This window comes from Archocentrus centrarchus, chromosome 20, assembly GCF_007364275.1.
Source record: "Archocentrus centrarchus isolate MPI-CPG fArcCen1 chromosome 20, fArcCen1, whole genome shotgun sequence".
In the NCBI taxonomy this organism is placed as follows: Eukaryota; Metazoa; Chordata; class Actinopteri; order Cichliformes; family Cichlidae; genus Archocentrus; species Archocentrus centrarchus.
In genome coordinates this window covers 12,799,057-12,871,145 of record NC_044365.1, presented here as the reverse complement: position 1 = coordinate 12,871,145, position 72,089 = coordinate 12,799,057, and the positions used below count along the sequence as shown (strand labels likewise).

The following is a 72,089-nucleotide window of genomic DNA, read 5'->3' as shown; positions in this document are numbered from 1 at the left end:
GGACGGACAATGTTTGTACCAAATGTCACGAAGAGAAGAGAGTATACATAATCACAGGAGCTGTGCAAAAAGAACAATTACACATCCTTTAAAATGATATTATGCATAAGATTTAATTCATTTTTAAGTCCATAGGCTAACATTTGTCCACTGTGTTTGCCCTCTAAAACATTTCTGAACAGGAAATGAGACACAGAGTGAGCTCAAACTCTCAAATGAATCTCTACATTCAAGCATCAAGTAAATGTGTGTAAGAAACACAAATTCACTGAAATTGAAGCTACAATATAAACAGGGTAAATGTGTCTATTTTTTGCTAATATTTGTGGCTAGCCTAGTCCCTAAACTTTTACTTAGATTTCAGCATTTAGTAGCGTCCTCTTTTATTCTCTTCCAATCTTGTCCACCTTTCCTTTGACCAGGTAACTTGTTAATCATTATCTGACCACTGGGAAATGTCCAGGTGCTCCCAGCCTGCCACTGCCTTCAAAAGATTTTTTTTTTTTTCCTTTTTGCAATCACCGGTAGTTTAAGTTACTGTGGTCCTGTTCTTTGGAACAAGCTGCCCACTGACCTGAGGTCAGTTAGAACTGTGTCTACATTCAAAAACAGACTGAAAACTTTTTTTATTTTCACCGGCTTACACTTAATAACACTGTTTGTGTTTGTGTGCTTGTAAACTTGTATTTCTTTGTAAAGTTTGTTTTGTTGTTTTTACTGCCTTAAGCCATAGTACACCAAGGTTTTTATGGTTTTATCTTTTATGTCAAGCTCACTGAGTCTGTGTGTAATGAATTGTGCTATACAAATAAAATTGTCATTGCCGCCAATAGGAGTAAGGGAGAGATATAATAATTCCAGGCTGGTAGTACAAACACACCCATTCATATGAATGGGTGAGTGTGTCCAAACTTTTGACTGGTACTGTATATGAATCTGAATCATGTTTTAATGATTTTTAAGGTATATTTTAGTAGCTGTTTAATAGTGTACTCAATGTATGCGCATATACCGTATTTTTCGGACTATACGTCGCTCCGGAGTATAGGTCGCACCAGCCAAAAAATGCATAATAAAGAAGAAAAAAACATATATAGGTCGCACTGGACTATAAGTCGCACTTTTTTGGGGGGGGGGGGGGGGGGGGGTTGATAGAAGCCGAGACCCAGAGCAGAAATTCCATCTTGAACGGCAATTTAAAATAATAATGGATTAAAGAACAGGACGAACACGGTTACGCCTACGTTATGCTAACGTAGCACATTCAGCTACATGACGCACAACGAACACGTGTTCGGTATGTTAACGTAACATTAAGTTATTCAGATAACCATAGCATAAAGAACATACTAACAAGTTAACCAAACCATCAATCCATTGAATTCTTCATCCTCAGTGTCACTTCTAAACAATTCCGTACACTCCGTAGACGAAGCGCCGCTTCCTCTTCTGTGTCGCGTTAGTCAGACTCGTCGTCAGCTGCAGTTCCAGTTATTCCAGCCTTTCTGAATCCCAACAGGATGGTTTGTCACTGAAGCCCATGTTTTCTTGATCCATCCAATGACTTCCAGGAAAGTTGGGTGGCGCATTCTCCCAGTTGCCGTTAAGCTGTGCTCTCCATCCATCACCCACTGCGCCCACAGGTTACGCAAGACTGCCTTAAAGCTGCAGTTCACGGAGATGTCATGTGGCTGGAGTATTTTGGTTCATGTGTTATAAATGTCACATATACGTCGCTCCGGAGTATAGGTCGCACCCCCAGCCAAACTATGAAAAAAAGTGCGACTTATACTCCGGAAAATACGGTACTTGGACCAACCACCATACACTGATCACTCAAAGGTTCCTCTAGGACTGGATAATGTCCTTACTATGAGGTAGATGCTAAAAAAAATTAATTTTTTCCCATCCATCCATCTTCCACTTATACAGTGCTGTGTGTGGGGACAGCAGCCCAAGCAGAGAAACCCAGACCTCCGTCTCCTCAGCCATGCCCACTAGCTTATTTGGGGGAACACTGATGCGTTCCCAGGCCAACCGAAGGAGAGTTATATCTCCAGTGTGTCCTGGGTCTGCCCCGGGGCCCCTTTCCAGTAGGACACCCAGGAGGTGCCCAGGAGGCATCCTACTCAGATGCCTGAAGCACTTCAACTGGCTCCTTTCAATGTGGAGGTTTAGTGGCTCTACTTTGAGCCCCTCCCAAACAACTGCACTCCTCACCCTATCTCTAAGGGAGAGGACAGCCACCCTTGAGAGGAAGCTCATTTTTTTGGTCACTACCCAAAGCTCGTGACCATAGGTGAGGGTACGGATGTAGACTGAGCGGTAAATCGACACTCGGCTCTCTCTTCACCGCTACAGGCCGGTGCAGCGTCCGCTCCCCTCTCCCCAGACTTGTGAACAAGACCCTGAGATACTCAAACTCCTCCACTTGTGACAGCAATTTTTTATTTTTACTATTCATATTTTTTTTTGAGTATATAACATCTGCAAGTATTAGTAAAACTGTTTAACTGTAATTAAACTGTCAAAAAAGTTTACAGCCCAACCACCCTGAGCACGAATGATCTTTTCTGAGCTCCTCTGATCTTGGACGCTAAGCAGGATCGGGCCTGATTAGTACTGGAGAGAGGATCACCTGGGAGCTCTAGGGGTTGTTTGGGCTGGCTGTATCTCAGGGGTAGAGTACGTCACCCACTAACCAAAAGTTGGTAGTTCAATCCCTTCGTGCCCCAGGCTGCCGGAGCTTCTGGAATATTTCTTCATCCAGTCAGCCAACTTTTCTCCTTAGACTCTTCCTGCTATAATTGCTAAAAGGTTAAAGAATAAAGAATAATTTTGCTTAGGTTTTGGACTCTGATCAGCCATCATTTATAAGCATAAGGAAAATGTGGCATGTACCTTAGCACAACAAACAGCTGCAGGTATTGTTGGCACTTAAGTCTGCTTAAACTGCAGACAGAGTCGCACCGAGTCATAGAGCACTGACATGAGCTGGAATATTGCATATTAAGCTTGAATCAGTTCAATCCCTTTGCAACATTTATGAGAAAAAAATTAAATCAGGGAGGAAAGTCTTAATAAATAAAGCATCGTATGAAAAGTGCGTGAATGAAGCCCGGCCAGTATCTGCATTTCTGCTGATTCTGTACGAACTATTAAGGCCTCACAGCCAAAGAGATTTGTTGCTGTGGATACAGCGTTAGCTCAAAAATGCAGGTGTTTGAGCCGTCTTGGTCAGGAAATGGGAAAGCGAGGTCATTAGCCATCCTTAGATGTAAAGCCAGGGCCCAGTGGAAGGCGTTCAGAGAAAAACATGTTCTCAAAGGACTGATTACAGTTGTGACCTTTCATCTGATGGCTCACTAATTGAATCATGTAGTAAATAGATGATGATGGTGGTGGCAGTGATGACGACAATAATGAAGAAAATAGCCCCCCCCCCCTTTTTTTTCTGGAGGAGTGTCGAAGAGGTAATAGTAGTAATTGCAGTTTAAATGGAGGGCGCTGTAGGAAAAGTCAAAGACACGAGGATGACATGAATAATACAAGAAGTAGCAGGATAAAACCAGAAGCCCTGAGCTTGCACTAAAATAGAACTAACCTCGCAATTATTACTGACACAGAGTGAAAATGATCATTATGGGGACCATATACAGGCCGTTAGTAATTTAGAATGAGCTACCGAGCTCAAAGGTAATAGCGCTAGAGGCGAGCAGAGCATGAATTTTTAAAAAGTTTTTCTACTGTAAAAAGAGAGAATATACCTCAGCCATCAGACACATGAGGGGGGGAAAGAAAAAGGGAGCAATGTGAGCCGCTGCTAGCTGATGCCACGTGGAGCAGAGAGTGAAATGATTGACATAATCAAAATCATAATAATTGCCACGGAAATAACACTGCCAATCAAGCAATCATGTTGGTGTGCAGGCTATGGTAATTGGAAAACATGGTGACTGACAGTATCAGTGTGAGCCATCCCCACCAAACACCTGCTAAATTGCAACTGGCAACACACACAGACATAGTATGAGCTGAGTCACGCAATGCTGATGGACTAGCCTTTTGATATTAATGTGGAGGGAAAGTACTGCCTGTTTCTGAAGAAGGGGAATATGGGGCAGATTGGACTGTTTACAGAGCACTGAGTCAGAACAGACACATGCTGCTTTTCTATATTAGCCCTCTCTTCTCTCGAGATGTCTGACGCTGGTTCCGATTTCATGGCTGCTCAGAAAACTCACAGGAAATTATGAGCAGCCACATTTCTGCAGCCAGCACAGGTGGTTCGAGGACACGTCTGTAACTCTGTCTCACTAAAGAAACACCAAATAGTGGTGAATCCAGGTACTACAGCAAATATTTTAGTATTTTGGTTTTCAGGACCAAAAAGAGCCAGGTCAGCAGCAGTCTAATCTCAGTCCAATACAGTATGCTTTTCATTTACTAAAGGCACAACATAAGGCAGAGAGATCGACAAACAAGCAGCAACTGAGGACTGCTGCAGTAAAGACCTGGCAGAGCATCTCAAGTGAGATAACCCAGCATTTGGTGATGTCTGTGAGTTCAGGCTAGTCACTGACTGCAAAGGATTTTCATCCAAGTATTAAAAACAATACTAATGTTTAAAATTTTGTCAGTTTGTTGCATTGCTTTCGCGCCTCTATACATCCCAATAGCTGAAGGTGTGCACTTCAATCACATGTTGATTGTTTCATTTACAATCCGCTGTGCTGGTGCACTGAGGAAAAGCTTTCAAACAAATACAGCTGTATGATTGTTGTGTAGGCTCACCTGCCATTTCCGCTGTTCCTGCACAATTAAAAATTAAACTTTATGACCGGAGAATTTCCCTTCACTATTTGATCCGAGCAGGCTCGAAAGTTATTGACCTTACTGATTAAGCCGACGTGCTTAAAGAAAACATGTGGCGTGTGCAGTTTTTGATTGTGCTATTTTTCAAGGTGACTTTATTGTGCTAACCCCAATTCTATGATTTTTAACAACGTATTTTTCCATTTTCTGAATTAAATTACACAAAATGTTCCTTCTCTCTCTGCCTCTCACTTGTCACCTCCCCTCCACACTAAAAGCCTTGCTGGAAATTGTCTCTCCACAACAGCCCATTGTGGCCTCAGGTTGACTCAACCTTAAGTTCACCCCTCTTACAAACCCCGATTTTCTCGCCACGCTAATCTCCCGGGTGCATTTTACTGCACACGGCTTGCTGTTTGTCTCAGGCTTCAACTTCCAACCCCGGGGCAGGTAGCAGTAATGGGCTATACAGGAAACAACATTGAAGCGAGGCCCTGTACTCTAGTTCCTAATGAGAACAGGAACGAACAGACACACGGACAAACACACCAACACAAACACACACACACACAGAAACATATTTCTCTCTCAAGCCACAGGGGAATTTGATTATTAAAAATGGTTCTTGTGCAACAACATGCCAGTCACTTGATTCTCAGGGCTTTTATGTAAAGTGTTACTCTCAGCCCACCCATCACAGAGGAATACTCCGTCGACAGCCCAAGGTGTCTAAATATAAACACAGAGATGTACTTTTATTTTTCATCTAAAATTAAAGTAATAGCTTGCGAAGATGCCGATAAATATGCCTCGGTAGAAGACAGTAATCCAATAAATAATGACCGCACAGAAACACATTTGTACAGGATGCTTATAGCCTCTGCGTTCATGTAAAAAGCAGTGCCTCAATTTTTATAACCACAGTATAATCTGAGGATACAGTTACTCTACAAAACACCTACAGTGGCTACAAGATGCTATCGCAGATTTCAAACGGGTCTCATATTCCAGGCAGGTACTTGTAACAAAATTTAAGTGGTTCCATCTGCTGTGACAGCCTTTATTGCATTTGCGAGTGTGAATGCATCTCTACGTGTATGCGTGTGTGTGTGTGTGTGTGTGTGTGTTTGTGCATGTGGGTGGGCATGTGTGCCCACATCAGTGATGGAGTGTGTTCACCAGACTCTGTCATCACATGCTTTCATGGCTTTGTGAGCTCTTGAAGAAACCCCACATTTTCCCAGTCAGCACTTTCCAGCACACGCACGCACGCACACACACACACACACACACACACACACACACACACAGACACACAAAGAGCTTGCTGTTTTGTTTCGGTTTTGTCTCCTCCACCGGTGGTTGGCAGACTGTTTCACTACCTCACCGAGCCCACAAAAAAGATCTGGCACTTTTTTTTTTTTACATTTTCTCAAACATATTGCCTTTTACTTTCCCATGTTGCCATGACAATGCGACACACCGCACGAAAATGCCCCCGCGCTCTTGTATCCCAATGAGCTGAAATGATATGAAAGAGCTGTGTAGGTCTGTTTCTGTTATAAAAGCAGTCATCATTCTGTTCACGGCCACGAATCACGACATGTCATGAATTATAACTATATTAATGCTTTTTACGCCCTCAATTTAACGCTGCATGAGAACTGATAGTAATAAAAATATCGTTTGGTATTTAAGCTGTCAAGTCCTCACGGCAACGTGTTCACACTTCTTCATAACTGCCCGAGCTACGCGGCAATGTCGCGGCACTAGAAGATAATATTATAAAAAATATTGTCAATAGATGAGGGAGATAAAGTTTGAGAGGAGTTTTGTAAACTCTTTAGTGGAAGCGAAATGTGGGAAATGAATATTAATGCTAACTTTGTTTGGGGGACATTTTTCTTAATGGGACAGTCAAATTAGAGCAGGAAAAATACACCACACAAACTTCTTCTTTTTTTTTCTTCCGTGGCCTAAATGTAATTTATGCGAATAATTACAGATAATTGTATTAAATTATGCACTTAATGCTAATACGACTAATAATACAATTTAATGAAGACAGCCTTGACAATTTATAATTTACCAAAGTAGACTGCTTTGCTTTAATTGAAAATCTGCTTTGGCAGTAAATGTGTGAAAAATATTTAATCCTCTCGCTATCCAATTCCCCAAACTGCATTCAGTCTAGTTGTTGACAGCACACTAAAAATACAGGTGGTCTGTTCCAGATGAAGAGGGTAATAACATGCTTAGCTGTTATTATCATAAATATGGATGTTGTAATATAACCCTGAACCCTGAACCCTAGCTCACATACATTATCGGGCTCTTTAAAGGTCATAGCATGTCATGCTATCAAATCCTTCATGAAACTGATTATCACCATCACCTCACCGCGCGGTGATCACATCATTATTTGTGAGATGGCTCACATACAACATAGTGTATTTTGATCTTTCGGGGGGGGGGTTTGTTTCATTCTGTTGCCAGCGGGCAGACGGTTAATGCAGTGAACGGCGATTGGCTGAAATGTGGAATGTGACCTTTGCTAAGGAGTGCCAGCACCATTAACTAAAGGTCAAACCAGACGACACATTTAACATTTGCCACAGCACTGACATGTAGCCACACAGGACCACAAACTCACCACTGGTCATGGTCAGAGTGGATTGATCCACTTGTGTAGCTCATGTGGTTTGCTTCAGTCAGGGACACTCTTTACTCTGTCCTGATAATACATGTGAGACAGTCTCCTCCTTCCTGAGTTTTTTTGTTTTTTGCATATTTGTCACACTTTAATGTTTCAGATCATCAAGCAAATTTTGACATTACACAACGGTAACCTGAGTAAATGCAAAATGCAGCTTTTTAAATGATGATTTCATTTGTTAATTGAAAAAAGCAATTCAAACCTACCTGTGTGAAAAAGTAATTGCCCTCCTTGTTAAATCATAAATAAACTGTGATTAAACACATTTTTTTAGAAAGCTGACTTCAATTTCACTAGCTTCACCCAGGCCTGGTTACTGCCAGGCCTGTTGAATCAAGAAATCGCTTAAATAGAACCAAATAATAGACAAAGTGAAGCAGGCTAAAAGATCCCAAAAAGCAACCATGTCTCTAACAGCTGAGAAACAAAGTCAATGACATCTGTCAGTCTGGTCAAAGTTACAAAGCCATCGCTAAGGCTTTGGGACTCCAGTGAACTATGGTGAGAGCCATTATCCACAAATGGAGAAAACTTGGAACAGTGGTGAACTTTCCCAGGAGGGGCCAGACGACCAAAATTGCACCAAGAGCACATCGACAACCCAGGAGGTCACAAAAGAACCCAGAACAGCATCTAAAGAACTGCAGGCCTCACTTGTCTCATCAGATAAGGTCGGTGTGAGGTGACTGTTGTGATTTGGCTCCATATAAAGTTTCCCCCTCGATTCTGAATCGGGGTCTGGTGGGTGCGGTGCTATTTGCACCCGCAGAGCAAATATTGGTGGGGATATAACTGCCATCATTTTGTATTGGTAGGGCCATCTCCCTACCATTTCTGACTAATCATAACCCCTGATTGGTAGGGACATTACAGACGTTATGTGGTTTTAGCAGGGACGTGTCCCTACCCAATTCTACGCCTCCGGATATGACAAAAGTTTTCTTTTGCCATATAAAAGTCTTTTTGGAACATTTGGTTCCTGTTACATCTGGCAAAAATCCAACACAGCATTTTGTAAAAAAAACCCAAAACAAAACATAACAGCAACAGTCAAACATGGTGGTGGCAGTGTGATAGTTTGAGGCTGCTTTGCTGCTTCAGGACCTGGACGACTTGCTGTCACTGCTAGAACCATGAATTCTGCTCTCTACCAGAAAATCCTGAAAGAAAAAAACAAAATGAAGGTTTAGGAGTGGCCTAGTCAAAGTCTGGATTTAAATCAGATTGAGATGCTTTGGCGTGGCCCCTAAACAGGCCGTTCATGCTTGAAAACCCTCCATTGTGGCTGAATTAAAACAACTGCAAAATTCCTCCACAGTGATGTGAAAGACTCAATGCCAGTTATCACAAACACTTGATTCCAGTTCTTGCTGCCAAGAGTGGCACAACCAGTTATTAGGTTTAAGAAGCAATTACTTTTTCCACACAGGTCCAGGTAGGTTTAGATAGCCTTTTCCCTTTAATAAATTAAATCATTATTTAATGACCGCACTTTGTATTTACTTATTTACTCCGGTTATTTTTGTCTGATATTAAAATTTTTTTTGATGAGCCACAACACAGACGTGTGACAAATATGCAAAAAAACAACAACAACAACAACAACAACAAAAAATCAGTGAATTAGGAAAACAATGAACTTTTGAAAGTGATCAGTAAAAACAATGAACTGTTAAATGGATTAGTCATTAAAATGAATATTGGACAAATGGTTGAAATAGTAAACCAACAGTTATGGATGAATGGTCAGGATCGTTTGTTGACCATAAATGTATGTAAATGGTATGCTGAAAGAAATATCTGAGTCCACCTGAGCTTTAGGGCTGTGTTTTGGGATCCAAACAATTCCAAAGGTTGACTAAAAAAAAACAAACATTGACCAAATTGGACTGTGCAACTGACATGGACACTGTGTGACTCTGCTCATATGCACGCCAGGCAGCTAACACCTGGCCAGCTCGCAGCATCTTTTGATTGTTGCCACTTAATTGGCTGTCTTATTGGGTTAAACTTTTGAATTGTTTGGCATGCCAAAGCACATCAGATTAAAAAGTTTAGGAACCACTGGTTTGTCAGCTGTAACCAGGGTCAGGATGAAGACCAGCTAATGGAGTGCCAAAAAATTCTGTACATCATTTGAGAAAAAACAGGATTGTTGCTCAGACAAAAAAACAAACAAAAAAGAACACAACTGCCTCAGAGCCAACAGACTATGCTGTCTTTAATTGTTCTCCAACAGCTTTATTTACTCTGAAACAGCAAAACAACATAGTATGTAATAAATGTTCACTTCTTCTAGCTAATCACAGACAAACCCTGCCTCATGTTAATATTTTTTAAGTTATATAAGGTAGTGTATGCGTTTCTAATCATAAAACTTACTTTTGTCATGCTGTGCTGAAGGAAAGATCACATAATAGATTTGTAGCTGACAAAACTGCTACACCTGAATCCACACCATAATAATATGGGCTGCTCTAATTGCAAATCAGGGCTTTCCAACAATGCCAAGCCTCTGACTTCCATACTGCGAGTCTGAATTGACTGTTAAGCCAACAGAGGGACATATATTCAAAATAGATTTCTTTACAGAAAACAGAGTAGAATAAACGCTCAAATATACAATTATAGTCTTCTTTTCTTTCACTTTCAGCTCCACTCATTTAACCCTGAAAATGTCCTCCACTGAAATAAGAACATATAAAACAATAAAACCCATTAATACTCTGATCAATAACTTAAGATGCACAAAAGATGAACTGTATATTTTATTCTCTTATATCAGCTCTTGGCACCTCTGCTCTCCTATCCTCCTCTGTTCTTCAGTTTTTTTTTTCTTCTGAAGACATTTTCAGCTCTCGTCTCTCTTCTTCTCAACACGTTTTCACATCACATTTTCCATTTTCTTCCCTTTCGCTCTTCAAATTCAGTCTTCCACATTCACGTCTGTCCTCTTCTTACATTCCAAAGCTAGTCAGTTCGCTAGCTAGCAAACCTGCTCACTGAGGTGACAATAGAAGAAGACAAAACCAAACTGCCTCTTGTGTGATTTTTATGGACTTGTGTTATATTTTTCATAAATATTTGCTGTGGCTTTTGTTCAGACAGCATTAAAGCCCAAGAAAATTTAGATTTTAGAGAAACCATATGTAGATTTGCATTTAATATAAGATATTTTGTCTACTAGACCTTGCTAGGTAGCTAGCAACAAGGTCTGGTTCCAAGCTAATTACAGCATTTTTCATTAGCCTGAAGTTGGTAGCCTCTGTTTCAGACTGCAGTTAGCTAGCCAGAGCTAAATGATCCTTAAATAAAACCATCAATTAAATGTTCATTCAGACTACTTACTACACTTAGGATTTTCAAATATTAAAATTTCACAGCCTTCATTAATTATACACATATGGTTTCCCACTGCTTCTGACAATGAGTCATATGAAATGTCTGTATAGTTCTCTGTGTGGATGGCGGTTGACCTGCAGGCCCTGTTAACACTCATGACATTGGCATGCTTAGACTGGGGTGGATAATGGAGCAAAGGGACGACCTTTATGATGAATTAATAATTGATAGACTAATTGTGTTGGCCTCTTACTGGGCCAAAGGAGCCCAAGGTTTTGCCTTGCGCCACTCAAAGAGAGCCATTATTCTGTACTGTGTGGCCGGCAAAGGGCAAACAGCAGATCAAATATTCACCACGGAGAACACACACACAATTATTCCTGACTTAATGGGGCTGACTTCACAAAAAGTCTTTGCTAAATGCAGCGAACTGGAGCTGACCGCAGTTATTGGCGGTCACCTTGGAGGAGTTGGTCAACATTGCTGCTAATATGGCTGGTAGAAGACACAGTGGTGGAAATGATGTTCATCTGGCTTTGTCAACAGAGTAGCAGGGCTATGATTAAATATAAAAAAGGGTTAGGGGAAAGATATTTTCCCTGCAATTAGACTAGATAGCGCTACGACAGAATTGCTTGATGGGAAACGATCTTACAGAGGGTGGTGCAATCTACATCCCAGTGTGTCACTCCTCTATCTGTCCTCTCTCTCTCAGTTTCTCTTTGACGTGGAGATAAATGTGCTCTGCCATCTCCTCTTAAATGCGCCGAGGCCTGCATATCAATTTTTGACAGCGTGGCTTCAGCGTCCATTAAGGCGTAATTATGTTAAAGATATTTTATCTATTATTTGGTGCTTAGCTGTGCACACAAATCGCAGTGAGGTCAAGCTCAAATCGAAGTCTGCCGTTTAGTGACTAGGAGTGCCTTGTAGGTTTTTGTAATTGGCCTTTTGAACACTAATGGAATGTCATGACTGATGAACTCCTCAATTTTGAGGCCCAACATATGCCTTTTTTTCCTGTCAAGGCCAGACATTAAAGAAGGCAGGAAGGGAAAGAACATTTCAGCTTGCTGACTGTGAGCACGTTCGCGCACATTACTGACAGGTTAGTATTCTAGTGATAAAATACTGCTCACACAAATTTATTGTGAGCATAGGATGTTGGGGGCAGGGTAGGGAGGAAGTTGGAAAGCTAAAGAAAGAGGTGGGTTCAGAGGGTTCCTGCAAGAAGCAAGGGTGATGTACACTGCCTGACTTATGGAAAACACTGCATATTAACTAAGGTGAGCTCACTTGCTCACTCACACAAACTCAGTGAATACTGCATATATAATGAATAATTCCTATTTGTGTTGGCTGCGGTGCGCCCCCCCCCCTTTGCTGGCCCCTCATACATTATTTCTTGTGGTATTGTTTTCCAGCTGTGAGTGAACTCAACACTTCACCTCCCCAAACATCGGGACAGAAAGCAGTTTTGACTGTTTACAGCCAAATGAGAGGTGACTTAGCTCAATGGTTTTGTTTAAATTATTTATATATTTATCTTTTCTGTGGTACAATAAGCGCCCCCCCCCCCCCCCCCCCCCCCCCCCCCCCCCCCCGTACACACACACACACACCCACACAGACCTCAATTGGCTTTGCATTAAGAAAACCTGGAACAATAGCTAAAAATGGATTGCTTTTAACAAAAGTGGAACTAAAGAGCCTCGCAGCAGAGACGTGTTCTTTGAAGTGTACTTCCTGCTGCTCAAAGCAGTGGAGGCGCAGCACATCACCACCTGAATATTCTCGCAACAACATGACAACCAGTTTAAACACATGAGCTGAGAAAGACAAGTCCAATGTTTACAAAAAGAAAAGAAAAATTTTTTTTTTTTTTTTTTTTTTTTATCACAGTCCAACCCCCCCTCTTCCCTTAGTGGGACTGCAGTTGAAAAGCATGTGGTGGAATGTGCACAGCAGGTGCCTGCAAACTCCAATGAAACTCTGTTAAACAAACCAAAACTGCTCCTCTCTCTCGTCTGTCTCTGCTGATGCAGGATCAAACAGGAGAATGCTGACACATAAAAAAAAAACCGCAGCAAAGCTTGATGACGAGATCAAGTGGAATTTTTACTGTATTGGTTTGGTGTGAGTGTCCCATGCTGGATGGTTGAAAGCGGCGCTGCCTAATTAGCTATTCCAGACCATCTCTGAGACAGTGCTCGGGGCAGGTGGGCTGTACGGAGCCGTCTGGTTCCCTGCTGTGATGAAAGGCGTCTGGTTGTCACACAAATATGATTGGATGGTGTTTAATTGCTGCACTCTGGTTGGATGGGGCATTGGTTAATTTCAACCAAAGCTGGCCTGCAAGCTTGGTTTGTGCGCATATATCAGAGTAAAAGCATGTGGACATGTAACATATGGCATGGGAGCAATAAATGAGATTTGTACAGGGTGCTCTGCGCACCACCGGTGGGTTTCGGCATCAGAACGAGCATCTTCTGTTTATCCGGACCTGGACACCATGTGGCAAATACCTCAGAGTGTCATTTCAAAGCTTGGGTAGTCAGAGCGGCCTCAGATCGAGCAGAAAAGCAGAGCGGCACGAACAATCGGGAAACAAAATCATAAAAAAAAAAGGGCCCAGAGACAATTGACTAATCCGGTGCAAACCCAAGATCTGGGTCTTATTGACTTACTGTCAGTGTAATCCATATCATAACCATCTGCTCCGGTGCTGTGAAACACCAAGGGCATATAAGCTGTACGTCTCCTGTGAGAGTTTCTGCTGACAGTAGCCTGAAGGGCTCCATGGAGTCATTTGGAAGAGTACCTGTAAAGCCAACGCCACATGAATCCTAATTCTGCTATTGTGTCTTTCTGCTGAAAGCTCAATACTTGTCTTCCCTGGGTTAACATGGGAACACTCCACTGTTGGCACTGAAGTAGTTCTCATCTTCCAGATGAAAGTCTTTGGAGGCAGATTTTCATCTTTTGGAAGACTTTTACGAGCGATGGTACCGAATAATGCATAAAATCAAACACCTTCTGAAAATCAAACTCCAGACAAAAAGCCTTCACAGCTCAGCTTATCCTGTTGCCTGTGATAGTCACCCATGCATTATTTTGACTGGCAGCTGTCCATTTGGTTTCCTGAGTCTCTGGATGGCTCTGTTTACAGCAACCTGGTTCATAATAAATGGATTGACTGAGCTGTAGCTTAAGCTGGCCTTTTGTGAGCCCTCAGTGCAACAACATATAATAACCTCTGGCGGGCCAAAACACACATAGGTTATTTTATCTCAGCCACCTCCAATAACCCTCTCTCCATTCAGTGCTTCCCAGAATCTGCACACTAACCAGCCTACTGAACAGCTCGCTCTGGGCTTTTAATGAAACCTGCTGAGTTCTTCCATTGCACTGTGACATGAGCTGGAATAATAACCAATGTAACAAATCTGTCTATATGTCTCTGGCCTTTGACAACAATCTTAACCCTCACCTGATGCCTCTAGGAGCTTTCACCAGCTCCCAGCAGAAGGTTTCTGTGTGACTGCTTGTGCAGTGCAAGGTTGATTGGGGACAGCAGCGATAGGTAGGCAGCCCTAATCTAGTCTTTGTCACTAAATATCAAGTAGACTGCCAGCACTGTATAGCAGAGCGTGACAATGCAGGATAAAGCGCTCTGGAGGGGTGTTCATTTCACGTCTATTCCTGTTCCCCTGTCTTACTCTGTCTTCTACATCTCTGTTCTCTCTTGCTCCTGCTCGCTACCTCTTTCTTGTTACACTGTGTTATCCTGGGTCTGATCCTCGTTCTTAGTTTTAATATCTCTCTCTCCACCAGGTGAATCTCGGAAAATGAAATGCTGTGAGCAAACCGAGGACTCTGGGTGTATTTATGTGTGTGTGTGTGTGGACGGATGTGCCTCCCTGGGCTGTAGTCTGAATCGCCCGACTGATGAGTCAATACGGGCAGCACAATCCGTAGCTTTTAGCAGAAAACCAATATGCTCCCTTATCGACTTGTCTAAAGATAAAACAACGCTATATTTTGGTGGCTTGAGCATCTGAAAAGCTGTAAATAGTGTTAGGTCCGGGGAAAGAGGGGGATGAAAAAGAATTAGGGTGTAAAAAGAGAAGGAAGATGTTACAGTTTTTTTTTTTATTTGGTGGCACATTTAGGCCAAGGTTTCCTGATGATTTATAGACTCGGCAAGGCCTGGTTTTATTGTACTGAGAGCTACAGCAACATAAGGATGTCATTGATACTGTTATTTTATTTTTGTTATCGCAGCAGATAGCTAATTCTATTCAAAGCCCAATAATAGAAAGCTTTTTGGGCAACAGAGCTGTCAACTGGCCCTGAATCAAAAGCAAACAGCTCACCTTTAAGTCGCACACATTCACAGACAGTTGCTTGGTCCAGGGCTTAAGCCTCAGAGGGGAATTAATTTGTTTCTGTTAAGGGGGTGAGAGAAAAAGAGGAGCCCATTGAGTTAAAGAGAGATGATCATCGAGCTGTCCAAAAACATATGGAGACGGACCCTGAGAGACACGGAGAATGAAGATAAAGCTGTTTTCAGCTGCCGTGAGGACTTATCGGGTTAGCTAGACTGATGAACAACACCTCTGGCGAGTGGTGAGCAGGGCCCCCTCTTTACAAATAAAAGCTAAGAGGGATCCTCCTTGTTGTGAGTCATTATAGATAGGCTCAATCAGCAACCCATCCCCCCACCCCACACACACTATCAATCTCCCCACCTCTCCATAAATGCCAGGAGCCAATAATTAATGATAGATTGGCGGTTAATGAAAGCGGCATAAAGGATGCTTGGCAATCAGATGGCATGTTGGTGGCTTTTCAGCTTTGACAGCCAGAGGCACATCAATTGCGCCCTGGAGACGAGTGCCTGCGTAATGGCCCAACAGTCAACGCAATGACAGTTGTAGGTGAGGTTTGGGGAAGCGGGGTGGGGGTGGGGGTAGCAGTCAGGCGTACCTCGGTCACCAGTTGAGACACACAGCAGAAGGCAGCCCAGAGTGTCCTCGTGACAACACAGACAACCATTTAACCTCCAACCCTCCTCAGGCACATCACAGAGGGATGGAGGGAGGGATGGAGGGAGGGCTGGGTGGGACCTCAAAGTCGCGCACTCTTGACAAAATATTTAATTCCAACTTAAAAGGTTATTTCACAATAACACCCGGTCCCCCTTGCCTCTTTTTTCCCTCTCTCTCTCTGTCTTCTTCCCCTCCACAGCATTCAATTTATTTCCTTCAGACGCATGCTTCACCGGGTATTGTAGTTGACTCCCTCTCTCACTACAACTGCTGGCTTATTAAGTTTCCATGGCAACTTGCCGCATCCACTTGTGTTTTATTCCAGCCCGTTGGGACCCCACAGGGTAAAGCTTTAAGCTGGAACACCAGGAAGTGATGGGTTTAGAGGGGGAAGAACAACCCAAGGAGAGGGATTGTTGGAGAATTGCTCATCGCCCTCCGCTCCATTTAACCTGCTATGATGCAGTGGAGCTGAAGCATCGCTTATTTTATGTCACTGTGTCTCCTTGCATCAAGCCAAATATTAAAATATATTGACAAAGCCACTAGAACTGAAACTACCTACGGGGAGCAAGCCATCTCGGTTTTACCGCAAAACAAATGTTAATTATCTTTCACTTTCTAATCTTTCATTTTTGATTGCACTGTGCAAGTGAGTTTTTAGCCACACTTGCTGCATGGCTATGGGGACTGCAAAGTCAGGCTTCTGTCGTGATTGAAATATCTCAATAACCACTGATGGCTATGAAATTTTATACAGACATTCATGGCTCCCACAGGATGGATCCTTGACCCAGATCTTAGCTTAACCTTCTTCTTCTTCTTGTGCCTGGCAGATCAACATTTTTAAATTTCACAACTTTACATTATGCAAAGACATTCATGTTCCTTAAGAGAACTCTGACCCAGTGATGCACAGACTCCATAAGACCAATGAAGGGGTCCTGTGGTGTCAGGTACCAAGGTATTAGCAGCAGCTCCTAGCAGTATCTGGAAAGCGATCTGAACATCTTGAGAGGCCAAGTCGAGAGAAAATAAAATTACACATAAATAATGGTTGTCAGTGAGACAGAAAATTTAGGGATCAGGACATTGACAATGGAATCAACACAAGAGGAAACAGCCCACTCACAGGTCACCCGGAGGCAGAGTCAAATCCCAAATATGATCTTTAATCCAGGTAGGAGTCATACAAACAAAGGCAGTCAGCAAAAGCAAACAATGTGGGCACAGAGCAGGAATAAATGCAAGGTCCAAAAAAAACCCCAGCAACAGGTCATCCATGAAGAAAATAGCTGTGAACACCAGGAAAAACAGCAAGGAACATGGGAAAGCTTGACTACAAAGACAATCAGGCAAGTAGCAGGTTAATAAAGGAGGTATACAAGGGAAGAGTGATTGGTTAATTGGGAAAAGGTATGAGCAAAGGTGATGATAATGGGGGGGACAGGCAAGTACAACAGAGGGTAGACTGACAAAGATTGGAAAACTTTGCATGGCAAAGTAAAAGAGTTAGTGTGATTGACAACAGTGTAGAGAGAACATTCTAAAGAAAAGAGGAAATGACTTGAATCACAATCCAGAAGCATAGCAGACATGTCTTTTGAGCCACTGGATTAAATTTGGGAGTTAAATTGAGTAAATCTATGGTCTCTGGAGCATCAGTCTTCAGTTTCTCTTGACATTTTCTTGCTTTCTGTCTTTGAAACTTCCCCTGTCTTGACAGTACTGTGCTGAGTGATTGCTAATACGTCAGCATGGCAACACACTAACATTAGGGAGGAAACACCGCAGGCTTTATTCTTCTTTATCATCACCATCTTAGCATTGGCACTGTTATCAAGCTAGAGTGGAAAATTGACCATCAGAAGAAGCCAAGCCCTTTGGATGGCATTACCTTGGCCTCCAGTAACACTGTGAGGAATCTTGGAGTCATTTTTGACCAGGATATGTCCTTCAGTGCACATATTAAACAAATAATGTGGGACCTCTTTTTTGCATTTGTGCAATATTTCTAAAATTAGAAACATCCTGTCTCAGAGTGATGCTGAAAAGCTAATTCATTCCTAGGATACTTAAGAGTAAAATGGGAGGCAGAGCCTTCAGCTTTCAGGCCCCTCTTCTGTAGAACCAGCTCCCAGTTTGGATTCAGAAGACAGACATCCTCTCTATTTTTAAGATTAGGCTTAAAACTTTCCTTTATGATAAAGCATATAGTTAGGGCTGGATAAAGCATATAGTTAGGGCTGGATCAGGTGACCCTGAATCCTCCCTTAGCTATGCTGCAATAGCCCTAGGCTGCTGGGGAGTTCCCATGATGCACTGCCTGTTTCTTTTCATTCACCTCTTTTCACTCTGTTTATACACCATTCCATATTTAATCATTAGTTATTATTAATCTCTGGCTCTCTTCCACAGCATGTCTTTTGTCCTGTCTCTCTCTCCCTTCAGCCCCTACTGGTTGTGGCAGATGACTGCCCCTCCCTGAGCCTGGTTGTGCTGAAGCTTCCCGCTGTCACCAAGTGTTTGCTCATAGGGGGTCGTTCTGACTGTTGGGTTTTTTCTGTAATTATTGTAGGGTCTTTACCTGACAATACAAAGCACCTTGAGGTGACTGTTGGTTGTGATTTGGCGCTATATAAATAAAATTGAATTGAATCCCCAGTTACAATCTACATGCTGAAACTGAACCGTCAAGTTGCCCCGATGCACCCGTGTGAGTGTGTACGTGTGGATATTAGACAAGATGCTTAGGTAATGAAAAAAGAGTGTGTGTGTGTGTGTGTGTGTGTGTGTGTGTGTGTGTGTGTGTGTGTGTGTGTGTGTGTGATTGGGTGAATAAGGCTTGTAGTAAAGAGCACTTTGAGTGCTCAGAGTTGAAAAGCACTATAAAAGCACCAGTCCATTTTAGCATTTGCCAAGAGGAGCAAGAAAAGCTTTATTATTTTATTAATTAATCATATTGTAACTCAGTTCTTCAGGGCTTCTGTCATTTTGAGCCAGGCCCCTCCTCAGTGCCTGTAACCTTAGATTTACTACTGCTGAGCTAATATGGACTGCCATTGATTAGATCATACATTTTCATTTCATTACTTAATTATCAATTCAACTCTGTGGGACCTTTTAAAAAGCAAAGAGATGTAATCTAACACACTATAAGTTAATAATGTCAATTTGATTTTACAATTCAAAATTTTATATGCATACTAAGTAGCCTTGTTAAGATTTCTACCAAAGAGATAATTAATTATTTCATATGCCAAATGAGAAATTGTCTTATCTTTAAATTACTCTTCAAGGTATTACACCAGATTTAGAATTTCAGCTCTAATTTGATGCAGTTCTTTCAAGACGTCTGTGCCCAATTTATAGTCTTCATTAAGTGTCATTTCAATGAAAGACCACAGATTTCATTAATAGGCTCCACACAATCAAGGCCCCTTTGAAAATTATTCCTATTCCGCTTGTAATGTATGCTCAGGGCGGGGGGGGGTCTTTATAAGAAGTGCACATATTTTGAGTCATAGACAAATTATTATTAAATGCATTTTGACCACAGTTTGAGTCAGTCGGTGCCCTATCAATGGACTCAGTGTGGGGTCAAGTTCACTGGAAAATACTATAAAAGCCAATTAGATAAGGCTCTGAGTTCCCTGGTTAAATGATATTGATGAGTCTCGCTCACAGCACAGTGCGACTTGATAACAACAGCAGCTAAACGATTTTGTTTTGGAATGTGGACAGATGTAATGCCCATATATTGAGAGGATTTGGCTCGTTAGAGCCAAACTTATGAAAACATTTAATCTGCGTGCAGGAAGGATAATTAGAGCACATGAATATATCTCCCTCTAATTGTTTATCCCTCGGCCAGCGTAAAACCATTAACAAACACAACTCAAAGCCATCAATTTCTCTTCTTTATGACAGGGGTATTAAACATGACCTCGCCACTTTGGCACCGTTTTTGGACAGAAATGAAAAGTCTCCAATGCGTGGGAGGAGAACGATGACAGAATATATCGAACGCTATTAGAATAGTAATTCATTTTAACTTTCTTTTTAAGTGGTGTGGATTTGGGTGCAAAAACAAAACACAGCAGGGATCTGAGCTCTGCAAGCTGGCTCTGATTTAAGAGTGAAAGGCCACTGGGGGCCAGATAGTAGATCATGAATGGTTCCACTGTGTCTCAACCGAGCTACAGAGCTGAACCCGCGTGCGCGCAGAAACACACGCTCCACACTCCACTGGTCCAATCTTTTCATTGCCTTGGTGTCACTATGGAAACCCCCCCTCGCTCCAGCTACCCCTACACCGTCACTCCCACAACTGTCCTCTCCCCAGTAATCCTCGGGGCTGTAAGGAAACGATGCTGAAGCATGACTGAAAGGAATAGATTGTCGGGGTGGCTGGTGGAAAAAAAAAAACCTTTAAGGAACTCAGACAAGTGTGCCATGCCTCTAGTTATCCCTGCACACCTGGGCAAAGGTGTGTAACTGTGTGTGAGGGTGGCAGACAGAGCATAATCGATACATAGTGAGAGAAGAGACAAGTTCCAGCCCATGCTTTCAAAGAGGCATTTGTGCACCAGCCTGCATGCACCTTTAAGAAAACTGCCTGTGATTAGTTTATCAGAGGCCACAGCATAAATACCACATGTAACGCATCCACTGCCTACTGCTGGGCTCAGACACAAAGGGATCATTCTGTTAGTGCAGTGATCTCATCGCGAAGCTATCTCTCCCTCTCTCTCTCTGTTGGTGTCACGGCCTTGGTAGGACATGGGCCTTCAGAAATCGAGGACTCTCCCCTCTTATCTTTTTTTTGTTGCCTCCTCCTTTTCTTTCATTGTACTACTTCACTCAGGATTCAACATTTCCTTTGTTAAATTACCTGATAAGTGATCTCCTTTTTGTACAGTACCCAAACAGAGCCTTATATGGCGTTTCCACAAGTGTTGTGTTAGCCATGCCAAGGGGAGGTGCAGATGCAAGAGATATGATATGTGACTGACAGAATAGGGGGGGGGGAGGATAAGGAGGAACAGGGAGTAACAAAACTCTGAGAGTGCGAGGGGGAGGAAAGGAAGTAAAGGATGGGACGATAGGGAGAGTAAGATAAAGGAGAGGGAGGGAAGGACGAAGAGGGACAGAGGATGATTGGGGGGGGGGGGGGGGGGGGGGGGGGGGGGTTGAAAGACAGAGACGCGAGGTAATAAGTCCCTCCTTCAATCTGGTGTTGTTGATCAGGGGTAGTAGCACAGCACACATTCCATTAGGCAGTAAATATTGACTCAGCAGCGAACAACTAGTTCCTATTGCATAGCAAACAAAGCTATTGTGTGCCTGGCAGCCCAGAAAGGCCTCTGTTTGCACATCACGCATCACAGCTGATAAGTAGGCAGACTCATTCACTGTGGGGGTCTCGCGCATCTTCCTTTTCCTCTGTGGCCCCCCCCTCCCCACTCTCTGTGCAATTCTCTATCTGTCTGCCATTCTTGGCCTGCAGCCACCAGGCCAATAACCTTGACTGTAATCCTCCTCCACATGGTGATTCCAAGTAGCCGGCTGAATTAATCATGGGCGTTCCCGTCCCAAACAATGGGCTCAGACATGTTATACAGCAATAACCGCTGGCCTAGTCATCGGCTGGCAGCTCATCAACATTTATGAAATGTACATTTAGGCCATGAGATGCTGAGGCGAGACAAATGAGAGCAGCAATATTTACCTGGATGACTGTACAGTGGGCTGTGCTGTTTGTCTGCAGATTACATTGTGCCATAAATCTTGACCTCTGAACCTGTGCAGGACTCAGGATTTGTGGTTTAGGAGTGGACTCAGCCTTATCACCTACCTATGACTGTAAATATGGGTCCGCACCCTCTTCCTGTCTGTGTCAACTGATATGCAACACATGCTCCACTATTGCACCATGTGTGCTGACTGTGCATTGGGTTGTGCAACATTGGCCAGGATCTTTTGTGTTTTGCCACAGGTGTGTGCAACATGGATGGGTAATGTGAACTGCAACTGTAAGACAAGTAGGTAGTACTGCTACATATGGGATGTTTCAACAGGAAGACGTGCGACTTAGAAGCAAAGACTCTTTGGTTTGAGTTTTAAAGTGGGCTTATTGTGCTCTTTTTTAACTTCGAAATCCATTTTCCAGTGTCTGAACCCAATGGATTTAGGTTCTTTCCCTCTCGCTTTAAGCCAATGTTTTTCTGATTGGCTGCCCTTCACAAACAGAAGGTTTGAACAGCGGTTGGGGTGGAGCTTGTGTGCCCTCAGCCAGACCTCTATGACTGAGATGACCAGGGAATCCAATGTTTTTGACATGATAGGAATGCGAGTAGAAAAAAATGCTCAAAACTGAGTGTTTAAAGCAGTGTGAACTCTGAACCTTTGGCTCTAAGAGATAACAGATTATACACAAAAGATGGGTGTTGCCACTGTCATGTCACCCACTGTTTAGCAAAGTCCTATTGGAAAGCCTCATACTGTGCATTTTCACATTGTCATCTTAGTTTTCATGAAAGCGGATGTCGTGACTGACGGATAGATCTGACTGGAAAACCAAGGGACACTGCATGCACATGGCATGTCCTGTTATGTGTGTGTGTGTGTGTGTGTGTGTATCAATCTCACCAGGTTATATTACACTTTCATAGTTTCCAAACTGAAATTAACGCATGGTACAGTGTGTGCAACAACACTGAGCACAGGTGTTGAAACCTGGCCCATTGTGTAACACCTCCCTGCATATGTGTAAACATGATTCAGCTGACTTGAATACTTGAATGTGAACAGCAGCACCGTAATTCTATGGTGCAACATGAAAAACCGGACCTGCAGTCACTGATTTTGCAAGCTCCGGAAAGCACACACGCGCACACAGTTACGTGCATCCACCCACGAGTCTACCCACTCACACACTCCCCCCTTCCAGCCTGACTGTTCGTCTGCCAAAGTGACACCTACTTTAAAGAATCCCACCAAGTCCTGTGTGGTATGCAGGTTTAGGTGGTGCATTATAATTACACTGCTTTTGTCACCGTGTGATGCTTCAACAGATGTTCAGAGAGGAAATGCCCAGGAAGGCGCAGTGCTGTTTATCACAATCTGCCGTGAGTCCTGTAATATCAACTAGAGATTGAAGACTTTAATACTGCTCTGTCGCAGCAAAGAAAAACGGCAGTAAAAATGAGAGCCAACCCATCAAAGCACAATATGTCCAAATATGACCCCCCCGCTGTCCCCTTCCCCCCCCGCTGTCCCCTTCCCCCAGCTCCTTCTTATGTCGCCCTCTCCCTGCTCTTTTAGTCCCATAGCACCAGCACTAGCAGTGTCTGGGCCCAGCAGTCTGCAAGTGGATAGTCTCTCTCTGATAAGCCAGATTCACCGTTACCTTTCTATTGTTCAGGTGGCATTTGGAAACAGGGTGGACGGGAGACCTTCCAAATGAAATATTTGATTCATAAACAGCAGGGCCCCTGAGCTGAGCATGGCCAAGGTGCATGTAATTCCACCAGAGGACTCTGGGACCTTCGGTGCTTACGAGTCAAAGACGGTGTGTGTGTGTGTGAGTGTGTGTATGTGGGGGGGGGTTAACCTTCCTGTCTCAGGTCTCTCACTGTGACTCAAATGTTAGGATTTAGTGTGCAGCTGGGGGGAGTGTGAAGGGGTGGGGGCAAAAAAAGTAAAAAAAAAAAAAAGGGAAAGCAGAGGAGATCATTTGAATAATGTTTCTGTCAGATTTTCAGCCACTACCCCGCCCCCCCTCCAACAATCTCCCTTCCACCAATCCTTCACTCTCCCCACGGTTCATCTTCATGTCCCCCTGGGAGGAATCTGCTACGATTTACTGCAACATGCAGCACGCTCGACATACACAAGCCGCACTTGCACAACAGCGTGCAGCATGCGCACACAGAGACGCACGCACACACAAACAGCAGATCGCCATCATGCTTGGTGAATTGAAGTGAAATGGAAGAAATTTTACTGGGGTGGATTTCAAAGTGAACATTGATTGAATTCCCCAGTGTTTCCCTCTGTGATATAGTATGTCCTAATGTAGCTGCACTTGGAACAAAAATGGATGGTCTTGCATGGGAAAGATTTTTTTCAAAGGCCACTGCTGCTATTTTGCCTGAATATCAATGTTACGCTCCGATTTTGATCGCATGCAGCACGATTGTATGGGTTTTGATATCAGAGAACAAAGGTTATAGCCCAAGGCGTGGTTTGATACTAGCCTGTATTCCTCAGCGCAGCAAAAGGGACATCCACAAGATCCGTTACTTTTACAGCACAAAACCGAAAGTTTTTCCGTTTTTGTTTCATCCGTTTTGGTCTGTGTGGAAAAAAATATCTTCTGAGAGCTGAAGCTAAACTGCTGTTTTCATTCCTGTCTCCAATTTAAAATGACTGGAATTCACATGTTTGTGCAGTCACATGAGATTAAAACCTGATAAATGAAACTCAGCTAATTTTAGTCAGTTTTATTTAGCTTTATGCCCCTGTTGTTACAGTTAGGGCCCAATAAACTGAGTGTGAGAAAGAACAGAGTCAAATCCCTGCTGTAAAACGAGCCGTCATATAAAGAGTTATAAAAGTCAACAAGGGGCATTTGCATAAACTCTAATAACATTTGCAAAAACTCTAATATTATGCTTTCAAAGTAGCCTCAATAAATGCTGTTAAATGAGAGTCAACATGATAATGAGGTCTCTAAATTATTTTGAAAGTCCAGTCACAGCAGCAATGTGTGTATTTGCTAATCATAAGGGCTGAAGTTAAACTTAAGGTAATGTGAGGGATGCAGCACGTTGTATTTGATTAGTTGTACTTATTCTCAGAATGCATGGTAAATGGGTTACATTTATATGTTTGCCTTAAATTCCTTAAATGACATGCTACAGTCATCCAGTTACACAACACACTGATTCACTGTCACACCGTCGCATTCTAGCACTGGTAAATTTGCCCGAGGAAACTGGTTGGTCAACAATCTGCTCTGCCTCCTTGGCTACAGGAGTACTTGGCATGACAGCGTACTTGTTAACTGTGAGACCCCCACTGTTCTGTGCCAGTAGGCAGTGATATCAAAGGTAAAAACTACTTGTGTGAGCTCCTAAGAATAAAGAGTAGATCATCTTAAAATGAATTGTGAATTTATTTTGGGAATATTAATGTCTAACAGCTAGAGCACAATTTAAAAAGGCTCTGTTACAAAAGCATTTAAAGCAGTTGCGCTTATATTCTAGTTATGGGTTAGTAGAGTAGTGTAAAGCTTTCATAACAAAGCTTTGCACTACTATATATATATATATATATATATATATATATATATATATATATATATATATATATATTACTATATTATTATATATTATACTTTTTCTTTAGTTGTTAGTGAAGTTCCAGCCTTGGGTGCTGAAACATGAAGTTAGTGACTGAGTGCCAAAAACTGCACACATTCGAATGGCCCCTTGAAGCTTCGAATGCAAGTAAACCCCCCCCACCCCCCCAGACTCCCATGTTAACAACTGTGTTAAATTTAGGTCTAAAATTAGGAGTGTGGCCACTTTGACAGGCGGCTGTCACCAGTTACTGCCTGTTACGCCTCACCTCGACTAATTCAAGTCACTACACTGGACCTCTCCCCCTGTGGTGTCTTTTGGCATTTTAATGGAATTAGACTGCCAACTAATATGACCTGCTTTGAGGTAAAATCTATCTAAGAAGGCTGTACTGTAGTTTTGGTAAATTTGGTCTTTTACTTCTTGATAACTTTACCCTTTCATCTAAACATGATCAATTCTGGCTCAAGAAAACGAACCTATAGACTAAACTAGAGGTTTCATAATGTGTGTTTTTTTGTTTTTTTTTACAAAGCAGTTTGTGATGTCATGTTGGCTTTGTCCATCTTCTGTATACAGTCTGTTTGGATAATGCTAGGATGTTGTTTTCAACAACAGCAGACATCACTGCATATAATACTTTTAAGTGAAGTTACAATTACATTACATTTGCTAATTTTGGGTGGCAGTGCATGTTTGGCTCTTATGTTTTTTTTTTTAATTTTATATTAATAATTATATACAGGGGTTCTGGGATTTTAAGCATATGTAAATATTGGTGGAAGGGTGTAATAAAATGTTGGCTTAGCCTTATTTAGTGTTGAATAAATCAAATCAAATCAGGTCAAATAAAAAGAGTGACAGGGTAAGTTTATGTAGCTGCCAGAAAACTAAAGACGGGCTATTATCTCGATATTGCCTGGTTAGAAGAAAAGGTCATAAAAGTTGCCAGGTGTGGAATCAAATCATCTGAGGAGACGTGCGAGGATTTAAGTGTCTGTTAAAGGAAAATACCAGCAATGGCTGCTGCTTCTTGCCTCATTCACTTCACCACATTTCTTCCTTTTTATTACCCCATCACATGGATGAATGCTGGAGTTTGGGGCACGATGTGCAAACGGACATATTCTAGTAAGTGTAATTTCCTGAAGTGACTGCTGATTTCTGTTGGTGTAAAACTCTGAGTTTTCCTCTTCCTGCCTGGAACTTCAAATCGAGATTTGATTGGATTTAATTATCATTTTTTATGGTAATTTCAACCAGAAAGAGGCAAAAAAATCCAACGGTGCTTTGTAAAGTGATTAACTTTATGCAGCATTTTTCCACCTCTGGAGCAGAAGTGTTGGATGTAAGTATCAAACGTCAGTCACAACTCGCAGGTGAATCATAGCTGAACATCAAAAAAGAAATATTCACTCACTGAGGTGGGGACTGAAAGAATTAAAAGATTCATAGAAGATAGTCAACATATGAACAATCTTTAACTTAAATCATACTATGCTATAAATGACATAAGCAAGTAAGCATGTAATTCCCATCATGTCTATTATGTAATCTGTAGACAGAGATGACTGACTTGCTTTAAATAGCTGCTGTGGGGCAGATTTATATATATATATATATATACACTGATCATTTAGGACAGCCTCAAATGTCTACACCACAGACTGCTGTGCCATTTACAATAAAAAAAAAATGCCACTTTGACCACTGATACTGAAAATCTAACATCTGTCACAAATTTTAAGTGCAACATGTGCCGCACATACATGCTATCACCTTTATAGTCTAATTACTCTTCCCATAAAGCCTTTCTGTCATACAAAGAAATATTACAAGTGATCACCGTCTCCTCCAGAAACTGCCAGAAACAACTTACAGAACGATTTTTGCACCAGCAGAAACTCTGTTATGAACTGCTATTTTTCTAACATGTAGCATGGTAATAAAACCAGAGAGAACCTGAATTCACATTAACGCCATTAAAGCGCCGAGGATGAGTTACCGCGCGAGGCAAAACAATGACGTATATTTTGCGGTAGAGGTGCAGTACATGCCAAACGCTGCTGCTGTTTCATGAAGTTAGGGGACTCAGACACATTAACCCAAAAATGTAAGCAAAAGAGTCAGAGATGTGACTTTTGGGGCCCGTGAATATGTCACATTCCAAAAATCCTCAATCCTTATCCCACAGAATAACTGTCAAACAGCGGGATGTTCCAGTGAGATCATATATTTAAGTGCTGTATATGCTGTAGCAATTTCTAAAGGTGTTCATCTTTAACATGGCAGTTTTGGTCAGTGCTTCATGCTCTGAAAGCAGGTGAAACCAACTCTTTGTGTTAACCAGCGCAGTGCAGGAAAAGAGAGCGAACGATTACTATTCAAAGCCTTTAAATGAATTTAAAAACAGTGACTTTGGTGCATTTGCAATTCAATCACTGTGTCTCGGATTAATGCAGAAAATGCCATTTGCATTCCTGCTTTGAGCTGAGCTGTGCGCACTGATGCACACGAGGATCACAATGGCAGCTAATTTATGTGATATTTTGCTGCATTATCATTCGTGATCACCTGTAAAGCTCCTTAACGCGTGCGATCTCTCAGACAAACTGGCAGAGCAATGATGCACTGCGCATCATGTATTGTTCCTAAAAAACAGCGAGAACACTGTATAGAACAGCGGGGTGCGCGGTTTGGTTCTGTTCATATCCCTCCTACTGTTCAACACTTTCCTCTGAGGCTTTAGTGTGTTTTCATGATGCAACATGCTTGGCAGCTGGCAGAGTTGCAGAGCCTTGTCAGCTCCAAGTAAAAGGCCCGGCATAAGCCCTAATGTTTTGTGACTAGAATTTTGATCATTTAAAATCTTTTTTTTTTTTCCTCCACACTTGTTTTCTCTGCTCTCCCTCTCCTTTCTCTCCAGTTCTCTCTGCTTCAGCCTCTCTGTGTAAGTCACAGAATAATGAGTTCCTCATCCTCCCGCAGTGTACCATGTTCACTGTTGCAACCCAGGGCTTCTTTGATATGGATTTTGCTTAAATCAGCCATCCCAGTTATTGTTGGGCTTCCTTGAAAGGTCACACTCTCATTAAAACCAATCACCATTGGCTGTTTTAAGCTCACCTTTGCCCTTTCGAAAGGCTGCAGAGAGATGATTTCTGCCGGTGGAACAGATTATCCTTTTCAAATAAAAATCTGACCACAAAAATGGAAGATCCCGGGAGATCAAAGACACTGAGGTGGATGATCCATATCTCGCGCTGATTTCATTCCTGAAATTCAATTAGTCGGCAGCACTGTCACAAACGGAATGTGATGCTAGCATATGAAATGGATTTCATTAAAAGGAAACAAGCAAATCTGTGATTGCAGAAGATGGGATATTTGGGCCTGAAGCCATATCATACAAATGACCATGTGCATTTGAACCTCTGTGTTCTACCTCCATAGTAACAGGGATTAAATTAGCACTGCAGTGAAATGAAGGCATGATGTCAGGTATGCAAGGCTACAATATCCTGTTTACCCACAGCTAGCAGCTCCGACTTCACATGCACCCGGGGAAGAGAGAAAACCTCTGCTCAAACTTTTTTGAAAATACAACACTTTGTACTTCACACGGAAACATGTGTAAGAATAAAACCTGGAACCTAAAGAGTCGGCACATCCGCATTCTCTTACACAGAAATCAAAACACAGTAGGAAAAGTGGGAAGTGGATTTACAGAGTGCGGCGTGCGTCTGCTCGAATAAAAGCTGTTCAGCTAAACACCTACTGGAATAACATTAGGCTACTTCCAGAATCAAGCAGCATATAAATCACTATCTATTGCACGCACTGTGTGGAGTTAAAGGTTACATTAGCCCCAGATTTTTGTGTGACGTTAGTAACCCTTTTAGTAGTTACAGCACTGCAGGGGGCTGTGTTGGCAGGCAATGAAATACAATCTGGGAATTACCGTTTGAGAGATTTACAGGCCCAGATGCCAGGCGTTGCAGGGTTTGCAATATGTCGAATTCCTCCAGTTCCAGAAACATTAGAGTAGCAACAGTTTTATCTCTGTTTTTGTAATCATCTGTGGTAGCACTCAAGCTGCGGTAACAGACTGGCCCCATTCACAAGTTATATGATTGTGTTTTTCCAATTCAAGCAGCGATCTCTGTCGAAAACTGCAGCTCCCTGAAAAGCCACTCCGGGTTAGCTTCAAAAAGGAATGAATCCCTACAGACTTCCATGATAAAAATGTTCAACTTTACAGGAGAAATAAACATATTTGCAGCTTTTTTTGTGTTGCTACAGAGATTGATTTTTAAATTTTTTTTTAAAGTTTAGTCTAAATCAAAGATATGGATGCTTTAACTGTGAAGTTGATGTTATTTCACCTTGTTCAGCATTCAGTTGTATTGAAAGACACTCTAAGGCATTGTGAACAGCTGGAGACCCAATGGCTGAGTTCTCATTCTAGTTATACTTCGTTGTAGTCTGCTAGAGGTCCGCCGGGTAGTTGGTGCACTGTAATGAAAATTCTCGCGCTCACCAGTGAAATTTAGGTCGCTCAGGCCTGAGCAGACCCCAGGGGACTTGGGGGCATGGAAACTGTTCTCTACATTTAAGTTTTTAATCACGAACCTTGCTAACCATAGCTAATAACTCCCAAGCTTGACCCTGTCACCCAAATACTGTCTTGGCAGAAAGAAAAAAAAAATCAAGACAGTGATGGTTGTTTGACATCACAGCTGCAGTATTGATCTTTTAGTCGCAGTCTGCGGTATTTGGCATCATATTTTTGCGCGAGCACGTTGCGAATAGCACGTGAGCACGGGGAACTCTGCTGCTTTGATTTGTTGCTTGCTCAGATTTACTATATAATGCAGCTAACCTAGCCATGTCTTCCACGTGGATCATCAGCTGGTAAGGATGCTGACATACCAACTCTCGTTACCATCAAACCCAGTGGTTACGAAACAAAGCCTCGTGTGAGGCTGAGCTGCTGTTACCGCTGCAGCCTGATTGGATGAAAAGTTTAACACACGCAGCAACAGTAACTAAGAGCAGTGGAGCTTACAATGTATCAATTACGTGCTATCTAATCAGAAAAGGCATAAATTTCCAAATGAATCTGATGCTGGTGAGTTGCCAGATGGCTGAGCTGTCCCACCTTTTAAGCTGATAGCAGTGTGACTTTTGTATGGAGATAGAAATACTCCCACACACTGCTCTGTCTCTGGGTTTATCTTGAGATGAGGGCCAGACAGTCTGTGGCTCATCAGTGACATAATGAATCATAAAAAAAAAAAAAAAAAGTAAAATACAGAAATGAATAATATAAGCTTCTACTGCATATGATAGCAGTAGCTGATAAAGTGTGAGTCTTCAGGGTGGACAGGAAGGCAGGTAGAGACTGGCAATGAGACAACAAACTAATTATGAAATCAAGATGTATCTCTCTGCCACAGAAGTAGAAACACAGAGGAAGCCAAGAGCTCAGGGTGGAGAGATTTGATTAAAAAAATGGAGGCTCTGGCTAACAGACAGCAGTGTTTACAGTCACTGCTTGAACTCCCTGAACTTTGCGCAGATTCTATGGAGGATAAACATAATCCCACAGCTGAACTTAAAGCAAATAATCATTATTTTCACTGCGACTGTCATCATCACAGAATACCCACAACAACTGTAATAGCTTATGGATGAATTATTTATGTGCGATACATTCAGGTCGTTCAGTGAATTATACACCAGCTCCCCTCCTTAACAGCGAACGGGAAAATATTTGCAGCAGTTCTGCCAGTGATGAATGATGCTGTTCTGTTGAGTTTCCAAAATAAAGGAGTGAAATAACATGGGCGTGTGAGGAACTCTATGTGAATGAATTGTTTTGGCTGCGATCCAGAGAGTTCCTCCAGGAGAGCCAGTTAAAACACAGATAGCGGCGCAGCTCATTGTTATGTAGGGATACGCCCCAGAGCTGGGATTTGTGCATGGAGTACAAAAGCAGGGAAGTGAAATTGTAACACAAACTGAAACAGGAGGGAGTATGCCATTCTGCTGGGATGGGATGATGTGACAGTGGGGTTATACAGGGTTGAGGAACTGCCTTTGGGGAGAGGAGGTGAAACTTTAAAAAAAAAAAAAAAAAAGGCCTTCACAAGCTCAGACAAGTACAGTAAGATGTGCGGTTTGAACAAAAACAATGGTGTAACCTATCATGATGTCGTAAAAAACACCCCGTGGCTGCGCTGATGAGAAGGAATGTGTGCAAGTTGCTGCTGAAAAAGTTTGCGACTCAACTCGCAGATGACAGAGTGACATGTAGTGGAGCTTGAGCTTTAGAGTTTCAGTGTGGTCGGGGGTTAGTTGTCTCCAGTCCTCCCGGTTCACCCATCATTCTCAGTCCTCTGAAACCCGAGGATCAAGTGAATGACATAAGTGTTGCAAAATGCCCACTCCCGCATCCAAGATGCTAATAGGTTTCACACGCTGACATTGAGAGGTTTTATCTCTTTGCTCCATCGAGGTGTAAATGCATTGTACAACACATGCAGTTTCCATAAAAGATCCATTCAGCAGTAGACCCCCCCCATCTCTTTCCAATAGCCGTTTCACAGTGAGCCCTCCAGAGATAAGCCTGTCCTTCATACACTGTGTCTAAGCAGAGAGCCCAGATTACACGACCGTGCAGGATTCCCTACTGGTAGCCTGCGTTTCTACCACATCTCCTGGACATAAACAAGAAGGATGCTGTGGGGAGTGAACAGGCTTCTACTGTGCTCTGCATCTTTGTAATCTTGTAGGGGCTGTGTATCTTTGTAATCCCATACACTGCGACTGGAGATTGAATAGCCTCGGTGCTGCGATGGATCCATGAATACAGAGTCTGAGGAGCGTGTAAGCAAACAACTGAGATACCTTATGAAGAGCTTAAACCTCCGCTATCAGTTTATGGAACTGCCTGCAAAGCAAAAACCACACTGTTATCTCCCATCTAGCAATTTATAAAACCAAAGTAAGCAAATGCAAAGAAACTGACATACGCAGATTGAGTCTAGGTGGCATGAAGTGAGGCAAAAAAAAAACATTTAATGGAGCCAAAAAAAATGCATAAACCTGAACACAATGTGGACAGTATATAGCAGAAGTTGAGGCATCAGTAGAAGCCAGTGTCTCATTTATGGCAACAATTTTTCTTAAAAAACTCTTTAACATTGAGAAAAGTATCATTGTATGTAGTATTGTACTTGACTGGTTTATTTCCACTACAGTTAAAGTTTACATTTAAATGCTATTATGTGGTTCTCTGGGGGCCCTCAAAACAAAGTCTATAAATAAATGTTTTTAGGATTTCATCTACATCTTATCTCTAAAATCAGTTTCTGCATAGAAATATCTAGAGTCTGTCAATCATGTTTGAGCAGGTTGTTGTTGTTGTTGTTGTAAAAACTCAAAATATGAACACTGCATGGCCACTGGCTATTGGCCAATGTCAGTTTGGCTTTTTATTAGCCTTTTTAAATCTAAGTGCATTCGTAAACAGTGACCGGCAGACATTAACATGGAAATCTTGGCTCTGAGAAATTAGCCATTGCCTCCAGAGTTTAAGTCTGCAGACAAACAGTGTTCCTATATTGGTCTCAACATAACAGCTTCTTTTCTTTGACTAGGTTGTTGTAAACAGTGGCCAAAATCCAGGCAGGTATTACAGTGAATTTCATCTGTATGAATTTACGCCTTGTGTGCTGTGCTCAGATTACAAGATAAGAGCAGGAAAACATTCTGACCCTGAAGGTGTTCAGGGTTGGAACCAAAAATTGGTTGTTTTTACCAGTGTTGCGTACCATTGGTGAAAACAATGGATGCCACACCTGAGATGCCTCACCGGGTTTTCTATAAACAGGCTTTTCTATAGTCGTGGGAAAATTCCCACAGCAATTCTCGTGACACTGATCAATAGGTACACGGATGCAGTGAAGCAAAAGCTGGACAAAAACCCCCTTGGTTGGGTCCAAATTTTTTCTTTCTTTTTGAAAATTGGTGTGGTGCAAAAAAAAACAAGGCCATAAAAAGTCAGGAAGTTAGGTGGGAAAAGTAGAACCTGAGGGACTAATGAGCAGAGGAACAGGTGAGCAGAGGAGTCAGAAAGAAGGACAGGTGGGGGTTTTGCAGAGTATTGATCCAGGTAGGTCTCATTGCCAAACGCGCAGTGCTGAGGAAGCATTTTTTTTTTATCCAAAATAATTTCAGTTAGGAGAAAAGTTTTCCTTGGCATTTCCTTTAGAATTTAGAAGGATCGCAGCCTATCACAGGTGGAATATTTAAACATGACTCGTTTAATGTGCAGTATTTATCTGTTGAACAAATTCACCGAGGATTAGTTGAAATCATCCACACGTTTGTAATAGGTGGTAATTTTACACATTACCGTGCATACTTTTCGACATGCATGGATTTTGTCTTGGCTTGTTGCAGCAGCATGCAGGCAATACTCTGGTGAAAAAAAAAAACCCTCCTCTCTTCCCTCCCCCTCCTTGTTCTGCTCGTCCTCAGATAACTGCCTCCAGCAGAAGATGTCCTGTCGGCACCTGGCACCCAGGGGAAGGAAGGCCCGCTATTCCCCACCTAACACGCACACATGCATACACAGACACACACAGACACAAACCATCCAAATGTGGGTGTCTGTGTATGTGTGTGTGTGTGTGTGAGAGAGAGAGAGGAGAATATGTAGCTGCATGTGCGTACACAGCTACTCTGCATGGCTCTCTGTGGATGTGATAGCGTGCTACACAATGTGTTTGTGCTGCATTATTATTGTGTGCCTGTGAGCTGGTGTTGTCTGTCAATCTCCCCCTGGTCCCAGTCTGCTCTGGCTGGTTTTATTGAAGCAACAGACAGCGTGGGCACACACACACACACACACACACACACACACACACACACACACACACACACACACACACACACACACACACACACACACTCTCTCTCTCTCGCACAAGCTCGGAGCAGCCCTGATCCCAGGCTGATAGAGACAGACAGAGACTTGGTGAAGTTGAGAGAACAGCCTGGGGTTGTCTGGAGACCACGGGGAATACACCCCCGAGTCACAGAAATAGTGGAGTAGAAGCCAAAAACTCTGCTAAGCCCCCTCCCCTCTGCTAATGCTGCCATTCAGCTCTGTCTGCCTCCTGTCTGTCATTCAGCCCATCAGCTGCTTAATTGCTCGAGCTTTTTACATGTTTTTCTTTTTTGCCGTTGCATTTATTTAACAATCTTTATTTGCTCTTTTTTTAATTTATTTTTTTGTTCCTGGATTTAGCCGGTAGTTTCCTTTTATTCATCAGTGCCATCAATCTTGTATGGATAAAACCAATGCATCAGCAGTGTAATTTTGTAATCAGCACAGTGAGGCATACAAATCAGATCGGAAGCAGGGCTGTAATGCATGTAATCCATCAGAATGGAAGTGTTTGAGACAAATGATAAACATGCATTTTTGAGGTGATTAATTGTCTGAATAGCAGATTGATCCCTGCATATACTCACAGATCTGGAGTTTATTTCCGTCTTTTCTGCTGAAGCATGTCGATGGACTTGTGAAAAACGCCGACTGTGAAGTCATATTTCCCGTCTGTTGTGTAAGTTTGGGAATAGGCATTGCAGGAGCGAGGCATTTTTTGCTTTTGTTATAGCGCTGCGGGCATTACAATATGTGTCTGACTGCGACGATTCATTTTATTTATTTTATTGCTCTCTATTGGTGGCTGTTAGGAATTCTAACAGCATCACAGAACTCATCAGAACGCGCCCCCCCCCCCATCCACCCCTTCTTTAGCTGTGGCCTGCACTTGACAGAAACAGTGTACAAGACAAGGGGGCTGGCTAATTAGAGAAACATCTAGTAAACTGGTAATATATCACACTGGTAAATACTGCAGTAATTATGCAACTTTGGCATTTGCTTTCATTTGTTTTCATATGAGGCTTATTAGTCTTCATAACACTGGTTTCTAGCTTCCAGCTGAACCCCCCCCCCAGCCCCCATCCCACTGTAGCAGACAAAAATGTCAATGCACAGTGTGGAAAAGGGTGTGAGGGCACTTTGCAAACACCTGCCAAAATGATCATTGATTCATAGGTATTGATCCCCAATCCTATCAGCTTCTGCAGATATATGACGGTCATTTTGTGCAGCGCGGCAGAGAGAATAATCTCACTGATTGCTCGTTTGTTCTGAGAGACGTTTGTTTTTACTTCTGCATAACTAGCAGTGGAGAGATAGAGTGATTGACATTGTTTCCCCGGCAGTCAAAATATTGGACCCACGCTGCCTGGCCCCGGCTGTGGCTATCTCAATGAAAGATTGATGAGGCTCTTCAGGTAGATACAAAGCTAAGTGTCTTGTTTATTAATGTGCTGTGATTGGATCCATTAGCTGCCTTGTGTAAACTAATCGCCGTATAATGTGTGTTGTCATTTCAGCCTAACTGCTGATAATGTATTCCTCCCCCGTCTTTGCAAATGCTGTTATTTTCTAATAGACTCGTGGAAATAATGTTGTGTCAGGAGTAAGGATTTTTCTTTCCATTCGGTCTACTGAACAGTAAGCATGCTTCACATTGATTGCTGAATATGCTGTATACCTCAGCTTGCTGTTATCTGATATGAACGGTTATATGGGGGTTTGGTGCAGAATGCAACTCCATTTGGACAACTCAAGTTGTGATAGGATTTTTTTATTTATTTTTTATCTAATTCTACCTGGTAGAGTGCAGATTTACTGCCAATACAGGCAGGAGTGTTTAGCTTGAAAACAAATTGGGTCAAATCTCAGCTGCATCCTGGAATATGAGTGCCGACAACATTTCCCTTCTGCATGACATGACATCCACAAACACATCAGCGCAGCGGCAACACCAGGGACGGAGATTATTGACTCGTAATAGCACATCTAATAGTATCACTTTCACAAAAGGATAAAGAAAAAAAACAAAAAACAACACAGCCTGGCAGAACCATAACAGTGTCATAACCACGCTGGCTGACATCCAGCTTGCCATCCTCGGGGATCAATTTCTTCAAAGCATAATGTATCTCTTTTATTCTCCATCTGAGATGCAGAGTTGGTGATCTCAAGGTGCACACTGACACTTTGAAGTGCAAAAGAGTCAGAGCGAGAGATGGAAGATTCTCAGCCCGGGTTTCTCCCCGCTGAGATCCTCTGACCTCAAGTGAGTAGAGTGAAACTAAGCAAATTGAAAATAAGTTTAGTAGGGCACAGCGTAGTTCAGTGTACATACTAGGAAATAAACCTGGTGAAACTACCTGTCAGAATCGATTTGCAGTGCCAAGGAATTCAAAGGCGTTATCTCTGGCTCTTGAAATGTGAACGCCTTCCCCACCCTAATGCTGGTTTAAGTGTATTTGCTATAGAAAGTCCCCCTTTTTTATTATAGTGCTACCCACCCAGCAAAACCTCACTGAAGAGATTTAAGATGACAGTGCTATCTATCAGAACAGCACTGAGATTTGGTCCAAAGCTTCATCCATCCGTCCATCCATCCATCCATCCATGACCTCTTAATTAAATTTTGCAAGGGGGCTTGAGTCTATCCCAGCCGACACTGGGCAAAAGCTGGGGTACACCCCAGACAGGTCACCAGTCTATCGCAATGCTAATGCAGAGAGACAGACCATCATCCATGCTCACGTTCGCACCTGCAGTCAGTTTAAAATCAGCAGTTAACCTAAAATGCATATCTTTGGACTGTGGGAGGAAGTGGGTGTACCCGAAGGGAAAAGCCAGATTTGGACCTTCTTGCTGTCAGTGGTAATCATTGCACCACCCTGCTGCCCTGGGTTTAAAGGTGAAAGTTAAAAAGCTGTGTTCTCAGGTTCTTAAAAAGAAAGTCTGGACAAAAACTGGGTCAGAATGAAAGGACCTCAAACTCTGCAAAAGATAACCAACAGATTCGAACCCAGAAGGTTCTTGCTATGATCTGGCAATGCCAACCATTGCACCATCATGTCCTATCTGGCATTGTGGGAAACAACAGCCAACAGCTCAAATGTTTGCGGGGCTTCTGTTGATTAGAGAATTCAAATATATTTAAATGATACACAGCCAGGTTAGATCGGGGTAAATTTCCCTGAATTGCCCGTAAATGTTTCAAAAATGCAAACATATGCCCAATCTTGGCATGAACACTGGCATTACAAGACAGCAAGTTTTAAAATAGAAATAATAATATGGACAATCACAACTTATATTTTTTATGCTTTGGTGCAGGTTTTGCTGTCATACTGCAATCAGCTCAGACTGGGGAGATAATGCAGTGGTTCAACTATGTTTGCTGGGAAATGGCTCAGTATGTAAATGTGAATTGGTGAATATTAAAATTAAGTCAAATTTGAGTCTTTTGAACAGCCGACTTTTCAGCTCTCACTTTCAACTGAAGTTATTTATAAAGAGGTGTGTTTTACGGCCCTTCCACCTTCTTCCCTGTATCATGTAGAAAGTGACAGGTGTGCTTTGCATCTCCACGGCATATTCACTAGACGATCGTAGCCTCATCTATAAATAACACAGTGGCCTATTCCTTTTTTTTCTTTCTTCTTCTTCTTTTTTTTTTTTTTTTTTTACAGCAGGTTAACGCCAAGACTTCTGCCAGTCGCATGGGAACACCACTTCACAAGGAACAGCACAACAAATAATGCACACGGAGAGAATGAGGGAACAAAAGAGAGAAATAGTGTCAGTCTGTTGTTGTTTCGTACCACATGCTGTGGTGCTACAATAGCTGTTTGGGAGTTGAAGCTAATCGACAAGTCTGCACATTAAGTAAGTAAGCCTTAGAAATTATGGAAGTTTCAGCGTGGGGTGGGTGGGTGGGGGGTGGCAGTTATAAATATAAACAACCTGGTTGGGAGCCGCAGTCACACAAAAGGTTTAATAGTCAGTTAATGAGGCTGGACACATGTGACCTCTCGCCTTTGATTATGCTCACACTCTGAGCTGTACTGGCTGTTTTCCTTCATTGCTTGTTTAAAATGCTTGTCTGAACACTACAGAATAGGTACTTAGGTGATATCATAGATGGCGGCTCTGGAAAAACACATGCAAACAATCAGAGCAAACACTTCTCCATCTGGACCAAAAGCAGAACAGAGAACATTTGCACAGTTCCTTTGCCCGTTCTATTGTCCTAATTATAAACACACCTGCAATTCCTTCCTTCCTGCACCCAAGGTTCCCACACAACCAATCGGACAGCCTGAAAAGGAGATTCGCAATGATGTAATTGCTTCTCCAGGTTCCCAGGATACACAGAAAAGAAAACAGAAGGGTGGGCAGGCGAGTGGCGGTGGTGGGGTGGGTATTGGTGCAGGACCGTGGCTAAGCAGGAAAGCCGGTTTCAGTGCTTTTTAAAGCCGACTCGGGTGTAAAGAGATTCCGGATTACCTTGATGCATGATTTAATGGTACATTCTCCATTGGTTCAGCTCACCAAAGCACTCAGCTCATAGTTGTGTGGCAGTGTCGGGGTGTGTTATCCAGGAAGTAAATCTTATGATTGTTTTGTTTTTTTGGCAGATTAAAGCAGTTTCAAAAAGGATTGTGAATTTCACAAGTTAATAGCACAGAAAGCCCCTTACAAAAGTAACGTTAGTATAAATCACTTCTCCACACACACACACACACACACACACTGCATACACAAGTGCTGCATAAAAATAAATAGAATAGTGAACGCACTCTTAAAACACTGTGCCGACTTTGTGCCTGTTACATAACTTAACATCACAGAACAGCCCCTCTCACTCGAGGCATGTCAGGGGTTTCAAATTTCAACTCTCAGTTCGAGTGAGATGGAGTTTTTGTATTTTGGATGAACTGGCCCTTTAAATCTCTCAAACAGAGAGGTGCCACATTGTATTTAGTAGTTTATTATTGGTTTCCATGAACTCTAAAAAAAATATATGTGTTGATAAAATCCATGCAAAACACAGAAAATGGAGAACAAACTTATTTGATTATTATTATTTTGACTTTTACTGAGATTAGCTTAAAACCTGATGGAGTTCAGGTCTCAGTCTGAGGATTGAGCAGGTGATGATTTAATCACTTAACTGTAAACCTGTGTGTGACAGTTCGGAGAACAGAGTGTGATTTACTATAAGATCCCAGCCGATCCTGTCTTTGTGTTAGGAATAATTAATAGCTATGGATAATTAATTCAGTTATGAATGCTGTGCCATGTGCATAAATGCGTGCAACTCTCCCCCTGGCGATGCTCATATTGATCCTACTTCTGTTAAAAAAAAAAAAATGCAGGCATTTGATAAACTGAGAGGAAAGTCTCCTGCAAACTACTTTAAACCTGAAATATTGTCAAACCAGGATTGCATTCTGACGAGTCCTGTTAATAATCTGTTATTTTAAAACAAGAAATTGTCTTTCTTTAATGTTAATAGAGCAACGCTGTTTCTAAAATGTGGGGAAAGCCTCAGACTGCGTCCTGTGTGCAGAAAGAAAAAGCCTGTTTAACCTGTTTGGTCTTTTTGCAGAATGTCTTATTTTGCATGAGATTTGATTTCAGTAGCATGAGAACAGACATGAAAGCCACGCCAGAAATGTGAGAGCTGGAAACCCAGCTAATTAGCATTCAAAAACTCTAGGGAGCACTGAGGTATATATACAAACCATAATGGTAAAACATACGTTATTATTGAACATAATACAACATATGTTATTATTATGCACGGCATTCCCACTCGTTGCCACAAGTCGAACCAATCCCTGACAGAAGCCTAGATGCTAATAGCCAAATCTGTATTCTGAGCAGCATGGGAGGTTTTTGTTTTTGTGATATTGACCGTTCCATTACTTTTGCAATTTATTCACTTTATGGCAAAATGCCTCAGTAATTCTATTTTTTGCTTTTGAGCTCCCACTTTATGCACACATCTCCCCATGATGCTCGGACACCCGTTCATGTTTTCCCAGCATGCTCTTTCTTAGTACTTCAAATTAGCTAGTTTTCGACTCTGCTCACATTATTTACCTCCTCCACGGAGGCTTTTGCTGCTTCCAGTACTGCTCGGCATCAGAGAAAAGGCTGTCTAACTAACTATATTTAAATTGTGACTGTTTGTAGTTGTCCTTGTGGCCACTACAGCACTTGAGGCAAAAGAAAAGCTCTCTCAAGAGGATGCAGATGAGTGGAGAACTCTTTTACTGCTTCTGAACTTGGAGTGCTTTTCATAAATGACCTTCAGTGACTTTGTTTTCAAGCGAGCTGAAGAGTCTCGGGAATTGATTGCAAGCAAAATAACAGGACTTTATGCAACACAGTCGACAACATGGCAAATTGAATGAAGAATAAAGGAGGATTAGGGGAGATAACAGAGAATGGTTTAGGCTGTAAAGTTTTTGTTTACATTCGTGAAGCTTAGGCTGGTCTTCTACCTGCTTGGATGGCTTCACTGGAGAGGATTTGGAGAGCACTCGGAGTGTTGAAAGAGGCTGGTTTAAAAAGAAAAGGAAGCTATTTGGGATGCTGAGATTCCCATTTTAACCAAATTGCTACAAATTAACCAGTAAAAGCACACATAATTAATTTATCAACTACACTGACTCACATACACAACAGATGTAACGCTTCTGTATAGCCTGCCTGGCTCCTGAGCCTCGTTTTTTTTTTTTTTTTTTGGTCGTGGAGCAGATCGTGGTGGTGAAGGAGAGGGGGCTGCTTCTGTTTTTGATTCGGTGCCATATTCTCTGAAGCTGAAAAACAGCCCCATCAGTAGCTCATTTCGTATGGATGTGCTCTGATGTGGCAACCGCTCTAGTCTCTCCTCGGTATGGCGCTTCGCTATCGGCACTTTGTATCCGTGTTCTGTGTTGTTCTTTTCTTCTTGATTATACAGTGGCAGTGGAAGCTGTTTAGCAGGAGGAAGGAAGCTGGTGCTAATTTGAACGGTTCACTTATTGGTATTTCTCGCAATGAGGTCTCAGTTTCAGTCTTTTGTGTGTGAAAACGCAAGACTTTGTCAAGCGACAGCGTTTGACATTTTGACCTGTGCTCTGTGGCTGCGAGCGGCTGTCAAAGCAGAGCTGTCATGTCCCATCTTAGGTGCTGATGTTCTCCTATTGACCATGTTCAAGTGAGCAGAGAGTTTTCTTGTACGGGTAAGGGAGGAGGGGATTCCTTGGGGTGTAATCAAATCAAAAAGCCTGTGAAAATGAATACAAACAGGAAATGGGAAACAGTACGACCAATTAGGCGAGCATTTTCACCTCACAGTCCTGAAAAAACAACTCAAAATAACTTGGATGCAAGCAAAGCGGGCTCCCTCTCCCTCATCCTCGCTCTACTTTTTTTTTTTTTGTAATATATTTAAAAGCTCTTTGTGTGGTTGCCTATTAGCGCCTAATTGAGAGAGTCCTGGGATAAGCTCTGGAAGAATGTGAGTACTGTCCAAGCCCTGGCACGGTCCCAACAGTGGGGGTGGGTGTAGAGCATGGGAGGGCACAGATACCCCCCCCCACCTCCAAATCACTGCTCTGCCCCTGTTTTTTCACTGTACAAGAGCAATGCTGTAAAGTCCGCCGAGCTGCATATTTAATTTGTGTGACGAGCTGAGGAAAATTGTTTGCTGTTCCGTTTCTTTTTTTTTTCCTTCCTTTCTCCTCCCAGCGCTGCTACGTCTTTGTTCCAGTCCCTCGACGGCTTGTTCACTTACTTTCCGTTTGACGTTCATTTGTAACAACTTCAAAACACGCTGGCACAGAATACACAGACAGATGTTAGCGATGAAATATTTATCCCATAAATTGTAACCTGGATTCCTCACTTGCCTTGTGAGCTTAGCCAACGCGTCTATTATTAATGATGAATGGGCTTCTCTTTTTCTTTCTTTATTTTTTGTCAGCTCTTTGTTGATTTGTAAAATAGCTGTATGAGAACTTTTCAGCTTCTTCTTTTTTTTTTTTCCCTCCTCACTATTTATTTCTGTGTAAGCGTGCAGCAGATGATGCGTGATGAATGATGAGGGCCAAAAACAGCAAGCTCAGGTCTGTTTTCACCCGATGAATCTTCATCTGAAATCCATCTTTATCTGCTCTCCGATGGCGATGACTGGCCATTTAAAGATACTCAGGCTCTCTGTTGAGACAGAGCCAAGAGCGTTTGAGCCTGAGCTGTGATCCAGGTTCCTCCCACTGCTTTGACACATAAATAAAAGAGAATAATAATGTTCAGCGGCTGCCTGAGCAGCATGCTAATATGGCTGAAAGTGCCCTTTAACCAATGCACCATATCAAAAGGTGGAAAATATGATCCTCAGAGGCATCTAACAGTCCGTGGAAAGCTGTAATCCTACACAACTGGGACTCCTGCTGCCTTATTTTATCTGCAGCTAAATAAAACCATTACACTCTAATGTCCATATCTGAAGCAAGCAAGCAGAGTGAATTCAGCAAAATCAATCTGTGCTGAACTATAAAACCTCCTGACAAAGTCTGTGCCGTGCACATAAATCCAACACCAATTGTTTTGATGACTATTTGTTTAAGAGCAACCCTCAGAGTTTTTTTTTTTTTTTCCCATTAAGCAGTGGATAAAAACAGGCATGGTGGGAAATTCAGGGGCTGAGATTAATTGGCATGCAAGCAGAGTAACTGTCCACAGTCTGCCGATCACAGGGCTAGCCAAGCATGACAAGCATAGCCTATCTTCTACTTTTCATTAGGCCACGGACGGGGGCCAGCCACAAGCTTTATGCTAAACAGGGTTGATACGGCTGTCTCAGTCTCCCAAAGACCTTTACACCCTCAAAACAAAACAACAGGATATGTACTGACAAAAGCAAACAATGTCGGGGAAAAAAAGAAGACGGTTCTTGCGTGAAGCCTGTCATGCAAATAAAAGGAATGAATAGCTGGCGGCGGAATAAGAAGGAAGTACGATATCAGAAGTTGACTTGATGCGAAGAATCAATGAATGAGTGTCCGCGTATGATTAACTAGGCCTTTATTCTGGAAGCATGCCTGCTCAATTTTCAAAATGTACATTTCATTTATTGGGATCCATTAACTGTGGTGTGTTAGCAGAATTATGATTTGTGTTTGCAACAGTGGCAAACTAATTAAAACATAAACTAGGCTGTTGTTTTTGTTGTATGTGTCATCTATGACTTGAAAACAAACAAATTAATAGGTTCAGGATACCTTGGAGTACTGATAGGCTCTTTATTTGTGTGTGTGTGTGTGCATGTGTGTGCGTGCGTGCTTCCTTTTTAAGATTCAAGGGGGAAAAAAATGCATCTACATCCATATGTCTGCACAGTCTTAACAAGCACAACACACAAAATACTGTATGAGTTTCAAATCATAATTTAACAAATTTGACATTAACTTTTGGATAAACTTTGGTCTTTGGCAGCTTTGCTGCAGTTCCATGTCAGTTTTCCCATACCCCGGGGTTTTACAGCCATTGGACAGCTGAATGCTATCAGCATCATGTTAAAAAGATGAGGTACAGTGGTGCTTCCAAGTTGAGGATACTGGTGGTCAGACTTTGCCATTTTTCACCAGAGCCAAGCTAGCTGTTCCCTCATTGCCACAGACTATGCACAAAACTAAGGGGTATATCCACTGTGACATCACCCACTGGTTAGTAATGTCTCAATCTGAGCTGCCATCTTTTGGTGCTTGAAATCAGATGGAATGAGTGAAGGGTGGATCTGAGTGAGAAACCAAGGCATGCAGCACAGAATATGCATTCCCAGTTAACAAGACATGTCATAAATGTGCCTTTTAGTCAGAGATTATATCTGAAACGTGAACTTATTTATTTAAAAGGATCAGTGCATGAAACTACAACATGAACATATAAACACAGAACAACAAATAACTATATAAAAACATACAGCATTAACTATAACACAACACATTAACTTAAAATTAATGATCACAGATTTGGGTTCTCTTTAGCCATCATTTAACATGAGTTTTAAATGTGTAGTACACTATCTTATTACACCAGGAATATTATTCCAAATCTCACTACCTTTTACTAATAACTATTTCTTAAAGGTATGGCACAATCTAACAGTCTCTAACAGAGGCTCTGGTTACACCTCCACTTATATTTTAACATGATGAAACTTAAAGTTTTTAAAAATTTCAAAACTTAAGATATTGTATTTCTGAAGTATGCTGAAAGAGGAAAAGGCTGTCTATCTAGTACTTTTAAAGCCTTTTAAAATAAAGATTCTATTGGTTTCGAAGTAGTAATACTTGCCAGTAACCAATTAGTGAAGCAGTATTCTATATGAGAAAATAAAATAGAAAATAGAAACATTCTAACTGCATTTTCTGACAGCGATGATCTAATTTGCCTAAATTGTGTAACTTGAAATTAACACTCTTATATTCTTAAGATGAATCTTAAATTATAAGGTTGAATCTATAGTAACATCCAGATATTTACCTTCATGTGCAGTCTGAAGTTGTTCTCATTTCAGGAAGACGTTTGAAAATAATTTTGATGTTGGTTATTTTGAGAAAATTATGCAGAGTTCTGTTTAAATTAAGAAGTAGCAATGACTGAGTAAGCCACTCATGAATACAGTTCATAGAATCTGAAACTCCTATTTCAGACTTTGCCTGTGTAAAAATAACAGCATCGTCTGCATACAATTGAGTACTGATGTTTTGACATCATTTGACATTATGTAAGTCATTAATATATAAAGAAAATAAAAGTGGCCCAAGTATGGAGCCTTGAGGTACTCCTACTTTATAATTGAGGTAGAGAGACTTGAAACTGACACAGAAAATAATTATTTTATTTGTCAAATATGATTTTGTTCAAAGGATGGCTTGTTCAAAGAAATTGAATTTTGTTAAACTAGACAATAGTGTTTGATAGTCAACAGTATCAAACGCTGTTTTCAAGTCAAGAAAAACAGCACCAACAAAAGCACTAGAATTTAAAGCATAATTAGTCTGTATTTTTTTAGCATCTGCTTTATTCCCTGATTTGTAAATTGGAGCAATTATAGCTACTTCCCATGTTGTAGGAACAACATGGTATCTGATTGACAGATTAACCATATGTGTTATCAGACATATCAAAGAATCTTTGACTTTATCAAGTAAGTATCCAACCCATACACATCACAAACGTTAGAATTTAATAAATTTACCTACAATGAAGGCCACGTCTGATTCAGTCATTTCTTCTCTTCTGAAAATAGATAAAGAATCATTAACAGGGTGGATTTACACTTTCATGTGAAGCAGAGGTGTGAAATATATTTTGCCAAAACTTCTTTCTTTTCAAACTTTGGAATAGAATGTGACACTATTTATTGTAATATCATCACAAAAATCAATTTCAGTCCAGTCTAGCTCCTTTAGGGCTCTTGGCAGATTTAAGTATTGTCTTTTTAAGTATGCACATCATGAAAAGATAATCCATTTATTGCATTACTGAAAGAAATATGAAAAAAAGTGTTGTAGTTTGTTTCCTTGCAAAAAATATAGCACTGTGATTAAAAAGAACAGTGGAATAATTGATGTTCTAATAATTATTTTGATCTATTTGAAAAAAGAATATCTATTCTTGTCTTAGACTAGTTAGTTATACAGGTTGGCCTTTTAATTAATTGGACCATATTAAAATGGTCAGTTATCTGTTTCAGTTTTTTCTTATCACCCCAGTAAATATTAAAGTGACCCATTAAGAGCATCTCTTTACTAGGACAGCAAAGGTTAAGCACTTCTAAGCTGATTATAAAAATCTATATGAGACAAAATTCTTTGATGAATATAAATAACAATAAATTTCATTTCCATAGTGACATAAGATTTACTCCAAACCCTTCAAGTGTAATATCATCAGGCCATTCAATTTGAGAACATTTAAACATATCCCTTACATATACTACAAGTCCTCCTCCTTTGCCTTGACCCCTATCCCACCTAAACACATTATATCATCTTTATTACAGCCTCAGGTGAGGAGCTTGTTAACCAGGTTTCTGTCAACCCAGTAAAGTTGACATTAGACTGGATTAATAAATGCTCAAGTGTTTCTTGTTTTGAGATCATGCCTTGAATATCTAAGTGCCCTCCAATTAACTCTTTGGGTTTGTAACATGGATGACCTTTACAGATCGATGGTTCTTCATAACTGGATTTCTCACAGTAGAGATCTTTAAATGTGATTGATTGAATTCTAGAAAAGATTGGCTATGTTTTAAGTTACATTTTATAATAGGGGATGACCTTATGTTCATTCACATAAGGCATAGTGTCTTTGGAGGCACCACACATCAATGAAGTTACCTCTATGTTGTTGTTGGGAAAACCAGAGTTAGGTACTGCTGAACTCACTCCATGTTACTGGACTAACCACCACATTGTAGCTGTAGTCCAGCTAAATGTGACTGTAGCTGAGCTAACCGTGGTTGTAGCTGAGTTAGCTGTGGTTGTAGCCCAGCCAACCTGTAACCCAGTTAGCAGTAGTTGTCAAGCATCCAAATAATTCATGTTCAAGGATACAGGTCCAGGATTTATTTCAACATCACCAGCCAAAAGCAGTATCAACAAGACGTGTACAATTCCCAGAAACGGTTTAAATGTATCTGATGGTTCATGTTTACTGAGTGCTAGCCTAGCACAACCACAACCCAGCAGTTCTGTGGAAAGATGCTAACTGTTTTTGGCTGGATAAAGGACTTGGTCACTGCTTTTCTCTATTTTCCTTGGATATATAGTAAATATAGGGATATAAAGGCAATAGATAAACATGTCAGTAATGACAACTGAGATATTTTAACACTGTTGACGTGGTTTTGGAGAATACACACAGGACCTGCCAAACTGTATGACTGCACTATGGCAGCCATCTTGCAAAAATGCTTGGTTAGTTTGGAGTTTGTGACCTAAAATAAAGCATGCCAAAGTGAACTAATCCCTTAAGGAAAGACAGCACAGCTATTTTTAGATAATAGAAGAAAAAAATGTTCAGAATGTACAGCAGCACAACTACAGCTAACTAAAACAGTGTGCCTCTCTTAAACGTGAAGGTGAAAACACTTCACGTCTCCTGGCTCTGAACTGAGAATAAAAAGCAAAACAACAACAACATGAAAATAAGCCCAACTTATTTTTAACTGGACGCCTGCATCACAAACTGAGGGTTTCATTTTGGTACCACAAGGAAGCAGCAAGTGACTGACACTGCTAAGTGTGTCATGGGAAATGAGTCATTGTTTTTGGAGCTTGACCACACACGGAAATGCTCTCAAGTTCACAACTGAATTAGTCTCAGTGAGTCTGTAGACAAATAGATTTACAACACACACACACACGCATGCAAGCACACAGCTTTAGTTTAATAAAGAGTCATACATTGCTATAAGTTTATTCATTTATGAAAAAAAAAACTATCCATGTCCATCCATCTGGAAACGAGTGAAGCAAAGGCCCAAGTTCTGTGTCATCTCTGCAGCAGGCCTGCCTCCATGTTAGCTGGACTAAAACTCCTCTTTACCCGTCCAGAGCAAGTGACCAGAGGTCGGCCGAGGGACAAAACAATAATATCCCCTCATGGTAAAGTGGATATGAGTGATCACAGTCCTAACCACCATCGCACCTGACCTGGTTTATGGAAATCACCTCTCCGCTGAGCAGACGCCTCTAACTCATCACAGGGAAAATTTTCCAAGGGCTCTCAAAGGCCAAGAGTAATATCAGCAGAGGAGCAGGAGGGTAAAGATGTCATCACCTTGGCTGTTTGTCCGCGCTGGTATCTGTTCAGAAATACTAAAGGATGCTTATGGTTGTGGATTGAGAGTGGATCTGGAGAGCTATATTGAAAAACACCATTACCAGCATGATGACCGTGGATTATTGTCATTCAAAGTGCCGCTGTCTAAAATGACATAATTGGGCCCTGAGCCAGAGAGCAGGGCCGCCCCTAGGCTATGGCCGGTTATTGCTCTTTCTGTTTCGCTCTGGGTCTGGCTGACATTGGGTGGGCAACCATTTCCTGAAGGGTGGGTGTGAGCACATTATTTTGGTAGTAGCCCCTCCCTTTTGCTCAAATGAGAAAACCTCCAATTTCTGCTGGAGTGTATTCTTCAACCAAGCATAGGAGGGTGCATTCACAGCCACTGAGTGTTAATAATGTGCCAAACAATTATGTCACAGTCTTTGGCCTCCCATGTGAGAAAGTTAGCCCTCCCTCCCCTGCTGTGTTACAGTATGCAAATGGGAAAGGCTAAAGTCTGAGAACTAGATCCTATGAAGCAGAGCCAGACTACTGTTATGAGGTGAATGGCATCCGTAAGCCTCTAGGGGAAGGGGGTGTAAATTAGTGCAGTAATCCATGGGAAATAAATGGGGACTAAAAGAGCAACCTTTTCTGTTATCTGGTGGGATTTGGAGGATGCTGGTTTGCACCCATCAAGCATTTTAGAATTTCTCAAGCTACAGAATGCAGTCCATGTTTTCTGTGTAGTTCCTCACCTACATGCCTCTGTGTGTACTGGCCCTCAAAATAGCTCAGTGAGAATAAATAATGAGAGCCGCAGTCAAGTCTGTTGGGTGACACAAAGTAGAAACATCACAAGAACTTTCAACTGCAGGTTTACTGTGGGAAATGTGCCATGTGGTCACTGATGTTTCCTGTTTCCTTTGGCGTGAGCACTAGTTAAAAACACAAAGTACTATAAAAAAAAAAAAAAAGCCTGGAATGAATAGAATTTTGAAGAAAGAGAGCAAATGAAATTGTCTGAACATGTATCACTGATTCCCCCTCTCCCTTACACACATACACACACACACACACACACACACACACACACACACTTAGAGCTTTTAATCTTTCTGCCACAAATTACTGGCATTATTTACACAGCACCAACAAAGACTTGTGAGAGACTGTAAAAATTTTGATGGGGTCAAAGCGTCCTCGGTGCTCTATAAATTATGCGTCCAGCGCATGTTTAATCACATGAAACACAAGACTGGTGAACAAACCCTGGCCTGACCTTCTCATAATTAAAATGCAAAGTAACCTGTTGCCTGTCTGCTGCAGTTATTGGACGTGATGACTGTCTGCGTCTCATCTGCCTTACATACTTCCAGATCTCAGCTGTATAGATCTGCTATCACTGCGGTTTTACAGTTACTTCCTACACCATGAGTCCTTCCTCAGCACGGCAAAATTTGAGCGCGTAACAGTCTAAAATCTTCCGTCTTTAGAGCAAACACACATCCCGTGTGAGCTTTGTGTGTTAAGTCAATATCTTCTGGCTTTATAGCTTTTTGCACTGCGATTTATGAAGCTGAGAGAGACTGACTTGTTCGAGCAACAACATGTGCATTGTGCACTTTAATAGTTCACTGAACTGAAAAAACGTTTTTATGTAGTCATTTCCAAACTCTTATTGTGGGTAAGAAAACAAACACTACTTATGCCAACTTTTGGTGTCTTAACATAAAACTGCCACATTTCTTTTTTCAGTTTTAAGAACTTATTTTCTAGTAGGCCTTTGAGTGAATAAACATAGTGAAACATTACCGTATTTTCCGGAGTATAAGTCGCACTTTTTTTCATAGTTTGGCTGGGGGTGCGACCTATACTCCGGAGCGACGTATATGTGACATTTATAACACATGAACCAAAATACTCCAGCCACTTGACATCTCCGTGAGCTGCAGCTTTAAGGCAGTCTTGCGTAACCTGTGGGCGCAGTGGATGGTGGATGGAGAGCACAGCTTAACGGCAACTGGGAGAATGCGCCACCCAACTTTCCTGGAAGTCATTGGATGGATCAAGAAAACATGGGCTTCAGTGACAACCAAACCATCCTGTTGGGATTCAGAAAGGCTGGAATAATTGGAACTGCAGCTGACGACGAGTCTGACTAACGCGACACAGAAGAGGAAGCGGCGCTTCGTCTACGGAGTGTACGGAATTGTTTAGAAGTGACACCGAGGATAAAGAATTCAATGGATTGATGGTTTGGTTAACTTGTTAGTATGTTCTTTATGCTATGGTTATCTGAATAACTTAATGTTACGTTAACATACTGTAGCGATTCTCTTAGTTAGAGAGCGTGTTGATGTTGTGGGATTTCGGACTGTTCGGGAGGTTCGTGAAGGCAGCATGGAGAGAGAGAAAAAGACCGAGAGCTTGCCTGTGTGTGTGTTGCTGTTCCGCTGTTGTAGTTGTGGTTGGCGTGGCTGTGGCCTACAGCAGCCGTTTTTCTGTTAATAAAGACGACCTTTGTTGTGAATATCGCCGACTTTGGAAGTGTGTTTACAACGTTACAATACCGAACACGTGTTCGTTGTGCGTCATGTAGCTGAATGTGCTACGTTAGCATAACGTAGGTGTAACCGTGTTCGTCCTGTTCTTTAATCCATTATTATTTTAAATTGCCGTTCAAGATGGAATTTCTGCTCTGGGTCTCGGATTCTATCACCCCCCCCCAAAAAAAGTGCGACTTATAGTCCAGTGCGACCTATATATGTTTTTTTCTTCTTTATTATGCATTTTTTGGCTGGTGCGACCTATACTCCGGAGCGACGTATAGTCCGAAAAATACGGTACATACTGTACATAGAATTCTTAATTAACTTCTTCTGATTCCAGTCTAATAAGGGTCACATGATGCTTTGTGCACTCAAAACTTTCTGTAATGGACTAAATTAGAAGTTTTCTTTGCAAGCCCAAACCATTAAAATTCAACATATTTTGTGTTATATATTGTATATGAGGAGGTTTAAATGTGATATTATTATCATGTGTAGTATAAAAAGCAAGCAATCCATGATTAAGATAAAGATTTATGTGAAAATGTGAATAAAAAAAATATTAAAATACTTTAAAATAAAAATGTAACTGCACATAGTTGTTATTTTTTACCTTTGTGGTATTAAAAAATGTGTGTAAAAATAGCTCTTTGTTGCTTTTTTAAAGTCCTATTTTTAAAATGTCATAAAGCAAAAACAGTATGAGAATCACCAAAACAGGAGACATGGAGATTCTGTAGAACCACTGCATGCTTTCCCTGTATAATTTTTTTTTTCTGAGCATATTGTGGCACTAAAAGGCTACTTGCTTCCCAGAGAGTAGCTACCATTAGCTTCAATGTCGCTCCAGGGTTACGGAACCTTTTAACATTCCTAAGTGTCGTGTCTGAAGCGTTATGCATCAGCATGCAAGAGAGCCGGAGTCATTTATATTTTACTACAGGACCCCTTGACCCCAAGAATAAGCTGGCAAAACAAAACAATCACTTTAATAATTGGAGGACAGATGTCTTTTTCCACAAGGAGTAGCAATTAATCTTTAAAATATGCTACAAAGCATGTCGGCTGAAAATAGAAAGTGCCTGCCCTTTCTCCCTCTTCACTGATTCTATCATTTATGTTTTGCTGTGGCCGTGAGGGCCATTTGTATATGTATACAGTAAAAAAAAAAAAAAGGTAAGTTGCCTAAAAAGCTCTTTCTAGGTAAGCAATTTAAAACAAACATTTCACACACTATATTACAAGTTCAGAGAGTTCAATCTGTGCACACAGATAGGAATTTAACAACATTCAGCCACAGAGACACCTCCAGCAATTTTTTTTAATCCCCCCCTCTTTCCTTGTTACGGCCTACAGTATTTCCTATACGCTCTTCAAGTTTTTTTTTTTTTTTTCTGTCGATAATTAATTAGTGTGACCAGAAATTAATTAGGGTCTAGTGCAAAGAATGCTGGTGTGCATGGCAAAATTAATTCCTGAGATGGAGGTGGAGAGAGGAGGATTAATATTCTGCATAAGCATTCCTGTTCCTTTGTAGCCTTTTAGGTTTAAATGAGAGATTATGGAATGAAGTGTAAATAACTCATAAAACTTGATGATTGCCTTAACATGGCTACATTTAGTGCACCTATTATAAAATGAAAGAAAGGCAATTATTTAACAAAGTTAATTCTTGCCCAGCTAATAATAACATCGAGACTTACCAAAGCACACATTCACCCACTGTTAGGTATTATCAGCTTACTTTAAAATGTTACAGCAGTGATTATTTTTGAAACTAGCATGCAGCGTCAGGAAACACATTGAGTTTGTAGCTCACGGGAAGTGAGGTCACTGCGAGGGTCACTGTTAGCTCAGCACTGACGCTGTAACTCAGTGCAAACATGTTTGCTTCATTCACAGTTAATTTCAGTCCTCAAGGAGGAAATGACTTCCAGCTAATTCCAAAGTGGTTTCTACCTTTTCTTTGCTGCCAGGAACCCACAGCTAGCTTATCAACATTTGACCTTCAGTCGAGATGTGATAAGGAAGGCTAAGCTAACATCAGCTGTTGATGGTCAACGCCTAAAGCTAAATACTGGATACTGCTGATTTCCTTTAGCTAAAGGGAAATCCAAGTGAAGAAGTTTTATCCAAGTACTTCCCATATAATACAAATATGTGCTATTTCAATAGACATAAAAAAGCTTCTCAGTCCAAAAAAGGATGTGTCTTATAACTGCATTATTTCTAATGGCCAGCAGGGGCACTGCAAAAAGTGTTCATTGGAAAAACGTTTCTTGACTCCCTCGATCAAATCTTAGTCGCTAGTTTCCAGTACCACATGATGTTCATTTAGACTTGTAGACTGAAGTGTTTTGAGTAGTCAGTAAGACTAAAAAAGCTCCACACAAGTAGCTTCACAAGCTTCACAATGGGACCGTGTTTATCAGTCTATCTTTTATAAACACTGTCTAATTCTACAGGATCTCGCAGCAGTTCAGAGGGAAATACTGTACTTCACTATTTTAACTGAGAGCTGCAAGTAATAGGTTGCTTTTCAGATTAAGATTTTATTTAGGTACTGACTTACAAAATATGATGAATATTACAAAATATTATAGATTAAATGTAAAGTTAGGACTCTTATTAGAAAAATGCTTAAATTCTTCAGTCATTTAACAAAGAACTTTTGTTGTTTGTGTGCATGTCGTTCATTTTTACTCGGTACTATGAAGTTACATCTTTCGGTTGCTTCTCCAACTCTGGGTGAGACTTGAAAGCGTCACAGCATTTCATCAGTTTAAAAATACATATGCAAGTCCAAGCACAGTCCATGCTAAAACTGAGTTCCTGTATCTGTTCTGCGTTTGGCCTGATACACTCTAAATCAGCATATGATAAGTTTAAATGGATAAATGGAAGAAAAAAAAAGAAAAAAACCTCAAGACTGGATTTCTGAGACCACGATGAAGTGGAGGTTTATGGATTCAAAAAGGAATCCAACCAATGCGGTGTGACCTCATCTTTTCACACAATAATTGCAATTTGAGCAAAGCGGAATGCATATCAGCGCAAGTTTGAAGTGAAAATATTCACATAGTGTGAAATTAAAATACATCTTGTCATGAGGCTATCGCCATCTCTCTGCTGCTTTCTTCTTCCTCTGCCAGGCATAACACACAGTCAGGAGGCAGTTGTCATGGTGATTAATGCAAATGCACACTGTTAACCTGTAGAAGAGAGAAGAGGACTTTTCAAAGCATCTCAGACCTTGACTTCAAGTAATAAGTGTCTCTGCTCACTACCAACATAATGGCAGTAGAAATTGAAAATCATACCAGCTTTCATAAAGCTTGACATCTCGTTTAGTCGCTGTAAATGAAATCCAAGTACTTTAGATAGCGGATTGGCTGCGTGGTTTGAGGAAAATACTTTGTCAGCGGTGGCAAAGTGTGGGCTGAAAACAGAGCCTTTCACAAGCAAGAAGTGACAATGCAGTTATTTTGGTCAATGTACTGACGGGAAGCAACATAGCAACGAGTTGTTTAGAATGACAGCCGATGCCGCAATGCCATAACAACTGGCATCATTAGTGTACATAAACCGACAAAGCATTGCATCTATAGTTCTGAAAGCAAGGCGACCTACCAAGAATGCCTTAATGAGAGTGGAAAAGGGCAGGGACTAAAACACATTACACCAGGGACCATTAGATGTGAATGTGCACTATCCTGTCCTCACCCCTTCTTGACCGCTCGACCCCTGGCTCCAGAGGCTAACAGTGTATTTTGGTCCACCCCCCCCGAGTACACTGCCACTGTCTGCTGGACTGACACAAGCCAGAGACTCAGAGACTGAATCTAATTACAGAGACAATTATGATTGTGACCCAGTTTGACCCGGATTTGTATTCAAATGGACTCATTTACCTTGTGTGGTGGAGATGCATCTTCTGAGGACTGAGCGTGAACCCAGAGACTTCTCCGTCACTTAGTCTGTGTGTCTCTTCATTAAAGCACCCGCACATGTGTTGACAACCAGACACATACACACACTGTGCTCAATTTACAGTGATACACATGCTTATTTTTCAGCTGACTGGTTTGTGGTTTTCCTTTTTCCACTCATTAATTTAAATTGTTCCATATTATCTAGCTGTAAGGTCTTCATCAGAACTGGGTGATAATTCAGTATTATAGTTTTAGCTGTATTGTATCAGATCCTAAAGCTGTCATCTTATTGAACTTCAATCTTATTTGACCAGGCAGCAAATGGAATGATACTTAAATAATGCTTTTTACTACAAGCCTCATTCAGCAAGGCTCACATACATTTATACAAGCACTTGGATGGATGCATCAGGAGCAACTCAGCATCTCGCCCAAGGATGCTTTGACTTGCAGACTGCAGTAGCTGAAGATTGAACAAACAACCTGTTCTACCTCCTGATCCACAGCCATCTACAAACAGCCCAGCTTTTTTGTATTGTGTCGAATGTTGTGTCTTCTGAACTTGGCACCGGTATCAGGTGTTAGCATTAGGTTAAACCAGTTTTTAAAATCAGCGCAAAGGAGATACTGACAGCTACAGTTGTCTCATTTGAAGCAGAAGGTTCTGCCGAGGTCCACGGACATCAGGAATAGTATCTGCAGGCTGTACAGATTGTACTTTTGGAACATGGAAAAAAACAAACAAACTGGCAAGCCCTAAAGCTTCCAAGTGGGCTCTTCAATATCTGTTGAAATTTTGGCCACACTTGGGCGAGTACGGGAAGCGCTGAAGGCATCGAGCATCCACAAGAGCTGGAGTCAAGTCAGGTCAAGTCAATTACAGGGCTTTGTATGGGTTTGTAGTACCAAAGAGTCACAGGAGTGAGTACACTCTGCTACGGTAGGCCCAGAGGGGAAAAAGTGTCAGTCATTCACCACCTGCATCGCTGGAAGCAAGCTAAACTTTGTCACACTGTTGGTAAGTGAGTTCCTCCATTTTTGTAGCCAGTGGCTGAATTGGTAACACATAAAAGCCGAGAAGGTGAAGGATATGGTCATGTGATGTGTCCGTGTAGAGGTGGCTGAGACACAACAGGAAAGTGACTCTTTTTTTTTTCCCCCCCAAGCCGAGGCAGCCACAACAACTTGTTTAAAATGATATTTGTTGTGCTTATCTGACGACTTGTCTACGGGATTTACAGGCGCTGAGGTTAGACTCAAAGGCCAGCATAAACAACACTTCTATCACAGGAAACAGCCAGGAAAAACCTATCCATAATACAACAACTTAGCAAACAAAAAAGCAAAAGCTGCAGAGACACTGGCTTCAGGTGTGGCCGGTTGGAAGAGAAGGAGAGGAGTGAATCATCTGCAGTGGACTGTCAGCCAGGAGCCAATCACCAACCTGGAAACTGCCCCACCAATCACCGGTTTGTTCTCGCATACTACAGTTAGCAAAGCGCGCCTGGGCTTAATTCCAGTCTGGGCCCTACACACTCCCACTCTGTGATGGGTGCAGCTTGTAACATAATGCAGAAACACCAGGGCAAAGCCCCCTCAAGCTTCACTGACTGAAACAGAAGCTTGCAAATAGAGTGAGAAGGTGTCAGAGCAGACCACTGAGAGCTCTTCCCTAAATTACAGGTTAACAGGATTTCAGTTGATCAACAGTTTGGGGCCTCTTTTTTATTATTTGTCATATTTAATGTGACAGTTGTTTCAGTGGGTGACAGGTTTTGGACAGCAGGCTGAGAGTTTAATGCTTGTTTTTGTTTTGTTTTTTTTTTACTTCAGAGCCATGCTTTTGTAATTTGTGCAGAATGTGGTTTGGCACTGCTCTCAGGAAAGGCCACTTGGATGGGTGCCAGCATATGTGCCACCAGCATATATAATAATATCTGCATCCTTCAGAAATCACGGCGCCTTTGAGGATGTGCAAATTACCCATGCCATGTGCACTAATGCACCCCCCATACCAGCATGGATGCTGGGTTTTGAACTGTATGCTGGTAACAAGCAGGATGTCAGCCATGATTTTCTAATGCTCAGATCGGTTCTCGGTCCATCTTAACTTCTCGGGATACCCTTTGTTGTTTATACCCAATTGTGTTACTGGCCTGTTGACAATTAACCTAATTAGTTGTGAGTTCTTCCACCAGGTGTTTCTTTACAGCATTACACAGCTTTTCCACTTTTTTATTGTTTCTTTTGCAGCTTTTTTTCTTTTTTTGCCATTATGTTGCTGGCATCAAACTGAAAATGAGAATAATTTAAGTCCAAAATGAAAAGAAAACAAAGACAATAAAATGACTCACTTTCATCACGTCACATGCTCTCTCTGTATTCTGGGGTTCTCTATAGTTTTCACACATTGCAGTCTTTCTGAGATTTACACTACCCTGCGTTCCTTAACAGTTCGCTAATATGACACATCTCATTGAATCTGTTATACCTGATGTCTCCTTAATTATTGTCAGATGCATTGTGCTTCTTTTTATAGCTTTTCACAGGCCTCATTTCTGCCCTGGCACCCATCTGCAGCCTATTGTATCGGTCTCCTCATGGGTGGGAGGCTATCATTGTCACTCTCCACCCCCTGCTGTACTGGTTCAGGGAGCTAAAGGGGAGCGAGAAGCTCACGGTCTTCTTAACCAAATTTCAGTTTTGTCCCATTTATATTGTTCATTCCCATCAGAAACTGTTCCAGATGACTTGGCTGAAAATTATGATGATGACACAACAGCAGGCTGAAATGGGGCCTACAGCTAATTTATGCCCAATAGCAGGTAAATCTGCACACCTAACTGCAGTTAGCGTTTACTATTCGTGTTGCTGATATAAATTCACTTAAAAAAGCAAAATACAATTAAAATCAGTTAGGGTTAATCATACCAATGACTTCTGTAAATAGTTCTTATCAGTCAGACACTAATCCTCCTGCTGAAAACTTGTACTAATGAAGTTACGCATGCTACTTTGCATAAGACTCAGACATGTTCGCTGGTTCACCCTCAGTTCTGCCACAAGGTCACACTTAGTTACATCAGCAGGCGGCGGTTTTCCAGCAACCTCCAGCTAGCTGCTACACTGCGTCTCTGTCAGATTTCTTGAGAGACCGTTGCTTCTTTTAGGGCGAGTCGGGCTCTCTCTGAGGATTGCATCTCAATTTTCAAAAGAACTGATAGCTTTAGACGGAAATTAATCTGTGGTAAACGGGGGGGGGGGGGGGGGGTGAAGCTCTTCATATTTCTGGGGCTTAAATACAAAACAAAACAGAGAAAGAAAAAAAAAACACAAAATCTAATCTGGTACATTTTGTTGTGGGCAATGTTCTTAGATCTGCTCTCATTTCTTTTGCTAATTGCAACATGGTAATTAAGTGCAGAATCTAATTTACTATGGGGGGTTCGTTTAAGGATATATGCATTATTTAAGGGAGTAACCCAAGGAGGAGGATTAATATTAGGATGCATTAGCATGGCAGAGTAAGTATAGCACGGAGGCACTTTTGACGACAACAGTGACATTGAGGACTGAAAAGGGAATGACAGTGTAAGTGAGGCAGACGCCATCAATGATGATGATGGGGCTGGTGATGATGGTGATTATGGCACAGTGGTGGTGACTGCTGTTGTGGTCCTCTCAAGCCAAGGCACATAAAGGAGGGTCACTAACCTCTGATTTCAGTCCTATTTCCCCTACAAGCCGAGTCCTAATAGAGTCTATTAACAGAAAGAGAGGGAGCGAAAGCCCTGACGCTGGAGTAAAGTCTGCATATGTGATGACTTGCAGTCTGGCAGGCTGAATGAACCAGGCTCAGAGCCTGATAACCTCCTCTTTCCTTATTATTTCCCCTCATTTAACTCACTGTGTACCTCCATCACAGTCCATTTTGTGTGTGCGCGTGTGTGTGTGTGTGTGTGTGTGTGCGCGGGTGTGTTTGAGAGAAAGAGAGAAACTCAGTCAGGGCAATCTCTCACTCCTGCAGCACGTCTGTTATTTCACAGCAATTTTGGATAATGATTTATTTTACTATCCACAATTGGAAGGCCTTCCGCTTGAAAGGGAATGATAAAATAGTAATCCCGTTGCAATTATGTAGCGAGAGATAGTCACATTCATCGAGATCCGCTGATACGGCTGACATGGACCTAAGAAAGCTTTGAAATGATGGTGACTAACGTGCCCATTCTTCTCTGGCATTACCAGGTTGGGTAAGGATGCAAAATTAGAAAAGCCTTTTGAAGATTATTTGTCAGTTGCTTCTGAGATTTGGTCATTCAACCAAATAAGTGGCCCCTGTTATTTCAGCTGATATTAATATTAAAAGGCGTATTTCATCAGGTTTGGAAGAAACACTCTTAACGGTGCGCTTAAGTAAAAGCAGACTTTAAATAGTACTGCAAATTATAAGTTATACTTCTGTACAGTAGATTTCATTTGTAATCATTACATAACAATGTAGGCAGTATGTAAAAATGACCAAATATTTAACTTGTTCACTAAAAGATTGGTTGTTTTCTAGTTTCCATTTAAGAGAAGTGCAAAAGTTGGATCATTTTAAAAAACTTTGCTATTTTAGCGGCAGCAGGAAAAGAAGATACCCCAGCATAATCTTCCTGCTATCAGTGGTGCAGGATGTTTCTTATTAGTGACACTGCAAACTCAACCATCTAAATCAACTTAGACATGAGGGGAAACTTACTGTTATAGCTATAACCACAGTTTGGCTGCAGTGTGATTCTGCAGATGCACGCAAGTTATTGGCTAAGATTTTTGCCATATTTCTGTGCTTCATGCATCATCATGCCATGATCTAAATAGCTCAAAAGACATTCAGAAGAAAAAAACAAAAAAAAAGATTATATAGTTAAAAGATCTTCAAAGGATGTGAAAGAATTCTGTGTAATATCAAATAATGCAGGTCAGTCTCTGTGAAAACAGAAGCAACCCTTTCAACTGCATATGGATACTATTTTTTTTTTTTTAAACAAGGAAATTCACCTAGGAAAAACAAAATGAAAGCTTATGGAATAGCCTCGTGAATGCTGATATTGTGGGGGGATTTGAAACAGGCAGCATATGCCAGAGTGTTTGCTCAAACATCTTGCAACTGAAGGAATAAAGAAATTTCAGCAAGCCGATGTCAGAGACTGGTGGACAATTATGTAAAACGCCTACAAGAAGTTATTTCTGTTGAGGGGAGGAGCACTGGCTTGTGTGGCCACAGATGAATATTAAAATGTGTGGATATTTTTGCTGAATAAATCACTGAAAAAAGCTCAACAAGGATCAAATGTTTGACAAAATATATTCTAAAAAAGCATCACTTTCAATGGGATTTACTTTTTGGTTGCATATTTTTCTTTAGCTATTGTTTTCAGGGGTTACATTTTATGCTGTGTGACTTCCAATAAAAAAGAAAAAAGGTCAAAAGATATTTTTCAGAGGGCACTAACAATTTTTCCTTTGGCAGAAATTCAGGGAGACTTTTTTGGGGGGAGTGCATGCAGGGTCATGTTTTTTCCTCACACTATGTGTTTATATGGAGAACATTTTAATAGTTACATACTTTAGTTCATCCACTGTGTGAAACAAGCCACTTTAGCTCTCTCTCTCACTTCCCTTTAGGCCAGCTTTCTTCTGATTGGTTGCCCCTCACAAAAAGAAAATGTGTGGGTGGGCCTGAGATGACCTTAAATTAGAGATATCTGCTCACTGGCAGAGCTGAGACTGACAAAAAAAATTGCCTGAAATGGGTGTTTAGAGCAGTCTGAGCTCACGGGAGCTAATTGCACCTATGCTGGACCTCATTATGTGAAACGTTGGCCATGTTTAATATGAGCATCCACCACTGTAACAGTATATATATGATGAAAAAAAGGTCATCTTTAAGGTTTAAATTGGTTTTAATTGAGCAAGGTGTGCAAATTGAATCCTTCATATTATTTTATGTGCTGTTCAGTCCACCCCAATAGGTCCCCTGTGACTTACAATTTATATCTTTGATGTCCAGTCTCATTCTGAGACATGACTACCACATCTCCAGTGCATCACGCTGTCGTGAAACGCAACCCTTGAGCTGCATTCTTGCAAGACGGTGAAAGGTGTGTGAGATCTAAAGGTGATGGATTGTGTCCAATAATCCTTTGGGTTTGAGTCTCTGTTACAGTATCAATGTGGGAAAGCATATGGAGCGTGCACATTCTGAACACATCGAAGGAAACGTGCAGTCTCGGTGCCATATCCATGAGAAACCTTATCCAAGATGGTCCGGTTCACAAGACGATGTTTCACTGGTAGAGTCAGCAGCATGGAAAGTGAATTCAACACATGCCTGAATGCAAGAATACAAGACTCTTGGATTTTCTCAATGAGCGGGTCGAGTGAGTGGCTTGGACAGGATTGGAATGCTTTCCCATTTTGTTTTTTGCTCCTTAAGGGTGCATTCCGCATGCTAGGTAGATGTGAAGTTGACAAATCAAGTGGGGCAGCAGTTTTGAGAGATCAAGGAGCTGCAGGATTTGAGGCAAAAACAACGTTCTTCACCACTCCAAAGCCGGGAGGCTCTCTGGAGCGAGCTTAATTACCAACTGCAGGCAAAGCTTCATTTAGAAACCACAGGGCTCTTACTGGAAATCAGAGGTGCTAATAAGTTGCCTGCCCATTCGAGGTCATCACCATGAGCAGGGGAGCAGAGAAGAAGGGTGGTGTTTTTTTCTAAGTCTTATTTTCCTGTTAGTTTGTAACTTAAACTCAACTCTTTGCTTTATCCACTGCTGTTTTGTATCATTATCTGTGTCAAGTAGAGTAATTATCTAACAAATGTATAAAAGCGGCTCTCTAATTAAATGCCACGGGCTGTAGGAGATGGAGATAAATTATTTATACTGCTTTGATGAGAGCTAGCTAGCTCTGAGCAGTCAGTCGCTTTCAGAATTGAAACCACTGCAGCAGGATTTTACTGAAATTTTATTTGGGAGGGGGGCAAAATCGGAATGTCTGCCACTGAGGTTTCTGTGATTAGGAGCCAATTTTTCCCAGAAATGGCCATTCGAGAGAGAGAGAAAGGTATGTACAAGTCAGGGAGCGGTGAGGCTGTTCAGAGGAACCAGTATTCAATGAAACAAAGTGTCCAGTGTTTTAACCACAGCTCTAATCTAATCTAATAACTGGAGGGCAAGATGCAGATAAAAATATACCCAACAAGCCAAAAAAAAAAAAAGCACAAGAAAAGGTTTCACAATAATAAAGCATAACTAAGGAGAATCAACAAATGAGACAAAGGAGGCGAGCCAAGGTCAGATAAGAATTTCTTATTCCGATAAAAAATACATTCATACAGAAATATAACAATTTTGCAAAACAATTTCAAATAAAAATTTCATAAAGCATAAACATAACAATTTTACAAAAGTTTTTTTTTTCTTTTATACAAAGATTCAGTTAAGAACAAAGAGCTCTGTGTGTGTTTGTTTGTGTGTGTGTGTGTGACAGAATAATTTGGGTAGTGGAGATGATGGAGATGTGTAAAAATAAAAATTAAAAAAAAAAAAAAGATGCGACCAAAGAAAAAAAAAAAAAAGAGGCTAAATCAAGGCTCAATTATCACTTGGAACAGTATCGGCTGCTGTTTTCACAGAATGGATGTTCCTGCTCTTTGCCCACAAAAGGCCTCGCCAGCACTCCCAAATCTATCACAGCAAGCACTTTCAAGTTTGTACTCATCCCGTCTCCAGTGCCCACTCATCTGAAATCCATATGTCGGAGCATGCCGCGGTACAACTTGCTGCAACATCGAATTCCTACAGCGGGGTCGCTGACCTGGAGTGGGTGCCACACAAAGATTTATCCCAAAGCAGCGATCAGTAGAAACCAAAGCAATTTTTTTTTTGTCCTTTTTCCGTTGAGCGTCGCTCTCCCTCCACCTCCAAACAGATACTTTCATGAGCTTTTTAGTTTTTTTGGCCAAATTTCCCTGTGCATTGTCAATTCTTGATCTCCATCTACTCCTGAGTGACCCAACACCCCCCCCGACCCCACGGTTTTCATAATACTGTTGCAGCTTGGCTAAAACAAAGCTCACCAGACAGGTCAATAACCAACCTACACAGTCAGCAGTCTGTGACAGATTCCATGCCAACAAAGCCTTTAGCAATTCATTACTGTGAGGCAGTACAAGGCGAGGCCTGTCCGACTGCAGTCTGTTAATTACAATAAATCTTTAGCTTTTTCTTCAGTCCCACTTGCAGGGATGCAGTGGGACACTAAAGGGAGGCAGATAGAGGGGGTGGGAGTACAGGGGGCACAGGATGGTAGGACACCAGTGAAAAGCAGCAGCACCGTAAGAACATTTTGACTGTGTGTAATGGACTTCAGTACATACTACACAGTAGTTAACATCTTTAATTAATGAATTTAAGTGCTCTAAACATACACCATTTGCCCTATATACAAGTACAAACTTAAATTAATGGCATTTACATCAACTAAACTGGCAAAAAAAAAAAAAAGGGGCAGTTGACTCAAAAAGGTACTTTTGCAAACATTTACATTTTAACAACAAATTAACTGCTGGAAATTGTAGTTAAACACAAAGTACGTGCAATTTAATTTGTAATTGAGCCTTGATTAAGCTTTTGCAAATCACCCAGACAACAAATGTGACATCCCAAGGGACCAAACCACCACTACCTGCAGGGCTGAGTCACTTGCATAAGGCACCATTAAGGTCAACAGTGCATTATTGGAAAGAAAGTACCGAAGAAGAAAGAAATCCAAAATTAGTCCTGAAGGCAAAGAATGACTGAAAAAATAAAATAAAATAAAAATAGCAACCACTGGTGAACTTTCCAGCCAGATGACAAACCAGAGTGAAGGAAATTGATGAAAGTGTCAAAATAAAAGAGGAAATCGTCAAGGCTTTATGTACAATATTGTAACATTTAACTGTTTGCCGTTTAGCTGCACTTTTATTGAAACTATTTGCAGTCCTGATTACAGTGGAAACAGGAAATGAAGAAACCCTAGAACCATGCAACACCTGTCTATGATACTGAATTTATAGTATAGTTGTGTTATACCTCTAAGCACACAGCTTATACAATTGGACTACAAATGAGCTTTGTAGCTTGTAAAAAAATAATAAACCAGGCTACATAACACATTGCACATTTAGTAGCTGCACCAAAAACACCAAAAAAAGCTCCTGTCATACAGTGACCAAGAGAGGCGGGGGGGCGCGTTCTGGTCCCTGGGTTACACAGACCAGTGACAGGGCAGCACCTGTCTCTCTGGTCAAACCCAAGGCCTCACTGGCTTCAGAGAAGCAGGCCCCCCCCCTGAGTCTGGTTGCCAAACAGACAGGAGGCAGGCAGGAGCTTCCTCCCTGCCTCGTCCTCACACTGCCACTAGGGAAACACAAGTGGAATGTTTCTCCCAGAATCCCATTCAGTCCACAGCAACATTGGTACCAGCCCCTGCGCCTTTCCATCGACCAATCCATCTCTTCTCCCCAAAATCCTCTCCTCTGCCTCTTCTTCTCCCTTTCCAGGGGGTCAGTTAGCCAATGGCAGACATTCACAGTGCACACATGCTTACCTCAGACAGTTTAGTAAAGTACCAGTGTATCTGCTGTCTGGGAGATGTCCCCAAAACATCATGCACCATACATACAAATCATTCACGCTCTATTGTCATTTTTTTTTTGTCATTTTTTTTTCTTGTCTTTTTGTGTGTGTTTTAAGTCCTTCTCAAATCAAAAACTTGCCCATCCATGATTTTGTCCTCTTGTTGCAACAGACGACCTTCAGAGCGCCTTTCTCCAAAGAGAGGTCCCGGAGGCACTGGGTTTCAGTATGGTGCAAAACGGCATGCTTTGGCTGGAACACTCTCCCGCCACTCTGCTCTGGGACAGTTCAACCAAGAGACTGGTCGGGAGATGGCGTTTGTTTAAATTTTTTTTTTCTTCTCCTCTTTTCAAAACTTTTCCCCTTTGCTGCGTTGCTTGGCTCTTGCCCTGCTCTAGATGTGCCTCTTCATGTGAAGAGCCAGATGGTCAGACCTGGAGAAACATCTGTAGACAGAGGGAGTGGGGGGGGGGGGGCAAGAAAGTCAGTAACTATGCACAAAAAGAAGATTCTGTATGAGACATGCTTTAAGGCGTGAAGGTCTGCAGACTGCACTGACTAAACCAACAAGTTCCTAATGAGAAAAAAAAAAAAGCTGGATACTGAGGTTGATATTTGTGTCAAAGTTTGAATGATCTGCTAAGACTAAGAATTAGAGTACCAAACATCAACAAGCAATCTTGATATCTACGTTATAAGTTTTATAAGTCCTTCAGCCTTGTTACTGACTGGCCAAAATACCAAAGTGTCTATACTAAGTTAGTGTTAGCACATATATCAGAGTGGTCCATTCATCAGTTGAGCACAAGTTTTTGGCTACCTGAATGAAACGCAATAGTGCTTTCAATCTAAAAGACAAGCATCGGTATTAGGACGATCTGATCCCATCAGAACAAAAGCAGCCTTATCAGAAGCCTGGTGACGCTGCTTGGAGATAAATGGCCCAGCTTACCTGTCACAGTGACTGCATTTAAATGGCTTTGCCCCAGTGTGCTTCCTGAAGTGTCTGGTCAACTCGTCGCTTCGTGCAAAACGCCACTCGCAGCCCTCCCACGAACACCTGTACGGTTTCTCACCTGCGGAGCACACAAGGACACGGTTAAACCTGAGCTCAAATGAGGACGGCGGCGCTAACGGGATGAGCTGCACTTCCTCCTGCTGCCGCGATGACTGGTCGTGGTTATTTTAATACATTCAAATCAATCAAGGGTCGGGGCAGCCCGACAAGCCGCCTGAGGCCTGAACACCACTGAACCTGTTTGCTCGCCAGCTCTGCATTTATGCAACTTGAAACATGCCAAGAATGTCAACAGCGCTGCTATGTAGATGAGTGTGTTTGGGTATTTAAAATGCAGAACAGGCTGAAAAAAACAAGAAAAAAAAGCCAAGAGTGCAATTTCACACTGCTGATCAAATATAAGGAACGCTGGAATGACCAGTCAAAGCACCTCCCAGTTCAGTGCCCCCTGGCTCCTCACCCAATCACCCCTTTCCCATGGTGAAACTCAATCTGTTTTCAAGTCTTTTTATCTCCTACGTGCAACCCCTCCCCCTTGTGCTCCCTCTCTCAGTCACTGGCTCAGTCAGTCACATTCCAGATAGATTAGGTCACAGTTTAGCTATCCAGCCATGCAGAGCTAATACTCAGCGCTCCAGCTGAGGACATCATGCACTGTGGACCTTTAATTACATGACACAATGGGCAGACAATGCCATTAACGTGGAAGACTGAATTAACAGCACTTCTGGCATCGACTCAATAAAATCTGAGATTTTTTAAACTCAAATGTATCCCCTTTCCTTTTGTCCTTCCCCGTTTTCACACACAGGAGATGAGAGGATGGTTGAGGCAGAACTGAAACTCACCTGTATGTGTGCGCTGGTGTGCCTTTAGGTGGGAGCTCTTTGTGTAAACCTTGCGACACCCGTTGAAGTGACACCTGTGTACACGCCTCCTGCCGTCCGGAGACGCATCTCCGGAGACGAGTCCCGTCTTTTCCGAACTCTTTGCCACGTTGCCGCTCCTGATTTTGACCGGCAAGTGCAATTCAGCATGCGTATTCACCCAGCCGTTCATCACGCCGCTGGCCTCCGAGTTGGCTTCAGGAGAGGACGGGGGAGTGCTAATGACAGAGGGGCTAAAAGGTCCAGAGCCAACCAAGACAGAGCCCAGAGGGTTGGAGGTAAAGCTGTGAGTGGGCGAGAGCTCCTCAGAACTGTCTGAAGCCTCGCTGCTGGCATCTGAATTCACACTGTTGTTGTCCAAGATTTGGCTGTCCTGATTGTCCTCCTCGTGGGCCGAGGGGAGCTTTGGGTCAGACTCTGTCTTGGCCTTATCCCCACAGGCCAAGATCAGCTTGCTCCAGAGGTCCTCCTGGCTGTCGAACTTGAGGTCGGATGTGGAGACGTAAGGCTCGCTCTGCAGGTAGCGCTCCAGCTCCAAGCATGTCTGGATGGATGCAAAAAAAATAAGACACAGTAAGAACAAATGACTCACAGCAGGTTCATTCACAGCTGCAAAATGCTTCTGTGGGAAATCCTTTTAAATCATGCATGTGCACACCCCCAGTATGCTTTTGGTGGTGAAATATTTGTTAAAAGCTTCCAGCAGGAAATTTCTGCTCCTTCTGCATGTTCAGTAACGAGGCTGCACTGATTCATCAATGCAAAGAAAATCAAGCAAAAAAACCCAAACACACTCATATTTGCTGCTTCTTTGATGCTCTGTGATATACTTCTTAAATCTAAACTCTCTTTTTCACAACTTTTCACTTTTGATGGTTAATTAGAGAAAACAAAATGACACACATGCTTGTGGAAACCACCATTATTTGGATTTCATAATCCTAGAGTTATTAATTATGTGTCTCCTTTGTTTTACTCAGCCTCCCTCACCTGATCAAGCGTCATAACACGAAGCGGCCACATGTATTTCATTCAGCACCCTCAGCTCTCCTGCAGCCAGGCACCAAATTGTGCAATGTCATTTCACCAGTCCACAATGACTCACTGAACAAATATAGAGTCCTTTTAAGGAAGCCGCTCAACTTCCCCCTCCAACATTCAGCTGCTTGTCCTCATGCACCGCTGTCATGCAATCACATCCTTCCCCTCACTGTCAGCCACTTCAGCCCCAGCTGTAAAAAGATTCACCGAGGGCCGTTAAAGTTGAAGAGCGAAAAGGTGCTCCGAGACAGCAGCTTTCACAAATCATATGCAGAATAAATATTTTCCTCTAGGCTTCTGAAGCCTTAGACAAAAAAAAAATAAATAAAAATTTTCCAGCTGCGCTGGTGTCTACTCATGCAAGCAGGAGGAATTGGCCAAGGCTGACATTTGATAGTGTTACGTTGTGGAGCCCATTCAAATCCAAGGGTGATGCAAACAGTTGTTTCCTAAAGCAAAATAAATGTCACGGTGCAGAAAGGCTGAACCAGAAAACACGAACAAACGGAGACTCTGAAACAGTTCCACACCAGACCTAACCATGTGATCTGCGAAAACACCAATATGAGATTCTCTATTAATTGCTGACTGATTTGAAACTGCACTTCCTCCCACCGCCGCGGTCGTTCAGCAGCATGTGTCAAGAGTGACACCAGCCCCTCATGCCCTGAAAGCGCCTGCCAAAGAGAAGTAGAAGTCGTGCTCAAAATATAAGCAGGGCAGTAAAGGCAGCAGCACGCTGATTCTGCTTGAGTTACTCTCTCCCCATTCATCTTGGACGCAGCAGAGCCTCGACTCCAGCTGTCAGACTGACACACTGATCCACTTCAGCATGCCAAAAAACTTCATAACGAAACAGATAATGAAATAGCGCGTCAAAGTGAGGGGGCCGGCTCCGTCTAAGCACCGGGAACCCGTTTTTCTCATTTTAAAGCAACCGTTATGAGAGTATACACACGCACACACACAGAGATAATATGAATATATATTTTAAGTTCTCCGCGCTGTGATGTGTTAAAGAAAAGCATGAAATCTGCTCAGTTCCGCTTTGCTTTACAAGCTCAAACAGAGACTTAGAAAAAGAGCTGATAGTGGAAACATTAACTTATATTCACCTGCTGCCAGTACTCCTCCAGTGACGGTAAGGCTGAGAAATAGCCCGTGTCGTGAACTATTTGAAGTTCTTGAAAGATGCTGCACATGGGTAGAACATCCATTTTTCCCGAGTTTGTTTATTTTATTTTTTTATTATTATTATTGAAAAAAAAAAACTATTTAGCTGCACTTAAAATATTTTTCTCAGGTAGAAAAGCCAGTGAAAGACACAGCAGCGATCCCCAGCGATGCAAACGACTTGTATTCAGCAGCAGCAACAGAAGAAGACTCCGTCCGTCAGTCAGCCAGCCAGCCAGTCCCCCCCTTCCTTCTTCTCTCGCTTGCGTTCAAGGTATTTGCAAACACTGCACCACACTGGATGGGGAACAACTGCGCTCTGCAAACTTCCCTCTTCAAACCTCAACACCCGCTCCCCCCCACCGCCCCCTCTCCGTCGACGGATTACGCCTGCAGCGCCTCAGCCAATCAGCAACGAGCAGAGCAAGGGCCTGCGAATGATATCACAGCCGGCCAATCGCGGCCGGCCTCTAACACAATTGCTCCCATCTCCGTTTTTAATTGGTGCGTTTAACTCCCAACGGCTCGTCTCTGATTGGCTGGTTATTTATAGGCACATATATAACCCCGCGCCGGGTTCTTTCGCCGTAGTCTTTTTCTGTCGGCTACATGTTTCGCCACAGACAGCGCATGTGAGCCGAAAGAGTTTCTTTTCTGTGGCAAACCTCTGTGTATGTGCGCAACTTTTGTCACAAGTAGCAATTGCAACACTGTTGTTTGAAAGGGGGGGTGGGGGGGGGGATGAGTTCAGTTCAAGGCTGTTTCTGTGGTGAAGTGCATGTGTTGACATGAGCCACTAAAAGTTCCAGCCAGTGAAGACGTGTCTTGGGACACAGTGACTAATGGATGGCAGGATATTATTATGTTATCAGAACACACACGGGGTTTAGAGGAAACATTAGTCCTCACTTCTCCTCTACAACTAAATTCATGTAGACTTCTGCTTTATCACTGAAATACTGGGGAGATCAAAGTTGCACTCAGCAGCAGTGACAAGTGCAGCCTGTTACTGGTTAAAAAAAAGTATTTTTTTTGAAAACCTAATTTGCACTTAAAAGAGCATAAAGCAGAATTAATATTCAACAGTAGTTCCCCAAAGTTAAAGAGTTTGTTTTACCCCAATTTAATTATTATGATACATGAAGAAAATCCTGTATAAATTAAAGCTGAATTATTCCCAAGATCATTTTAGACCGCATTTAGGCAGGAGTTTCACCCAGTCTTTAAGGAGAGTAGATTCCAGCCTGCTTTGTGCTATGCCCCCATGTTTGTGTGCACAGGAAGTAAAGAAAACACACTTTTATTATAGTTCACATTACTTGGCTTCATACTTCTTGCTTTAATATGAGAAATGAGGAAAAAAAAGCCCGCTCCTTGAGGTTTTCCAAGCACCTCAAATGTAAAGTTTCACATAGATTAATGTGAGATTTATGTTTCAATGTCACATAGAGTGAAATAAAAATAGTACGCATCATGATGGTTATCAAAGTAGAAACATGACACCTCACACCAACCTCAGTTCCTTCCTGTCATCTGGTGATATCCCGCTGTATTCCCTCATGAATGACGTTTCATTCCAGCAGCATTCCATCACATATTTGGCAATCGCTCTACGTCACCCAGGCTCATTCTTATCATTTCCTCTTTGGAGAATTACTCGCGTGCCACAGAGGCATCTCGTCCTGCAGCTATTGCATAAGTTCACGGCACTGAGCTGCTGCACAACCTGGCACAGCATGTCCTCATGAGATAAACAACAGTGCAACACAGGAGTTGCATTGTCTTCTAAGTGGCAGTATTTTTCCGTCGCTGGCCCGCATAGACAACTGAGCGCCCTTTGTGCTGCTCTCAGCTGTGAGGTCATATTGGTCACCCATAGCATCTGATTTGGTCATATGGCAATGGGATGTCTTGTGAAGCCTGGAGCTGTCCTCAGCAGCCCTGCAAAAGAATTCCACTCTGCTTTTATGTTACTAATGGGGCTATTCATTATGCCCCTCCAGGACTGAGCGGACATGTCCATTCTAGAAGAGCCGTTAAAACTTCTTTTGTCACCAAGTGAAATGTAACAGAATGTGCGGCTTATCATCGTACAATAATATGCCTGCTCATTATTCACGCTTTCCCAAAGTTGCCAGCGCTTACACTGTTTGATGAATAACAGAGTACACTGCCTGGTCCCGTCGGAGCATTAGTGGGCAGCTCTGCAGTAATCACTTCCTTCAGAAGACCTCTTAGATGAAGCATTTAGAGAATGCACGGGGTCCTGCATGGCAGCTTTTATCTCAGAAGGCCAGGTCCGGAGCTTTATCATCGTTATGTAATCCCAGCCCAGCCAGTAGCCACAGGAAAGAGCAATTACAGGATGACCCATTTCAATGCATCACTGTCAACCCAATCAGTGAGTTGTTCTAAGGGGTTTTTCTGAATAACCTGGGCACAGTGGAGACCTGCTGATGTGTTTTAGAAGTGTGCTTAGGAAGAGAGATTAGGCTGATCTTCAGTTTCCTGGAAGCTATGCTTAGACTACGGAAGAATGAAGAACTGATTAAGACAGTTTTTTTTGTCAGTTTAAAGCATAAATAGTTTGATGATCACAACTTTGTGATATATATATATATATATATATATATATATATATATATATATCACTATTTATAGACTGAAGATTAAACAGTGAATATTTTTATTAGTTTCAGCCACAGACTGAAACTAACTAGTAGGATGTGGCCACCATGACATCAACCATTGGTTAGAGGAGTCCCAGCTTGAAGCCTCAAACTGAACGTGTTGGTTGTGTTTTAAAAACTCATCGAGCAAGTGAGCAAAAGACTTCTGAACGCTTCTCTGTGAAACCAGAGGACCTGTCCCCCTGCTGGCAATTGGAAAGAATGCATGTTTAAGGCAATTCTTTGTTGGCTTCATGTTTTTAAGCGACATCCATCTTTTATATACAGTGAAAATAATATTCATTGTATTTTTGAAATAATTATAGTTGACATAGAATAATACATTATTTCTCTTAAGGGACATGACTTGTATCTTTGACAGGTGAAACAATCATTAGTGACACAAAGTGGACCAATTATGAGATGAAGGTTTCTCAGCTTTGAGGAGAGTGACTGAAGCATCAGCCAATGGGAACAGAAGATACTGTGGGTTGACATGTAATGGTGAATACATCAGAGTTTTGCCTATGCCACAGGAAACTAGCTACAAAGTAGCACACAATGAACAAATGCCTTCATATGTGTTCGGGGCAAATGACCAAATGAAAACTTGAATTCACGAGCAATCAAATGCACAGTTTCTTGGTCCAGTGCACTGAGGGATGTTGCGTCTGCAGCTTTTTGCAGCCTAGCTATTAAGTTTCAGTAACACATTTCTATGCAATTACTAAATCTTTGGGCTCGTGTGACTGTTGCTGTTTATATCATGTTTTATAATATTTTATTAGGTAGATACAGAGCCGTCCATCATCTGTCTGTTGTTTTTCAACTTTTCATAAGTCACTACTCCTCGGTTTTTATATTTGAAATCTTCCAAAACTTGGCACATGGTACTCCTTGGCTAAGGCTCTACAAAATAGGGGAGACAGCTTTTTGATTTTTGACTTTTTTGTTTTTTTATGAATTTTTGAAATTTTCCAGAATTACTGCACATATTTACCTTGACTCCCCACTCCTCCCTTATCCCAGGTCGACTCTTTGAAACCTGGAAGGAGTTTTCGATGTGCAAAG

The 72,089-nt window shown here is 41.8% G+C and overlaps 1 protein-coding gene across 2 annotated transcripts; it reads right to left on the bottom strand.

The window, feature by feature from the left end:
* Positions 1 to 61,897: 61,897 nt before the first annotated feature.
* klf6a (Kruppel like factor 6a) lies at positions 61,898 to 68,656 on the bottom strand. Of its 2 annotated transcripts, XM_030756715.1 has the most exons (4): positions 68,292 to 68,656; positions 66,097 to 66,679; positions 65,183 to 65,306; positions 61,898 to 64,676 (listed from the first exon to the last, which is right to left on the bottom strand). In XM_030756715.1, exons 1-4 carry the CDS (start codon positions 68,391 to 68,393, stop codon positions 64,625 to 64,627), a joined length of 861 nt encoding a protein of 286 aa, XP_030612575.1. In that variant the 5' UTR covers positions 68,394 to 68,656; the 3' UTR covers positions 61,898 to 64,624. The 2 variants fall into 2 exon arrangements, with proteins under 2 accessions (XP_030612575.1, XP_030612576.1); XM_030756716.1 differs by lacking the exon at positions 65,183 to 65,306.
* Between the last annotated feature and the right edge of the window lie 3,433 nt (positions 68,657 to 72,089).

Coding starts and splice junctions, on each gene's coding strand:
- klf6a (XM_030756715.1), bottom strand. CDS start 68,393: ATGGATGTTCTACCCATGTGCAGCATCTTTCAAGAACTTCAAATAGTT. Junction 66,680..68,291: donor TGGAGGAGTACTGGCAGCAG/GTGAATATAAGT, acceptor GCATCCATCCAG/ACATGCTTGGAGCTGGAGCG. Junction 64,677..65,182: donor AAATGCAGTCACTGTGACAG/GTAAGCTGGGCC, acceptor CTCTGTCTACAG/ATGTTTCTCCAGGTCTGACC.